General features: G+C 50.1%; 1 protein-coding gene and 1 pseudogene across 1 annotated transcript; one reads left to right on the top strand and one right to left on the bottom strand.

Moving 5' to 3' along the window:
• Positions 1-14,295: 14,295 nt before the first annotated feature.
• Positions 14,296-14,717, bottom strand: LOC116886028 (annotated as a pseudogene).
• Positions 14,718-29,556: 14,839 nt separating this feature from the next.
• On the top strand, positions 29,557-68,251 carry Egln1 (egl-9 family hypoxia inducible factor 1). The gene is given in 8 exon segments (XM_032887656.1): positions 29,557-29,938; positions 29,940-30,069; positions 30,072-30,158; positions 30,161-30,573; positions 61,086-61,205; positions 62,605-62,741; positions 64,849-64,916; positions 66,129-68,251. Coding segments are annotated over 8 exon segments (1,200 nt in total). The 5' UTR covers positions 29,557-29,749; the 3' UTR covers positions 66,185-68,251.
• The last annotated feature ends 2,964 nt before the right edge of the window (positions 68,252-71,215 follow it).

The raw sequence follows: 71,215 nt of genomic DNA, 5'->3' as shown, positions 1-71,215 counted from the left end.
CTGTTTGTGTGTACATGTGTATGAGTATGTTTGTATGTCTATGTGTGTATGTGTTTGTCTATGTGTATATATATGTATGTAAGTGTGCCTGTGTGTGACTGTCTGTATGTATATGTGTGTGCCTGTGTGTGTATGTGTGTGTCTGTATATATGTGTGTTAGTGTGTGTGTTTGTGTGTGTATGTATATGTATGTGCCTGTGTGTATGTGTGTGAGTGCGTGTGGTTGTATGTGCCAATAGAGTCAAAGGTCAATATGCTTAGCCAATAAGTTTGAACTGTAACCTTGCTGATGCAACCTGTACCCCTAAAAAGTATAAAAACTCATTATAGCCATTTGAGGTCGCCTTCTACTCACTCGCCACAAGGGGCTGATTGAAGGTGGACCCTGACACGCTGGAAAATAAACCTCTTGCATTTGCATCGACTTCCGCTCTCATGTCTCACTTGAGGCGTCTCCCGATAGTTAGGACTCACTTCGAGTCTTACAAAATCACTGAGGGGAGCCAAGGCAGGAAGCTGGAGGCAGACTGAAGCAGAGGCCATGAGGGAACACTACTCACTGACTCGCTTCCCCAGGCTTTCTCAGCTTTCTTTCGGATAGAACCCAGAACCACCAGCCCAGAACTGGCACCATCCACAGTGAGCTAGGCCCTCCTCCATCAATCGGCAACCAAGAAAATGACCTACCGGCCAATCTGATGAGGGCAATTAACTCTTCAGCGGAGCGTCCTTCTTCCCAGGTGGCTCTAATTTGTGCTAAATTGGCAAAACCTAACCAGCACAGTTTATATGAGACCAAGTATTTTAACCCTCTCCTCGGCAACATAGCATTATGTGTCTCCAAGACAGATCATAGAAACTAGAATTTATCTTTCCCAGGGAAGTTCCATGAACCATAACCTGCCCCTGCCTGTAGGTGTTAGGGGCCGGCCATAAATGAATCCTCTGGCCTCCCTTTTCCTGTGGCAGGTCATCAGATCAGCGTTCCGAGATCCTGGCTCACAGCTGGAAGAGGAGGGGATGCTTGGCTATCCACCCAGACTATCTTCCGGACATCCGTACTGATGTTTCCACAGAAACTTTGGAGGTTAGGGTTCAGAAAACTCTAGGGCCGGTCATGCGGCTGCTCCTGAAGGTGGGACCCTGAGAGGGAAGGGAAGTTTCCAGCCTGTCCTTTAGACCCTGCCTTGGGTACCTCTCCCTCTGTGCCTACCCTAATGCTTCTCAGGATAGATGGGCAAACAGGTTCCCTCCATTGAACAAAACATCCAATCCTTTATCCCTTTCTGCCTTTCCTATTTTTGTTTTGACGGTCTCGTGTCTCAAGCTAATTGGAAAACATCAGTAGTTTGTGAAACCCCAATTTATATCCAGAGCGCCATACGCCAGGGGACCCACAGGGAGCTTGGGACAAGTGTTAATCCCACTAGGTAAGAATGAGAAGACCACACTATCACAATTTTTGAGCCAAATTCAGAGCAAGCTTTATTAAAATTGCCCCTCCCCACAGTCCAAGAACTTTCATTTTTTATTACAGTTTGTCTAGGGTGTATGTGTACACATGTGGGCATTGTTCATCCCACAGCGCATCTAGAGGTCAGAGGAGAACTTTCTGGAGTAAGCTCTGTCCTTCGGTCACATGGGTTTCTAGGCTCAGGCTCAAGGTGTCAGTCATGGCTTTAAATACCTTTTTCTGCTAAGCTGCTGGTCCGAACAGTTTCTTCCAAAGTTTACCTCTCTACATTTTTTTTTTTAAAGGCGAAACCCACAAGCCTCCTAAATTCCCACCTGTGTCCAATGAGAGGCAAGCATACATCCTGGCATACTTTCTGCCTATGTTCCTCCCAACTACGTGTGATCAAGCACACCCTGTGTGCCTTTGGGGCAGGCAAGCTTGTTTACAGAAGCAGAAACAAGTGGCTTCTTATCTTATGTGAACAACAACCCCCAGCCTTCCAGGGAGTTATCTGACCTTGGGTAAGTGGGAATTAGAGGTCAGGGACATTTTTGTTTTAAGCACTTGTTAAGTAATTTAAACTTGGCCTGCAGAGATGGCTCAGTGGTTAAGAGCACTGACCACTCCTCCAGAGATCCTGAGTTCAATTCCCAGCAATTACATGAAGGCTCGCAACCATCTGTAATGGGATCCAATGCCCTCCTCTGGTGTGTCTGAAGAGCTACAGTGTACTCATATACATAAAAATAAATAAAAAGTATTTTAAACTTAAAACCCAAGGGGGTGTATGTGTGGTTGACAGAGTCAGTGCTGACTTGGCTCAGCTAGCTTGCTGAAATGCCGTGTTCCCCACACATTTTATGGCAATGATCTGTGTTAGTGGTTGAAGAACAGAGGGAAGGAAAGCAAGGAGCCGCGTTATTTATTTTTGGATTTGACGATCTATCACGAGGAAAGATGAGCTAAAGGTCAAAGCCGACCTGAGGGACACACCCTCCAGACTCTCCATCCAATGGATGAGGAACTGAATCTACAAAACATACCAGGTGCTGACAGAGGAGCCACAGGTATAGGGAAATCCTGGGCCATCCCAGGAAGAAGCCCTCATACCCACAGGTGGGTTAGTGAAGGATTACAGAGGTGAACCTCAACTTTACACAAAGTCCCCGAGAAATCACAGGGAGATTCCAGAGCCCAGCCTTTTCAACCATCAGGTCTGAGGCCTCTCAAGGTCAGAGGAGGGCAGAGTTAGGTCAGCTCTATGGCGCAAGAGACAGGGACAGGCTGGGACTTTGTAGGCCAACACCAAGACTACTCAAAGGAACCACCAGGGTTTGCAAGTTCTCAGACCAATCCAGACAAGAAGACATCGGCTAGCAGGGTTACTGTCCAGTGAGGTGGAGGGGTACGGAAGCTGGAGCAAACACCTTCCTTGTTAGTAATGATGCTTTCGTCTATGTCGTGTGTGCCTCCGGGATGAGACACCTGCCTATGTCACACGTGTCCGAGGAAGCCAAGGATTAGGCGACTGGGAAAGGTATTTAGTGACCAAGTGGCAATGCCTTCACTGGGCATTGCATGTCTGACGGCCTTGTGTACACAACCTTTATCCTTCTGTGGCCTCTCTCCCAGCACCAGGAGTACGCTGCCCATGCTTACAAGCTGTTTGCAAAGGAGCTGGCTGGGGGTTGGGAATTTAGCTTAGTGGTAGGCGCTTGCCTATGCGCAAGGCCCTAGGTTCAGTCCCAGCTCCGAAAAAAAAAAAAAAAAAAAAAAGGAAAAAAGAAAAAAAAAAAAAAAAGCAAAGGCTATTGGCTCCCCTTCGTGCCCACAGCGCTAACTGTGAAGAAGATGAAGTAGACTTACGTTTTTGGACCTTTGCAGTCCTGGTGAAAGTTAGAAAGAGAGAGATGGGCTCTCTTCTGCACCCTTTAAAGTCAATGAAATGAATGATCTATTATAGCAAGGGCCCTGGAGGGGGTGTGTGTGTGTGTGTGTGTGTGTGTGTGTGTGTGTGTGTGTGTGTGGTGTGTGTGTGTGACATTGGGGCCAGAATGGGGAGTCGGAACCCCTAGAGCTGGAGTCTGAGACAGTTGTGAGCAGCTGACCATGGGCACTGAGAACTGAACTCTGCCTTCTGAAAGGAGACGCTTAACCACTAAGCCATCTCTCCCAGGTGTCTTCGATAAGTTATTTCTCTACTGGAGAAATGAGCCAATTCAAGCCAGATTAGATGATATTAAATGCAGGTTTATTGGGAAGCTTGCTCTCATCAGGCAAGCTCAGTGGCCCCAAGAAACGAGGCCAAGGAAGTTGCCATGGGGTTGGGGAAGGAAGAGAAGAAGTGTGGGAGAGAGAGGGAAAGACCAAAATGTCTGAATCATATAAGGAAAAGCCTCTGGGGGAGGGGCAGCCCAGCCCCTAGGCTGGAGAGTTCAAGGTTGGGGCAGGGTATGGCCAGGTAGGGCCTGAGGGGTGCTGGGAGGACCTGGAGGCTAGGTCTGCTTCAGTGTGTAAAATATGTCCCTCGGTCTCTTGGCCCTGGGTCCAAACCTAAACATTTTTGTTTTGTTTTTATGGCCATAGTGATCCATCCCATGATGTTACACATGTGTCCTATATAGGTTATAGTGTCCCACCGCCGAGCTACAGCCCAGCCCAGTGAATTTGTAAATGGTTTAACTGAGGATGAAAGAGAAAGGCTGCCCTATTCAGTCCCGTCCTAGCCCATGAATGTACAAGCCCATGAAGTCCTCACCCGGGAATGTTTCAAGTCAGTCAGCTCCAGGAGGAACAGTTGTAACATCTGTGGCAAGAGCAGCTGTCTGCTCTGTTCTCAAGAACAACTGGGTTTGGGGAATGGAGCCTGTCTTCGTGGTTGTGGGAGCCGAATCAAGGTCCTTAAAGGGTGAGACTTGCTATTATGACCATGACGCACTGCCTCGTGTCATGTGTGTGCCCTGCATACTGAGTCACATTAAAAATGAGTGTGAATCACACGTTCTCAGCATTTACTGAATTGTTTAGAAGACAAACACCCTTAGAAGTTTTGTTTTGTAACACGGATCCCAGGCTCTCCTGGAACTCACAGTGGTAGCCCAGGCTGGCCTCAGACTCACAAGAACCCTTCAGCCCGGTGTGTGTGTGTGTGTGTGTGTGTGTGTGTGTGTGTGTGTGTGTGTGTGTGTGTGTGCTAGTGCTGGGACCACAGGCGTGTACCACCAAACTTGCCCTCGCCCAGGGAGGCAAGTGCTCTCCCCAACAGGCAGCAGCGGGGATCCGTGCATTTATTTCACGAAGGTTGCAATTCACAAACCACGCTTCCCCTTTTCTGTGCTTGAAGCCCGTCTTCCTCACTGGCCCCTGTTGTCTGGCCAGGGTGACATAAACTCTGCCTAATACGGTATGCTGTGGTGGTGTGTTTACTTAAAAAGAGTCCTCTTCGCAAACCTTCATCTGTATGCACAAAAACAGCGCCAGATTTGGTCCCCAACCCTCCCCTTGTTTTTCTGACACTGAGGAGAAAGTGTGGCTGGCTGTGGCTGTGCAGCCAAGAGGAGAAGCTTCCTTGGGACAACGGAATTGCCCTCCTTCCGCTGGCTCTTCTAATCGAACCTGGTTCCCTTAGTGACGTGGGCGGGGCTGCAGAAACTATGCCTGCAGCCAGGCGTCCTTCGGTTGCTCAAAGGCCACTGGAGCTCTGGCCTCAGTGCGGTGAAGACCCCTCTGGCTTCTCTCTGCTTCGCTTACTTCCCAGCCTCGTGCGCCAAAGCACAAATCCCGTCTCAGGTCCCAATGAAGCCCACCAGTGCCCACTGGGCCACACACTGCGCACTCACGCTACACAAGCCTCCTCCATTCTCCCCGAACCACTCAATATCCAGGATACCCACAAAAAATACTCGAGAGATCCTCCCTAGCGGGCCTGTGGGTTCTCTCTCATTTAAACCTGCTGTAGCCTGGATGAGGTTAGGTGAAAGGATTATCAGAACAATTGTCCCTCACTTCTGAAACCGGACATGCAAGCTTTCTGCAAGTCTTGTTTCCCCTAAACTTCAAGGTGCCCTTCCCCTGCCTCTAAATCTCCATATCCAGGTCAGGAGAATGGGCAGAAGCTGGAGGAATCTAAAGCCTCTGGTCTGGCCCACGCGTGTGTTTCTGTTTAGCCGGTGTGAAACCTCACCTCAAGTCACAAGCTGAACTTTAACCCTTTGTTTCCCCATTGCATTCTTCTCGGAGTCCCCGGCTTCTGCAGATTGCCATCTGGAACTAACTGAGGTCACAGAGGCAGACAAGTAAGGAAAATAACAGCCCCAGCTGTTCACCTCTCGCTGCCCTGTTAATGGCTGTGCAGATGTCTGGATGCTGTGTAAATCTCAGTGTCGACATCTGCCCGCAACTGAAGTAACGTCAGAATCCTGGAGGTCAGCGGGATGACGGATTGGGTAGAGTCCTGGTGACCTCAGTTCGAATCCCCAGGACCCACTTGAAAGAAGTGGAGAGCCAGTTCTCACAAGTTGTCCTCTGATCGACACCCTTGAGCCCCCTACCCTCCACCCTCCACCACAGGTGCAAATAAGTAAATAAATGCATTTACTCATTCATAAGAGAATTCTAAATCTGGGCTGCCTGAAGCTAGGAGAACCGGGCATCCTGAAAGGGTCCCAGAAGCTGCTTATGTGTAAGTTCGGGTTTCACGTGTTTTGTTTGGGGCTTTGTTCTTGACAAGTTCACCCCATGTTACCCAGGCCAACCTCAAACTCACCATTTTCCTGCCTCAGCCTCCCCAGAGCTGGGATGGCAGATGGGTGCCCCCAGAGCTGACAGAGAAGAGGCATTTTTGAAGAAAGAAAAGTTGGAGTTTGGTGGCACTCGCCTGTGATCCCAGCATTTGCGAGGTGGAGCCAGGAGAATCTGGGGTTCAACCGTGGCTACAAAACAAGTTTTAGTCCAGACTAGGAGACTCTGCTTTGAAAACTAAACAAGACGAAAAGAAAGACCAGTGGTGACAGTCATGACGAAGACCCTGCGGGAAGATCTAAACTGCAAGCAGGCATAGCAAAAGGAAAGGAAGGACAGGGGGAAACCGGCATAAAGAAAATAGTGCAGCTGGAGAGGTGGCTCAGCAGTTTACAGGACTGACTGCTCTTCCAGAGGTCCTGAGTTCAAATCCCAGCACCCACATGGTGGCTCACAACAGGCTGTCCCTCCAGTCTCAGGGCATCTCTGGCTTCTGAGGGCATCAGGTATATAGAAACATTCAAGCAAAACAATATCCATAACAATAAAAATATAAAATTTAAAAAGTAAATAGAAGTTTTTTTTTTTTCAGGTGGGGGTGCCAATAGAAACAAAACAGGAAGCAGGGATATAAGCTTAATGGGGAAGATGCTGGCCCACAAGCCTGACAGGCTGAGCTTGACTCTGGGATCCACAAGGTAGGAGTAAACAGAATCCAACAAGCTGTCCTCTGACTTCCCTGCATAGTTCCCAGCCTGAAGAAATGTGATAAGGAATTTAAAAAAAATAAAAGAATGTCTAAGATCTATGGAATAATTCCAAATGGATGGTCTCCTGTGCAGATAAAGTTCCAGAAGCAGAGAGAAAGAATGGAGAGGACCCTGAGGAGCAGAGATTTCTCCCCCCCCCCTCAGTTAAACCCTGACAGGTGACGTCAACCCCTAAATCCAAGAAGCTGTGTAGAGACCAAGGCAAAACAACGGGTGAATCACGGGCAGACAAGTGAGATGTGGGTCAGTGCAGCAGCAGCAGCCACAGTGGCAGGACAGGGAGAGGGGAGATGCTGGTCAGAGCCCCAGAAGGAGCTCTGGCAGGCTGGCGGGACGCACCAGTACATGCTGGACATCTTCTTTCCAGGAACCACAAATCTGCTCTGACTGCACAGTGTGTTCCAGGAGCTTTGTTCAAGACTACTGATGCAGTCCAGTTGGCTTGGAATGAGTTTGTTGTCTCTTCCAGGTAAAGAAAAGGCAGAGAAAAAGCTGAAACGCAACAGGTAGCCTCCAAGAAGCCATGAAAGGGAAGGAACACATGTATCAGCACCAAGGAAACACAGAGAGAGAAGGTCTTAGTTAGGGTTTTACTGATGTGCACAGACACCATGACCAAGGCAACTCTTCTAAGGACAACATTTAATTGGGGCTGGCTTAGAGGTTCAGAGGTTCAGTCCATTATCATCAAGGCGGGAACATGGCGGCATCCAGACAGGCATGGTGCAGGAGGAACTGAGAGTTCTACATCTTGTTCCGAAGGCAAACAGGAGAATGGCTTCCAGGCAGCTAGGATGAGGGTCTTAAAACCCAGGCCCACAGTGGCACATCCACTCCAACAAGGCCACACCCACTCCAACAAGGCCACACCCACCCCAGCAAGGCCACACCCACTCCAACAAGGCCACACCCAGTCCAACAGGGCCACACCAGCAAATCATGCCACTCCCTAGGCCAAACGTATTCAAGCCACCACAGAGAAGAAGACCCTTTCTCATCTCTCCTTGAGACCTGGGAGGATTAAACACCTCTGAAGAGTTTTCCTCTCCTACACTGTTCAGTTTGAAGACAGAAAAGATGATTGATTGGGTGCATGTCCTTATGCAGCCTTGAACCTGAGCCAGTCCAGCAGTGGGGGTGTCTGAAAGACAAGAGCTGCCCAGCTTCTTCTCTAGTCAGGAATTTGATGAAGGTGGCCATCTTGGAAATTCTCCCCCTTTATTACCTAGCCATAGCCTCTTCCCCATCTGTCTACCTACCAGGGGGTCTAACTGGGTCTCTCACTTTAATGCTAAAATAAAAGATTTTTTTGGAAGCCACTATCTAGCTAACTCAGCCCGCCACCATTCCATCTGCGTGCGACAACGGGTATTGTAAGTGAACGTTGTCTCTAAGCTCTGGTGGGAAGGAAATGCCAAGATGCCTCACCTCTTTTTAGGTTTAGGAACCAATGTTTTCCGGTGTACACACAATGGCCATGTACAAGAAGCGTATTGTTGCCCAGGATGGGGTTAGTGTCCAACACCTTTAATCCCAGCACTCAGGAGGCAGAGGCAGGCGGATCTCTGAGTTCCAGGACAGCCTGGTCTACAGAGTGAGTTCCAGGACAATCAAGGCTACACAGAGAAACCCTGTTTTTAAAAAAGCCAAACCATTAAAGAGTGTGTTCTTAAACAGTTTTCGCTGACCTAGCCATGTTTGTAAAGTTCAGGTATCTGCGGGTGAGTTCCTGGCTTGCTCAGGCATATTTCAATCTGTTTGACTGCCTCACAATCCACAGTTTGGCTGAGCCTCTCGAACTGTGGGAATGCCATTGAAAGGAAATGTGGGAATCCCGTTCTGGGTCTCCCCCTGTCACCTCGGGCACTCCAGAGACACAGGCAGGAACCACTCTACACATTCAAAGTCTACAAAGTCAGTTCTATTTCCAGGACAGCTGGGACTACACAAAGAAGTCCTGTCTTGAAAAAGAAAATCAGTCAATCAATCAATCAATCATCAATCAATCAATCAAAGAAGTAAAACTTCATATAACTGTAAATACAGCATTGGCTAGCTTTTCACAGAAACGTCGGAGGGAATAGGGAAAATAAAAGATAAAGTATTAAAAGAGAGAACTTTAGAACTCTATGTTCAGCAAGAGCATCTTTCCAATAATCAGGACAAGCGCAGAGTGTGAACTCATTCCCGTACTCCCAGCACCCAGGACTGAGGCAGGAGGATTGAAAGTTTAAAGCTAGACTAGGTGAAGAGTGTTCCAGACCAGCTGCAACTGTAAGTTGAAGACACTGTGGAAAAGGAAGGAAAAAAGGAGTGGGCGGGGGATCAAATGGGGGGGAAGGAATGTAGGGAGGAAAGAGGGAAAGAAGGTAAGGGAGAAGGAAAAAGAGCGAGGAGCAGAAGGAAGGAATGAGAGAAAGAAGGGGGGGAAGGGGTTGGGGATTTGGCTCAGTGGTAGAGCGCTTGCCTAGGAAGCGCAAGGCCCTGGGTTGGGTCCCCAGCTCTGAAAAAAAAAAAAAAAAAAAAAAAAAAAAAAAAAAAAGAAGGGGGGAAGTTTCTTAGCCTCAAACACCATTCACGTCTTCTAGAAAAGAAAAAAGGACTCAGGAAAAAATGTCACAAAAATAATAAGAGTCCCCGTTTTCTTTCGTATGCTTGTGTGTTTGTTTTTCTTGCCCCTTTGCACTCGGTAGCATGGAGTGGCAAAGGCTTCTTTCTTTGGCTGCCTCTGAGCCTCTTAGTCCAAGCGTGGCGTGCTCTCACCGTGGGACTCCTCTGCATGTGTCTGAAACGTCTACCATCTGTTCTGTAAGCCACTTTGATCCTGACAAGAGCTTGTAGTCACGGCTTCACCTCTAGATGGTCACTGTGGCTACCTCTTAATTTTATTCCACTCTGCTCTCCTCCCTCTCTAGGCACTCACTCTAGTCCAAGCTGGCCTCAAACTCAACAATCCTCCTGCCTCAGGCTTCTCAGTAGCTGGGGTTACAAACAAGAGTTACCTTATTTCTTAACATGTCTATTCCCTCTTGGAGACTCTGGAAACAAAATTGTCCGTGTTGGAATCTAGGATGCCTGGATGCTTTTTCTTATTGTAGCGAACCCCACAGAGCATAAAATCGTCCCTCGCCCAAGCTGCAAAGTGTAGTATTGTTCCCTAAATGCAGCTTGAGGCACAATAGAACCCAGCTCCTTCCGGTCCAGCATCCAGCAGGACCAAAATTCCACACCCTAAAAACAGAGTAGAATAGCTGCCTACCAGGCCCCAAGCCCACCAATCTTAGTGTCCTCTTGGTTTCTGTGTTTTTTTGGTGTGTGTGTGTGTGTGTGTGTGTGTGTTTTTTTTTTCTTTTTTTCGTTGCTTGTGACCGAACCCAGGGCCTTGCGCTTGCTAGGCAAGTGCTCTGCCACTGAGCTAAATCCCCAACCCCATGTCTGTGTGTGTGTGTGTGTGTGTGTGTGTGTGTGTGTGTGTGTGTGTGTGTTGTGTTTTGTTTGTTTTTACTTTCGATTCTCATGCAGGTAGGAATCATGGAGGAGGAGGGGCTGATTTCAATGTGTAACGTTTTCAAGGGTTGTTTACTTCGTAAAGTCAGAATTTTTCTTCCTCTTAAAGGCTGAATAAAGCTTTTGTTTTGCTCTGGTTTTCGTATTTGTTTTTGGAGGACAGGGTTTCTCTGTGTAACAGTCCCTGGCTTTTGAACTCAGAGATCTGCCCGCCTCTGATTAAAGGTGTGCATCACCCCACCTGTCTCAAAGGTCGGATGATACTCCGTTGTGTGTGTGTGTGTGTGTGTGTGTGTGTGTGTGTGTGTCCTTGTATTCATTATTTTTTTCCCACCGCTGTGACCAAATGCTTGACCAGGAAGGAAGAGAAGGATTTATTTTTGGCTCACAGCTGAGAGGGTACCATCTACACCAGCCAGGAAGAATGAGGTGGAGCTCAGTGTCAGAGGGTGCAAGGAGACTGCTTGCTCAAGGGTGTGAGAAGGCCTAGAAAGAAACAAAGAGGTTGATTGGGTTAGAACTGGAGCCAGCCTATAACCGTCAAAGTCCATCCCTGTGGCCCTCCCTACCTCTGCAGCCGGCCTCCATGTCCCAGAGGGTCCACAGCCTCTTAGAACATCACCACCAGCCAAGGACCTCCCGAACAGCTGTGTTCAACTCATGGGCCTGTGGGGACAGTTCACAAGCAAAGCAGAAAAAGCTCGAGTTCCATTGTCTTCACTGGGCTGCGGGGAATAAGGCTGTGGTGAGCCTTTTTTCTTCCTTTCTTTCTTTTTACCATTTTTTTTTTACCACCCTGCTTTCCACTCTTTTGGGATATAGGTCCAGAAGTGGGGTTTCTATTTTTAACTTCACTGACACTTCCTGTGTGGAGAGTCTTTCGTTTATGTTTGTCCATAGCAAAGATAAGAAGCTTAAAGAAATTAGGTAACATGTAGGATGGCTGGAAATCTCCCTATTTGGAGCATCGGTTCATTAGACTCAACTGACGGCCCTAAGGGTTGCGGTCACAACCCTGCTGATTCCCTCCCACCTCCACCCCTACACGGTTCAGTTACAGCAGCATCCTTTGCAGTCACCCCAATCCATGGCTGCTCTGTTCTGCACGTTAGCGTTATCTATAAATGCCTTAGAGCAACATCATTTGTTGTGGTTGAGTCTTGAATGAACTCCCGAGTCTTGTGAAGCTCTCTCTCTCCCCTCGGACCTACAGTAGAGACTGCTGTCTCTTGGACGCCGACCTGGAACTTCAGGTCTTGTAAGGACCTTGAAAGTCAGCTCACGGGCAAGCACAACGTAAGCTGGTAGGAACTTCAGGGGCTTCTCTACCTCCACTTAAAAGCTTTATTTCTGGGGCTGTCACAAAGAATCCTGGCATTCGGAGAAAGAGACTCTTCTGATTGGGAAAGGGAGTTCATGATTCTGGAAGAGAGGATCACTTGTCAGCATCTGGTAAGGCATTGGCCTGGTCAGTTTTTAGGGTCAAGCTTATCACCAGGTTCTCCTCTCAAATGTCAACATCATCACCGCAACACACCGTGGGAACTCTCTGGCATCCACAAGATGGCCCAAACGGGAGGTTTCCATCTTACCTCGCATGGAATAGCACCAATGCCCTGATCCAGAGCAGAGCTCTGTCAGATACGTCAGGGTTTGATCAGCTACTGCTTGAGAGCCAGAGCTAGCTCTCCACATGTTTCCGTCAGTAAGGTTTTGATGGAATACAGACACAACATTAAATTACCCAGTGTTCTGCTGCTGTCAGCATGCAATGGCAGAGTTGTGAGGTTGTGACACTGTGTGGACTGCAGGGACCTCCAGGACACGCACACCTACAGTTGTAGGACTTAGGAAGTAGAGGTAGAAGGGTCAGGAAGTGTGAGGCCAACCTGGGTTATGTTAGATTCTAACTCATAAAACCTTCGAAACAAAACCAACCAACCAAACAAGCGAAAACCCAACGCTACAGTGTTTCTATGTTTAATGTTTTTAAATCATGCGAGTCTGTCTGCATCTGTAGGTATGTGCACAGGGGCACATGTATGTAACCTGGGGGATTAGAAGAAGACGTTGATCCCCTGCAGCTAGAGTTGAAGGCTTGTGAGCTGCCTGGTGTGTGTGTTGGGATCCAAACTCGGGTCGTGTGTAAGAGCAACCAGCACTCCCAGCTGAGCCGCCTTCTGGCCTGTTGTACATTGACATTCTACTCAGCCATTGATAGTAAGAGTCTGGCTCCTGAACGTAGCCTGTCTGTGCTTGAACACAGGATCGCCTGTGTGCCCGTCCTCAGCGTGTAAGGGAGGGTCCTGAGGGAGGGCTGGCGCAGTCCTCTGCTTCTCAGGTAGGAAGCAGCAGCAGCAGGTTTTGCTGCCACGCCCACTGATGGCACTAACAGGCCGGGCAGCAGAGCCCTCCAGTTTTCTGGAGTTCTGCCCGAAGTCTCCAGATTTCTCTTTTTAAAAGATGGGGTTTTTTGTTTGTTTGTTTTTGTGGGTTTTTTTTGTTTGTTTGTTTAATTGTGTTGTCTACGTGTGTGTGGGGAGCTATGCATGGAAGTACAGGTGCCCTCAGAGACCAGAAGAGGGTATTAGATCCTTTGGAGCAGTAGAAACAGGCAGTCGTGAGATACCCGATGGGGGTGCCAGGAACTAAATTCCTGGTCCTTCGATGCCCTTGGCGACAATGCCATCCTTCTAGCCAACCAACAGAAACAAGAGAAACAACAATTATTAACATTAGTTTCTCTCTTACATCTATTTATTTTGTGTCTGTGTGGATATGCATGTGTGGAGGTCAGAGAACAACCGGCTGGAGCTGTTCTGCCCTTCTACCTTAAGGGTTGTGCAGTCAAACTCAGGCTGTCAGGATTGAGGGTGGAGCCATCTCACCAGATCCTCTGGCTTTTTTTTTTTTTAATTAAGACTTTTATTTTATGTATGTGAGTCCATCTTCACTGTCCTCAGACACACCAGAAGAGGGAGGGCATCAGATCAGAACTCATTACAGATGGTTGTGAGTCACCACGTGGTTGCTGGGAATTGGACTCAGGACCTCTGGTAGAGCAGTCAGTGCTCTTAACCGCTGAGCCATCTTTCCAGCCCTCCTCTGGTCTCCTTATGAGGCATTTAAGAGTAGGGTAAGCAGCCTGGTGGTGGTAGCACATAGCCACCACCAGCACAAGCACTAGGAGACAGAGGCAGGCAGATTTCTGGGTTTCAGGCCTGCCTGGTCTCGGAGTTTCAGAGTCACACAGTGAAATCCCATCTTGAGGAAGTCCTGTGTGATGAAGCATGCCTGTGATCCCAGCAGTTGGAAGGAAGCGAAGGATCACAAGTTCAAGTCCAGCCTGGGCTACATGAGACCCAATCTCAAAAAAAATAAACTGAAGTTTAAAAAGTAATAGCAATTAATAATAATAATAATAATAATAATAATAATAATAATAAAAGGTGATAAAATGACTCTAGTTGGCAGGGTAGGCTCCATGACCATACACCTAAAAAACAAACAAAAACACCAAAACAAATAACCAAACTTCTCCGGGTTCCATCCCCAGCAACCTCACCTGAGCCCAAATCATGAACCATCCCGGAAGAATCCTCCTCAGTGAAAAGGCCGAGTCACCGACTCCAAAACAAAGCTTTGCTCCCCCTTCTGTTTCTCTTTGACCCTCTCATGTAGCCCAGGTTGGTCCTTGATGCTGGTCCTCTTGTTGGTTTGGTTTTTTTTTTAGCATAAAAATTTTAATTTTTACCTTTAAACCACAGACTACACATGGTTTGCAAAAGGTACCAACAATGATCAGAGAAGAATCGTCTGTCCTATGCCTTGTCCCTTGTCTGATCACTCAGAAATGTAGCCTTCTCAGCTACGGTTGCTGTCGCTTACCGCACTGTTTGTATCCATGTATTCGCCACGGTCCACGTTGCCTTCCACATATATGCGAGCCCCCCTTTCCACACACCGATACTCCACATCTCTGAGGCCTGCAAAACACTGATGGTCTGCGCCCTGTCGTCTATCGACCGACGTCACCGTCCCCTGATCGTCACATCTCATTTGTTGCTAGAGAACATATTGTGACTGGGTTTCTTCCTTCTACCCGTCTCATGACAGGGTCCTGACCTGCTCGCCCAAGGAACTGAACACAATTCAGAGATCGTCCGAGGACCGAACTGCTGGCTGCTTCAGACTCCTGTCTTACAAACTGACAGAAGACCTGTAACACAGGTCTTCGAAACATGGCTTCTGTTTTTCTTACAACCTAACCTTTAGGCTTTTCCTGATGTGCAAGACCAGATGGCTAGTGGCTCTCTTCCGATGCGACCCTCGGGTTACAGGTTTGCAGTCCTGAGCCTGCCGTGGGCACAGACCCTGTCAGAAACCGACCCTTCACTCTGAATTATCTGCTGTGAATGTCTTAGGGTCTTATTGCTGTGAACAGACACCATGACCAACATGAGTTTTATAAAGAACAACATTTAGCTGGGGCTGGCTTACAGGTTCAGAGGTTCAGTTCATTACCATCATGTGGGAGCATGGCAGCATCCAGGCAGGCATGGTGCAGGAGGAGCTGAGTTCTACATCTTCACCCGAAGGAAGCCAGGAACAGTCTGAGCATCCTCAGGCAGCTAGGAGGAGGGTCTCCAAGCCCACCCCTACAGTGACACACTTCCTTCAATAAGGCCACATCTTTTAACAGTGCCCCTCCCTGGGCCAAGCATATGCAAACCATCACAGTAAATTTCTCTACTATGTGAGTATCCCTGCTCCATCTACAATGTTCTCCATGGGTCTACTTCTTTTTAAATATTTATTTATTTATAAATATGAATACACTGTAGCTGTCTTCAGACACACCAAAGTGGGCATCAGATCTCATTACAGATGGTTGTGAGTCACCATGTGGTTGCTGGGATTTGAACTCAGGACCTCTGGAAGAGCAGTCGGGGCTCTTAACCACTGAGCCATCTCTCCAGCCTGGGTCTACTTCTTTTGAAGGATGCTTTTCTGCTCAGGGGCTCTCTCAGAGCCTCCTATTTCAGCTCACGGACTTGGCATTTGCTGAAGTCCGTGTCCAGTTCCCTCCTCCCCCTTCCGTTTTCTTCCTGGCTTATGCCCAGCTCGAACTCCATCATGGCTTTGCGTGTCAGACACCTCCAACACTTCCAACTAACGCTGATAGTTTTACACACCTGGCACTCGTGGCTTTTGCATATTCAACTCAGTTCTAGGCCCTATCCGCCAGCCGGAAACTTACTGCTTTCCTCTCCTTTTTCTCCTTTGCCATCAGACTCAAGACAAAGACAAGTCCAGGTGCCAGTGTGACGGTTAACAAGTTCAGTCTCTGCCTCTCATGCCAGCACTCAGGAAGCAAAAGCAGGGGGAATCTCTGAGTCTGAGGCAGCCCGGTCTACAGAGTGAGTTCCATGATAGCCAGGGCTGCGCAGAGAACTCTCTCTCTGGGGGGCAGGGAGGAAGGTTGCAAACAAAAGAAGTGATAACAAAGTTCAGTCTGCCTCACTTACATCATAGAAAGGGGGCTCTTGTGGGATTTGTTAGTGAGGTTTGTTCTCTCTGTAAACTTCCGACTCCAAGACTCCAAGCAGCTGCTTTCTTCTGCAAGCTCCTCTCCAGTCTGGTTTATATTTTGCTCATTCATCACCATCACCATCACCATCACCACCACCATCACCACCAATGATTGGTATATATATCTCACAGGGTTTCTCTGTGTAATTTAGGGTGTCCTGGAACTTTGTAGAGTTGGTCTGGAACTAAGAGATCCTCCTGCCTCTGCTTCCCAGGTGCTGGGATTAAAGGTGTAGGCCACCACACTTGGCCATTATTTTCAAGTCAAATATGCTCTATGGTACCTTAACCAAACTAAGTTACTCAGCATCTCCCCCTCCCCCCCCCGGAGCTGGGGACCAAACCCAGGGCCTTGCGCTTGCTAGGCAAGCGCTCTACCACTGAGCTAAATCCCCAACCCCGTTACTCAGCATTTCAAGTGCCAAGATTACTAGCATGCAGCGTTACCATGTCAGCTTTTGGGAGACACGGTCTCTCTATGTAGTCCTGGCTGTCCTGGAACTTACTCTAGGTAGGGCTGTCTTTGAAACCAACTTTTTTTTTTTTGGAGTGCAGAACATCGGATCTCGGCCCACATATATGCTAGGCAGCTGGTAGGCAAACAGTCTACCACAGAGCCACACCTCAGCCTCTATTTTTCTTTTCCCAGCTCCTCTGTTCTCTAGGATGTTAGCTGAGCTTCCAAACGCTAACATTCAAATATCCTGGAATATAAAATTTCCCTCACTCTTTCCAAGATGTATGCCTTGGACAATGGAATTCTCATCCTGACCCCAACCCCCAGGGCAGGCCCTGGCTGTGTCCTGAAGATCTGTCTTTGACTCTGACAGCAGCAGGGCTTTAACCTCTAGGAATGTGAGGCCCACATACTTGTGCGGCCCTGTGGCCCATTCATCACTGAGAGGGCGCCATTATCAAGGCTTCACCAGATTTAAAAAAATAAAAATAAATCCTTTTTAAATCCCTAAAGGGATAGCAGTAAGGCTGTACTTAAGTTCCTTTGCTTTCGCTGGTCTGTCTGGAGACCTTACAGTTCTCGAGGTTCCTTTAGAGATCGGCGTGGACTCCTCGGGAAAGCACAGGATTGTTTTCAATGGAAGCTTTTAAATTATTTTGAGACTCAACCGACCTGTTTTCTTCTCTCTTCCTCTCTGTCACTGAGTCTGTTTCTCTCTCTCTCTTCATTTCTTCAGTGGAAGAAAGACGAATTCAAAGAATATAATGTAACCCCAACAGGTATGAAAGAGATACACAAACATGTGGAAAGCCCAGTGTGTGTGTGTGTGTGTGTGTGTGTGTGTGTGTGTGTGTGTGTGTGGTGTGTGGGTGTGTGAGATGGTGGGAGGGGGAGCACTGGGAGGAGTGCAGAGCCAGAGAGGGGAGGAGGCAGCCAGGAACTAAGACCTCCATCTTCCTCCTGGATGAGGCTGAGGCCCACTGCTTTCGAAGGTTTGTTATGATCACTATGCAGGGGAGGAGTGAGAGTTCCAAGCTGACAGTTTATTGTGACGCAGGAGATGAGATGGGGTAGCAGCAGGGAGGCTACCACCCCAGCAACTCAGACACCCACACAGCAGCATCCCTTAGAGGGGCGGTCAGGGAGGGGAGAGCTGAGGGAGCAGACTGGGCAGGAACTGAGTTCTGGGAAGTGTGACTAGCCTGTCCTTCGAAACTCTGTTCTGGGCTGTGTGGTTCTGTTTTATCAGAGCTGGATTCTCACCGAAGGCCAAGTAGGCACCCCACAGACACCTGCACACCCTGGTGATTACGGGACCATCCCACCAGCCAAGGCACAAAAGCAGTCTAGACGCCCACCCACAAACGTGACAGAAGACGTGGGCTCTGTGTGTGTGTGTGTGTGTGTGTGTGTGTGTGTGTGTGTGTGTGTGTGTGTGTGCATGAGTTGTAGAACTTGGGTAGCAAAGCACATTTTACTCAGACGTAAGGAAGGCTGAAGTGATGCCTTCTGCATTGAGCTGGGTGGAACTAGACATCGCTGGGGTTACACGGGCCAGACTCAGAATGGAACAGGTTGCATTTTCTTCCTCATAGACAGAATCTAGATTCCTTGTTTGTGAGACATGCTGAAAGTAAGAAGTGACCAATGGGAGTGGGGACAAGGGAAAGTGATGAAGGTTGGAAAAGGAAGTGTGTGCTTTCTCATATGCAGTCTATATGCAGACACTTGTGCAGGGTGGGAACCATTGGTGGAGAGGAAGGGAACCAGCGAGAGGGGGCAGGGCAGTGAGAGGATTGGGAGAAAAACGCATCATTCATTCCCACGGTGGGAGAATGTCAGAGCAGAACTCCTCATTCTGTTATCGGCTCATTTATCTATTTATTTGGGTTTTTCCAAACAGGGTTTTCCAGGCTGTCCTGGAACTCACATTCACCTACCTCTGCCTCTGAGTGCTGGCATTAAGGGTGTCACCACTGCCCTGCTGATTAACAATTTTAAGATAGAGATGGCTATTCAATCAAGTGAGGCCCTTTTTTTTTTTTTTAAAGATTTATTTATCTATTATATATAAGTACACTGTCACTGTCTTCAGACACACCAGAAGAGGGCATCAGATCTCTTTACAGATGGTTGTGAGCCACCATGTGGTTGCTGGGAATTGAACTCATGACCTCTGGAAGAGCAGTCGGGTGCTCTTAACCGCTGAGCCATCTCTCCAGCCCCAAGTGAGGCCCTTTTGATGCCCTCATCCATGGGGAGCCCGGCTGGCTGGTCTTCAGTCATCAGCTCATGGCCACCACTCTAAAATCCCAACTACGCTCATGCTTCCTTGTGAGTCAACTGGAACTGACTGCTAATGCTTTCCAGTCTGTGTGACACTAACTAGTGTGACACTAACTATAGGAAGTGACCTCAGAGACACAGCACTAGGGGGCTTTTAATACCATCACCAGGTAGGGCTGCTGTATGGTAAAAAACGGAGTAAGCCAGCAGCTGACCGTAACTGGGGTGGGGTGGTAGAGTGGCTGGTTCTGTGTGTCAACATGACACAAGCTGGAGTTATCACAGAGAAAGGAGCCTCCCTTGAGGAAATGCCTCCATGAGACCTAGCTGTAAGGCATTTTCTCAATTAGTGGTCAAGGGTCGGAGGTCCCAGCCCATTATGGGTTGGCCCATCCGTGGGCTGGTGGTTCTGGGTTCTATAAGAGAGCAAGCTGAGCAAGCCAGGGGAAGCAAGCTAGTTATAACATTCCTCCATGGCCTCTGCCTCAGCTCCTGCTTCCTGACCTGCTTGAGTTCCAGTCCTGACTTCCTTTGGTGATGAGCAGCAATGTGGAAGTGTAAGCTGAATAAACCCTTTCATCCCCTGCTTGCTTCTTGGTCGTGATGTTTGTGCAGGAATAGGAACTCTGACTGAGGCAGGTGGGGTCATCAGCAGAGAGCTGGGAAGACAGTGAGGGAATGAGCAGCTAGGACTTTGAGGGTGTCTCTGTGAGACATCAATGGCAGTGAGCCATGAGCAGTGGCAAGGCCTCTACTTCTGGGAGTCGGCACCAACGTCATTAGACTGTAGATGAAATACGGGTGGGAAATTCCCATCTGCCATCTCTCTAAAGATGGCCCTGGATGCTTGCTGGGGTGGTGTCCAGGAAACAACCAGCCCTTGTAGGTCACCCCACAGCCCTTGCCACAACGATGAAGCACCCTCTTTTGGCCACCGACACCCTCTTCTCTCACTTAGGGGCTATCTCCGGTGCCTGTGAAACTGATCATCCAATTGTATCCACACCCCTGACAAACTGTGTGTCCCAAAATGGAACTCGTTTACTCTTGGTTTGGGGCCAGAATCTCAAGTATCCCACACTGGCCTTGAACTTGCTACCTCGTCAAGGGTAACCCAGAGTCTGATTCATCTGGGTTCTTTGGAAAATCGGTTAGATGTCGTTTTGCGGGACAAACACTTTCGAAGGAACGTTTTTTTTTTTTTTTTTTTTTTCCGAGCTGGGGACCGAACCCAGAACCTTGCGCTTGCTAGGCAAGCGCTCTACCACTAAGCTAAATCCCCAACCCCCGGAACATTTTGTTAAAACGTGGACACAGTTGAAAGACCAAGGTAGACTCGTGGAGGAACATTTTCCTGAAGCAGACACAGGAGAGGGGAGGTTCTGCTGAAGCAACCACATGAAAGGACACGTGGTGAAGGATTCTTTGCCAGTGACGCCCATGTATTGGTCCGCCTTATATCGTGTAGTTGAGCTGTATTTGTCAGGACTCTCGGAGTCAGAGAAACGCACCAAGAAAACCTTTTGCTGCTGCGCTGCAGTTTCTTGTTGCTTTTGTGAACTCGGGCTGATTGGCAGAGTGATGTCAGCTGAGACAGACTCGTGCTGAGGCGAGACCCGTGGAGGACACGTGATGTTTGGATGGTATAATTAGGACTCATGGACTTGCTTATAGAGCTAGCTGTGCAAGGCTTGTGCCTCTCAAGTCTTCACTGATCTTTGCTTTGCAGAGAGCGGCACAGCCAAGAACCTCTCCTGGCGTTCCTCTTGGTCTCTCTGGCTGACTTGAGCCTTTGCTGAGGCTTGGCCTTGTCTGTTAGGTCCAGCCTCTGCTGCTGACTCGTGTTATCTCTATCCTATGGAACTAGGCTGCTGGTGTATCCCTGGAGTGTTTGCAAGTGGATCAAGCTGTGTTAACCTGTGAACTGAACTGTCGACCTTTAGACAACACAGACCAGGAGGTGTTCTAAAGAACCATTTCCAAACAGGTCTACTTACCCCAATATCTTTTTTTTTTTTTCCCTACTACTTTTGGTGAGTGGTGGGCTAAAAGGGAGGGGTTAAAGCGTTTGAGAAACATCACTAAAAGTAGGTTTTAAAAGAAATTAAAATCATACCTCACCCCCTGAGGGCTGCTGCTGCAGTAATGACATCACAGCTGGTCTTAGGGGCTGGGAATCAGATCCCGGGGCTTCAAGCACACTAGGCAAGCACTCTGTCTTCTCAGCTATAGCCCCAGCCCCTCACCGACTCTTTATAGATAATACATTCTACACTTATTTATCGTGTATAAGTGCATGGCTTGGCACACCACGAGCTCGGAGAACAACTTGCTGGAGAGTTCTCCACTCTACAATGTGGATTCTGGGGATCAATGTCGGGTCATAGGCCTGGTGACAAGCGTCCTCACATGATGAGCCATCCCGCCGGTCCTCTTGTACCTTCTCATACGAACCACTGGGGAATTTTCTGGTTTGTCTTCGGTAACAATGTTTTCAGCATATTATGGGGCTTGTGAGCAACAGTGCAGCAATGTAGTGGCCTCGCTACACATTTTATTGATTTGGATCCTGAATTAACAATCAAACGTGGTCTATGACAACAGCGGGGTTGGCATTGAGGATAATAGCAATCCCTGGAAGAGCTTGGTAGAAAGCAAACAGGAGCTTAAATGGCCCTGAGGAAAGCCACATCACCAACTCGGCCTCTGTCCAGTCCACCGTTTGGGGAGCAGGGCCTATGCATATGTTAGCACTATGTCTTCCTCAACTGCACCCCACCTTTTTTTGAGACTGAGTCTTTCTTTTTTAAAAAAATATTTATATGAGTACACTGTCGCTGTCTTCAGACACACCAGAAGAGGGCAGCAGCTCCCATTACAGATGGTTGTGAGCCACCATGTGGTTGCTGGGACTTGAACTCAGGACCTCTAGAAGAGCAGTCGGTGCTCTTAACCGCTGAGCCATCTCTCCAGCCCAAGACTGAGTCTTTCACTGAACATTTAAGTCCTTTCACTGTCCGAGCTGGACTGGCTGGCTTGAAAGCTCCCAGGGTCCACCTTGGCTGCCCATGCCCCAGAGTTGGGCTTCTAAGGCCGATGCCATTGCACTCCCTTTTACATGGGTGTGTGGTCTAAAGTCGGGTCCTTCCACTTACTTGCTCTCTGAGCCAGATCCACAGCTTTTCTCTGCCATGTTGAGACAGGATCTCTTGTAGCCCTGGCTAGCCTTGCAGCAAAGGACAACACTGAACTCATCCTCCTGCCTCAGCTTCTCACATACTGGAACCATGGGCCCGTGTCATTCCTCTAGGTTCTGACGTCATTTCCCACATTTTACAGTTTGGTGCTTTTTGAACATTTTGAAAGATTTTATTTATTTATTTATTTATTTATTTATTTGTTATTATTTTGAGAAGAGAATCTCACTACGTAGACTTGGCTGGCCTGGAAGTTGTTATATAGACCAAGGTAGGTATATGTTTATAATCCTAGTACTTGGGAGGTAAAGCAGGAAGGTCAGGAGTTCAAGGTTACCTTCAGCTCCACAGTGAGTTTCATTCCAGTCAGTTTACAGGAGTTCCTGTTTTAAAAACCTAACAAAATGAAGTAAGATCAGTAGATGGCCCAGCAGGTAACAGTATTTCCTGCCAAGCCTGATGACCGGAATTAGATCCTGGGAAGTCAGACGGTAAGAGAGAATTAGGTAGCCGTCTTCTGAGGCTACACAAGCACGTGTGCTCCTCACTGCACATGTGTAGCAATAAGTCATACACATGCACCAAAATCAACCCACAACAAGAGAAAAGGCTGGGTGCAATTGCCAGCACCTTTAATCCCAGCCCTTGGGGGCAGAGGCCAGTGCATCTCTGTGAGTTCCAGACCAGGCTGCTCTGTATAGCAAGTTCCAGGACAGTTAGAGCCACATATTGAGACCTTGTCTCAAAAAAGCAAAACAAAGCCAGCCTTAAAAATGTACATTATAGGGCTGGAGAGATGGCTCAGTGGTTAAGAGCACTGACTGTTCTTCCGGAGGTCCTGAGTTCAAGTCCCAGCAACCACATGGTGGCTCACAACCATCTGTAATGAGACCTGATGCCCTCTTCTGGTGTGTCTGATGACAGCTACAGTGTACTCATATACATAAAATAAATAAATCTTTAAAAAAAAAAAAAAGTACATTACAGGGACTGGAGAGATGGTTCAGTGGTTAAGAGCACTGACTGCTCTTCCAGGGGTCCTGAGTTCAAGTCCCAGCAACCACATGGTGGCTTTATAACCACCTGTAATGAGATCTGATGTCCGCTTCTGGTGTGTCTGAAGACAGCTACAGTATACTTATATATAATAAATGAATAAATCTTAAATGGATATCACATGTAATCAATCCATAAAACACGTTTATTTGGTGATAATGGAACAGACTCTGGGGCAGCGGTTGTCAACCTTCCTAAGGCTGTGGCCCTTTAAGACAGCTCCTCGTGTTGCGGTGACCCCCCCCAGAACAGAAAATTATTCTTCCCTTGCTACTTTATAAGTGTACTTTTGCTGGTTATGTACCAAGAGCTGATATGCGAGCTGTCTGATGTGTGGCTGGGAAAAGGGGCTGTGACTCACAGACTGAGACTGCTCTGTGGAGACAAAATGTTTTGGGGCCACAGATGCCGGCACCGAGCAGTCTTGCCGGGTGCCCACGTGCCTTAATAAAGGGCCCGTGATTAACTGGGAGGGAAATCTTACTCAACCACAGCTCTCCTGCAAGCCAATCTGTGGCTGTCCGCAAGACACACTGCCACCTGCTTCGGCCTCCACCGTCACCCCAGTATTTTGAGGAAACCTGAAGGTCAGTCCGGCATTCTTCCTGTGAGGATTCACAAGCAGCAGACAGAGTTATCAGCAGAGAAGTATGCTTGTTGTCTCTCTGCTCAAAATGCCTCTTTTGGGCGTGGAGGCACAACCCTGTCATCCCAGTACCCCGGAGGTCAGGGAAGGAGCGTCACTGCAAGCATGAAGGCTAACCTAGGCTACACAGTGAGACCCTGACTCAAAACGACTCAGTGAATGTCACGGGGCTGGGAACGTACCTCGGCCAGGAGAGTGCTCACTTAGCTTGAAGCCCCGAGTTCTGCTCTCAGTGCTGAGTAACCCAGGCCTGGTGCCCCACACTGATAATCTACCACTTAGGAGGTGGAGGTAGGAGGATTAAGAAATTTTAAAGTCATTCTTTTTTTTTTTTTTTTTTTTTTTAACTTGAGTATTTCTTATATACATTTTGAAAAGTGTTATTCCTTTCCCGGTTTTGGGCAAACATCCCCCTTCCCCCAAAGTCATTCTTGAGTATATAGTAAATCTGAGGCCAGCCTGGGCTACACAATATTATCTCAAAGAATTACACACACACACACACACATATATGGCCCAGCAAAAATGGCTCGGTAGGCACAAAGACACTTGTCGCCAAGCCTGAAAACGTGAGTTGGATCCTTGGAACTCACATAATGGAACAAGAGAAACAACTTCCACAAGACCTTTTTTTGACCTACACACACACACACATACACACCACACACATACACACCACACACACACACACACACACATACATACGCACACACACATACACACACACACACACACCCACACCACACACACACGCACGCACACACACCACACACACACACACACACACACACACACACACACACACACACACACACACACCACACACACACACACACACACACACACACACACACACACCAAACACACATACACACACACACACACACACATACACACACACACACGCACACACACACACACACACACACACACACACACACACACACACACACACACACACGCACACACACACACACACATACACACACACACACACACACGCACACGCACACACATACACACACACACTCACACCACACATATACATACGCACACACACATACACATACCACACACCCACACCACACACATACGCACACATTCGCACACACACACACACACACACACACATCTTTCTACATATCCCTGACTATCCTGGAACTCACTATGTAGAGCAGGCTGGCCTCAAACTCACAATGGTCTGCCTACCCCTGCCACCTGAGTGTTGGGATTTTCATCGTGCGCCATCGTGCCCAGCAGAACATTTTCTTAAAGAAAAATTTTAACAAACGGTAAGTGTAAACTTTTTTTATTATTATTATTTCTTGGCAACTTAAAAACCCCAAACTGTTAAGGTTTGGTCACTGGTGCACTTTCCTGGACGTAAAGTCTCACGGAAGGGTTTATTTTCACTAGAGACAGGCTCGCAGGAAGGAAGCTCACCGTGTGCCCGGCAGATCCCCTTTCATGGACAGCAGGTGCTGCTTCCAGCCACACCCATGTGTGTGTCCCAAAACCAGAGTTAGAAAATGGCTGATTTCCAGCCCTTTCCCCAGAACTCGGAGACTGTCTTCCTGTTTATCTTGGTGACATGCCTATGCTATACTGGCCCTCTGCATCACGCTCACACAGAATGGTCACACGGAGAAGCCAGAGGTCCTTAGTCACGATCAGGCATTCCGTTCCTCGAGTAGAACGACACTATGCTACGAGTGTTTAATGATTTTCAGGATTCAGGACACATTTAATCATTTAATATTTTAAGAAACGGGACTCGGGCCTGGAGAGATGGCTCAGTGGTGAAGAGCACTGGCTGCTCTTCCAGAGGTCCTGGGGTCAATTCCTAGCACCCACAGGGCAGCTAACAGCTATCTGTAACTCCCATTCCAGGGGATCTGACACCCCCACACAGACATACATGTAGTCAAGTCACCAATATACATAAACTAAAAATAAAACAAATTTAAAAAGAAAAGAAAAAAGAAAACTGAACCCAGCCAGGTGGTGGCGGCAGCAACTGATTCCTGGACTTGGAAGGTAGGCGGGGGTCTCTGTGAGTTCAAGGCCAGCCTGGTCTAGAGTGAGTTCCAGGACAGCCAGGACTACACAGGGAAATGCTGTCTCGTAAAACAAACAAAACAAAACAAAACCCAAAACAAAAGTCCTTTTACTTCATGGGCTTCCTGAAGAGCCTAGCCTATTTCCGTGTGTTCTGTGTGTGTGTGTGTGTGTGCATGTGCATGTGTGTGTATGTATATGTGTATGTATGTGTATGTGTGTGTGTATGTGTGTGTGTGTGTGTGTGTGTGTGTGTATGTGGGAGGCTGAGTAATTCAGAGTGTGGCAGGAGGATCCTGAATGAGGCCAGCCTGGGCTACAAAAGACACTGCACATGTCACGCCTTCTCTGTCATCAAGCTGCACTGCTCAATGTTTTTCCCTCATTACTTCGAGACTTTGGGCCTCACTCACTTGTCTAGGCTGACCCCGAACTTGCTCTGTAGCCCAGGCACATTCGATAGGCAAGAATTCAACTTTCAATTCTCCTGCCTCAGTGCTCCAATCAGCTGAGCTGACAGGAACACGCCACCATCACTGCCCCTTGATGATGCCCACTCTCAGCCTTGTGTCTGCCTCGGACTCTTCTGTCTGCGCTCATTGCTTCCTAACTTAGGGGAGCCCCTGCCAAGAACGAAGAGTGGCCACAGCCAATCAGCTGTGGACCAGGCTGTCATGTAGGAGCCGAGAAAGTGGCACTTCCTTTAACTCTTCAGTCTGTTTCCGCCATGTTGCTCTTGACTGGGCCCAGGCAGGCATTGCCTGACAGGCAGCTCCCATGTCATTCCTCTCACCTTCTGTTCAATGGCCCCTCTACCACTTCCTACTTCCTAGCCTGACCTTTGAGACAGTTTTATGCTGACAGCTACAGCTACCGTGGTGATGGCAGCCCAGACTCTTAACCAAGCAACTTAGCCCGTGGTGTGTTTACCAAGACCTCCTGGAATGAGAATTAGTGCCTAAGTCATCAACCTACAGTAACCACAAAGTCCAAATTTTGGAAACACTTGAAGCAAATATTTTGTATTTGACCATATATTATATATAATAAATATATTTATTTTTTTCTTTTTTTAATAATATATATGTAATACACACACACACACACACACACACACACACACACATGCACACGCACGCACGCACGGATTTTATGTGCCCTGGAACTGGAGTTACAGTTGTGAGCAGCCACATGGGTGCTGGGACTTGAACACAGGTCCTTTGGAAGAATAATCAGTGCTCTTAACGACTGAGCCATCTTTCCTGCCCCCAATACTTGACTTTCTAGTAACTGTATATGTCTGTGATTCTATATGCTTAATTGCAACAAGTTAACAGGAGTTTCTGGACTATTTGCCTTTTGAGATCCAGGCTGGCCTGGAACTTGAAACTCAGAACTGACTCAGCTTCCTAAGTGTGAGACTTATGTCATGTATGTAAACCATGACTGATTCTGTTAGCTAAAATCTCAAGGTTGATTATCAATTAAAAAAAAAAAACCATGTAGAGAGGTAAACCGAATGTTAACCTTGGGAGAAACTGTTGAGATCAGCGGCTTAGTGGAAAAAGGTACTTGTAGCCGTGACTGACACCTTGAGCCTGGGCCTAGAAGCCCATGTGACCAAAGGGCAGAGCTTACTCCAGAAAGTTGTCCTCTGACCTCCAGATGCACTGTGGGGTGTACATGCTCACATGTGTACACATACACCCTAGACTAATAACCTGTAATAAAAAATAAAGTTCCTGGACTACGGGGGCAATTTTAATACCTACGAGTAAGTAAATATAGAATTGTAACAAGTACCCTGTTTGCTGTTTCCTACCAAGAGCAGTTCCTATGCTTATGAACTTTTTTTTTTTTGAACTTTTTTTTTTTAAAGTGTACCTTACCTATGCTAGCAAAAAGAGGCTAAGAACTATTTGATTCTACTTGTATGTACTTGTACTTTTGTTGGGGAGGAGGTTCTCGGGGATCAGAGTTAGGACCCCAGGCATCTAGCAAAGACCTACATGAGCCACAGGCCCAGCCCGCTTCCTATGTTTAATTTATGCGTTTCAGAAAATATTTTCTCTGGTCCTGGGAATTGAACCCAGGCCTTTACATACATCAAGCAAGCACTATACCCCTGAAATACACCCCCAGATCAAAACGGCTTTTTATTTTTGCCTTGGGAAGGATCTCCTGTAGCCAGGGTAGCCTCTGTGTAAGTAGGGATAACGCCATCTCTCCCAAGAGCTGGCATTACGGATTTGTAACACCACGTTCCAGCTTCGAAGTTATCCCTAAAGTTTATGTTTGTAGGTCACGGGTCATCATGCTTACATTTCTTAGTTGCTTTGCTTGCAATTTCATCCAAGCAGCAGAGGTTGCAATTCCTGTGTTCCCCTGCACCCAAACAGGGCCATTTTCAACTCTAGGCTGTTTGTCCCAATGGCTACACTCAAGTATTCCTCCCCACCCCCACCCCCAACCACGTGTACATTATGACAATGTTTGCGTCTGGGGAGGTCTTTCCTTTTTGGTTGTGCTTTGGAGGCAGTGTGACCTAGTCGAGCTCTGAAGCCCTGGCTGCCGCGGAACCAACCGCGTAGAGCAGGTTGGTCCTGAACCTGTACAGCTCTTGCTTCCCCCTCTGCAGCTCCAATTAGAGCAGGCATTTATTTCCCTTGCCCCAGCCCCATTCTTTACTCTCACAAGTCACAGTTGGAAACGAAAAGTCTCTGGTTTGTTTCCGCGGCTTGTGTATGTGTGTCTGAGAAAGGGTCTCTGTCCTAGAACTCACTTTGTAGACTAGGCTGGGCCCAATCTCACAATGACCCTCCTGCCTCTGAGTGCCAGCATTAAAGCTGGTCGCCAGCGTGCCAGGCTCTGTGAGATTTTAAGGTTTCATAAAAACAAAACAAAACGAAACGAAACAAAAAAATCCACCAACTAGTGTGTTCATCTCAATCCCCAACACTGAAAACAAACAAAATGAAGGTAAGTGATCTGGCAAAGAGGGCTAACGCTAATCACCTTACCATTTTGGCAGAAGAGGTAGGAGAGGCTACGTCCGAGGACTACCGGGCTGCGTCTCAAGACAACAAAGAAAGCCCGTAATAATCCTCGTAATTCTGCAGATACTATTGTAGATTCTAATGCGAGATTTTAACTCCGTGTGCAGAGTCGTTCACGGACTACGCTCTTGAGAGCTTCAGGCTTGAGTGCCGATCTGGAACCGAGCCCTGATTACCTTACTTAACCCAGGAGGTCTCGAACCGGAACCGGGAGAAATCTCAGAGTTTAAGGACCGCAGAAAAGCAAAAACAAACAAAGCAAAGCCAGAACCGGGCCGGCGACTGCAAGAGCCGGCCCCGGAGCAGGCTGCCCGGGGGGGGGCCTTTGTTGTGCCCTCCACGGCCTCCGGGGAGCAGCAGACCCGGAGCGCGCGACGGCGGTCCCGGAGCTCGGAGCGGCCCAGAGCTCCTGAGCTTCCGTTTCCTCCTCCGCGAGACCGAGGTGGCCGAGGCAGCCCCGGAGCGCGGCCCGTGGGCCCCGACAGGCAGGTGGAGTCGCGCGCGCGCGCGCGCAGGCAGGCGACGCGCGCCCCAGGGCGGAGCCGCGAGGCGGAGGGAGGGCGGAGGAAGCGGCGCGCCCGCCCGCTGGGCCCGGCCCGCCGCGTGCGCGCGGCCCCGCCCTCTCCGCCCGCGCGCCGGGTCGCCGGGGCCGTGGTGTACGTGCAGCGCGCGCGGAGCGAGTGGCGCCCGCAGGCCCGCGCCCTGCCCGCCCGCCCCTGACGCAGCCGGCTGGGCCCGCCCGCCCAGGGCGCTGTGCGCCGCGCAGGCCGCGCTCTCTCCGGCGCGATGCGGCGCTAGGCGGCCCGGGGCGAGGCAGGCGAGGCCAGGGCGCGCGCGGCCTCCCGCAGCGGGCGGCGGCCCCGGGCGGGCGCCCCGACGGCCCCGCCGCCGCCCCGCTCCCGGCCCGCGGCCCGCCCTGCCGCGGCCATGGCCAGTGACAGCGGCGGGCCCGGCGTGCTGAGCGCCAGCGAGCGCGACCGGCAGTACTGCGAGCTGTGCGGGAAGATGGAGAACCTGCTGCGCTGCGGCCGCTGCCGCAGCTCCTTCTACTGCTGCAAGGAGCACCAGCGCCAGGACTGGAAGAAGCACAAGCTGGTGTGCCAGGGCGGCGAGGCCCCCCCGCGCGCAGCCCCGCGCCAGCGCAGCCCGCGTCGCGCCCCCGCCCGGTGGGGCCCCCGGAGCCGCGCGCGCCGGCGGGGCGGCCCGGCGAGGGGACAGCAGCACGGCGGCCTCGCGCGTACCGGGCCCGAGGACGCGGCGCAGGCCGGGAGCGGCCCCGGCCCGGCAGAGCCCAGCTCCGAGGATCCTCCGCCTAGCAGGTCTCCGGGCCCCGAGCGCCCAGCCTGTGCCCAGCGGGCGGCGGCCCCGGGGAGGCGCTGAGTCCCAGCGGAGGGCTGCGGCCCAACGGGCAGACCAAGCCGCTGCCCGCGCTGAAGCTGGCGCTGGAGTACATCGTGCCGTGCATGAACAAGCACGGCATCTGCGTGGTGGACGACTTCCTGGGCAGGGAGACCGGGCAGCAGATCGGCGACGAGGTGCGCGCCCTGCACGACACCGGCAAGTTCACGGACGGGCAGCTGGTCAGCCAGAAGAGTGACTCTTCCAAGGACATCCGGGGGGACAAGATCACCTGGATCGAGGGCAAAGAGCCCGGCTGCGAGACCATCGGCCTGCTCATGAGCAGCATGGACGACCTGATCCGCCACTGCAGCGGGAAGCTGGGCAACTACAGGATAAACGGCCGAACGAAAGTAAGTGGCTGGGGCTCGCGCCCGAAGGAGGGTCTGTGAGGACCACCCACCCACTCCCCCGCCCGCGAGGCCGGCGCTCTGCTTTAGCGTGGCTCCTTTTGTCCCTGTAGTACTCTTAGCCACAGTGCAGAGCCTGCCGGAGCCTTGGTCACTCGTGGGGGGCGTTGGGGTGCCAGGTACATCTGGTCTGGGCGATGCATCTTGTCTGTGTGCCTAAGCTAGTTAAAAGCCCCGCGGTTTTCAGCGCGCACCCGGCTCTGATTGAGAGCCAGACACTGTGTTTAGCCGGGACTCTTGTCAGCTGCCCCCAGAAAGGTCCATTTAAAAGCCTGTGGTCGGAAGAGTCCCTGTATTCAGGAAAAGCTTGTCGGCCTGCTCCCCTCCCCCTTGTAGCTTTATCTTGCTGGCTGTCCCCACTGTTTTGAAACCCACCACCAAACCGGGAAAGAGGTGTTTCCGTTCCCAGGGCTCCTAGTAGGTAGGTTACGCTCAGAACACAGGTTTCCTCTATTCGCTTTGTTAATGTGATTCTCCCGTTGAAAACGAGTTGCTCCTGTGGCTTCCTGGCTTGTTTATTATTCATTTATTTTTAAAAACAAAACCGACACGGAATTGGAGGTCAGAGGGCTCCTTTTAACCTTAGGTTTGGTGGGATTTTTTTTCCTCCTTCTTTCTCTCACTGTGGCAGTTCCTTCCAGTCTGCTGCTCCCTCCCTCCTGTGGCAGACGGCGGTTCTCCACTTTCCTTCCCAGATCTAAATCTGTTCTTTGTATTCAGTCACCCAAGGCACCCTGATCCACCCCTCCTTCCACAGTCAGTCCGAGTTTTGGGAGGTTTTGGAAAACCCTGACACACAAGTTTGTACACACAAACTCTTCCCAGTAATTGCTGGTCGTCTGGGTTTTTGAACTACGTTGAAAGCCACACGGGGACTGTCAGACTGGGCATGTTGAGGGGGGAGAGAAATATAAGGAACGCAATGAGAAACCCAATTTATTACTACAAACTCGGTCCTGGATGGGAGCACCTGTCTCGGTATCAAGTGGCCTCGGGAAAAGTCGCTTAAAATTAAGCCTCACGGTAGAGACGTAGCGCAGGTGACAGTGTGCTTGCCTGAGTTTGATCCCAGCAGTGTGGAAGCCATGCCCCGGACTTCTGCGATCCTCTTTCTCTGGAGGAGGATCAGAAGTTTAAGGTCATGTGTTCTGCAACAACGTCCCCAGTTGGAGGGCAGCTTGGTCTATGTGCGATCTTGTCTCCCTGAGTGCACTAAAGCTGGGAGGGCAGTAGAAGTCGGATTGGACCCGGTGTGGGCTTTCTATGCGTTTCCACTTTATTTAAAAAGACACCTGGATGTCACCATTCACCCCAAGATGGAGTTACTACTGTTGGGGGGGACAGTGTGGCATGGGAGGTGAAGCCAGGAAGGTGGTTTCCCTCAGCCTCAGTGGATCTGCGTTCCTTAGGCCGGGTAGTGGCAGGCTTCTTCCCCTCCTTCCTCCTGTGTTCTTAGGGAAGAGGCAACAGACAGCCTGGCTCTGAGGGCAGTAGGTCTCCTGGGATGAGGTTGGGAAATGGACACCCTCTTTCCTCACGGGTTGAGGTAGCTGGAGGAACTGTCCTGATTTAAGTCTCTTGCCCGGAGGAGGCCTAGGGGACCAGCCTAGCACCAGGGAGGATGGGCTCCTCCTCAGGATTTGAGCTCACACTTTTCATTCATTTGGGGTCTGTGGGGACAATTTTAGGGACTTCCTTCCATGTCTTAAAAAATTACAGGTATTACTTATTTTCTGTGCGTGCACGCATGCGTACGTACGTGCAGAGGTCAGGGGACAGCTTTCTGGAATTAATACTCCAGAACTCGAGTGGGTCCTGGGGATGGAACTTAAGTCATCAGACATGGCACAAGTACCTTTCCCTCCAGAGTCACTGCACCAGTTCCTCGTTGAACTTTTCGACTAAAAAAAGTTGGGCAATCATGTTTGAACATGTAATTTAATTACTTGTTAAAAGGGAAAAAAAGTATTGCTTTTGGGCACTTAGATACCAGTCACAACTCTTGAGCAAGCAGACTGCATCGGGCTGCAAACTAGGCTGAGTATAGCCAATGTCATCGCGATCTCACTGTTGGACAGTGAGTAGCTTCCCTGACTTAACTATTGGGGTAAGAGTCAGGTCATGCTAGGCCAGGGCCCACCATTTAGGCACCTGAGTCAGATTCAAGCTAGACTCTAAGCCCCTGTTTGCCTTCATCTCTAAGGGATTTTTTGTTTTGTTTTTCCAGACAGGGTCTCACTGTGTAGACCAGGCTAGCCTTGAATTCACAGCTCTGCCTCCGCCTCCTAAATGCCGGGGGCGTGTGGCACTCTCTAGTTTTGATAGACGTTTCTGTTGATGTCGAGAGAGTATGTCATCGGTACTGCAGGTCTGGCTGTGTAAACTTTTTTACCGATACAGAGTTTGCTTCACGTACGTAAAAGCAGTTGTGTGCTTAGTCTCTACGCTATACTCTTTTAAGTCTGTCCCTAAGGGGTTATCTGAATGACGCTGTCCAGTTTGATTGCCTCTGCGAGCGTTATCTCTTGTCTTTGTCCTATGAGAGCTGTTAACGTTTCCTACCAGTGTGTGTTTCTCACTTGAGCTATTGGAGCAGGTAGTGGCTGTCAGTGCGTGGTCCCCACCTCAGAGTTAGAAGAGGTGAGGGGAACGTTTCCCTCACCGGGAGTTCTGTAAGGTACCGGGGTGCTTTTTATTATTTAAAAAAAAAAAAATTTATGTGCACAAGTGTTTTGTCAGCATGTCTGTCTGTCTGTCTGTGCGTCTGTGCCCCACACGTGCACAGTGCCCAGTGCCCAGTGTAGGCCAGAAGAGGGCGTGGGATCCCGCTGTGTTGGTGCTGGGAATTGAACCCAGGTCCTCTAGAAGAGCAGCCAGTGAATGATCTTAACCACTGAGCCATTGCTTCAACCCTCAAATACCGGGATTTAAGTCAGGTCTTCCAGCCGAGCTATGAGTTCTCTGTCACATCATCTACACATCCGTGAGTGCACGGTCATCAAATTGTGAGACCTTCCAGGTTCCCCTTCCCCAGTGTCTGCCTCAGACATGCGCATCTGGCCACCGGCTTCTCCTCTGTCTTAAAAAGAGGAAACCCCGAGGGAAGATGAAGTAATACAGGAGAAAACCAGAAACGTGATTGTTGCGACTGATGTCACCCACCTCCACTCTCCACCCTCTCTGGGATCCTCACCCTTTTCTTGCCCTTAAGCTGCCCTTTGACCTCTTAGCCTTTCTCACATCCTTCCTTCGGGAAGGCTAGAGGTAACGTCATCAGCAGGGAGCCACAGTCTTCCCTTGTACACAGCAAGGTCTGAGGATTATCAGAAGCCACAGGCTCTGTCTCTGGGTAGAGAGACTCGGGAGCGGGGGAGCACTGTGCTTGTCTGCTGCAAGATGTCATTAAGGTTACTGCAACCCCAGGTGTGTGGTGCAGCAGGTTGCTCAAGGCCCTGCAAAAAAAAAAAAAAAAAAAAAAAAAAAAAAAAAGGAGGCTGAGGCAGGAGAATAGTGTCTGAGGCCAGCCTGGGTTGCACAGATACCCTTGTCCAAAAATACCCAAAGCAAACCAGTAAAGAGTGAAACTTCCAGAATTACAACATGTATAATGTTTTTAAGACTTAATATCTCATATGTTCACTTGAGAATGTATGTAAAGGAAAGATGTTGGGGATACAGGTGACTGGGGGAGCACCTGCCTGGGAGCATCTGCCTGGCACATGCCAGGTGCCCAGGTTCAATCCCCAGGACTTCCAGAGGAGAGGGAGGGAGGGAAATAGGATGAGAGCAGCAAGCACCTTATAGTACTCAGAGTTTTCTGTGCTGGGGTTATAATTAGTCAGCTCTGGGAGGCTTTTAGAGCAGAGAACAGGATGAGAACAGGATGAGGACAATCCTGCTGCTTTATTGCGCCTGCCACAGAGAGGGGTGGCAATCCTCTTAGGTGACAAAGCCCTGCACGGAGTCAGATGCATCCTGGACTTGTGCTGCCCTTGGGCTCCGAGAGAAGCCTCCAGACCTGAAGAGAGGTAAATCTATTTGTCATCCCAGAAAGAACAGAACCAGACCAGGGCTTCCTTCCCTCATACTTCTGCCCTCTTCTCATCCTCCCGGAATTCCTAACCACTTTGCCCCTTTAATACCTCACATAGTGGTGACCTCCAGCTTTTTGCTACTCTGTAGCTTGTTTCGCTACTGTTGTGAATCATAGCGTAAATATGGGGTGTGCGGCCCCCCAGAGAGTTAGTGGCAGCCCACAGATTGAGGACCTCTGTCCCAGCACCTTCGCCATGGAAATAAGAGTGGCTGGCCACTGCTGCATCCGATGGAAGAGTAAAGCAGTCGTCCTGTGTGCAGAAAGGCTGAGAGGTTTGGGGCCTGGCTGATCCCAGCCAGCTCAGTAGAAGATGGTCCGTAAAGAAGTTGAGAGGTTAAAGAAGTGGGACAGCCATGATGGTTCACATCTTTAAACCCGGCACTTAGGAGGCAGTGGCAGGTGGATCTCTGAGTTTCAGGCCAACCCGGTCTATATAGGGAGTTAGAGTCTCACTGTGGAGACCCAGCTGGCTTGGAACTTGCTTGTAGACCAGGCTATGCTCAAACTTAGAGGTCTAGCCACTATCCTTTCGTTTAGAGATCTCAGTTTTCCCTGTCTTGTGAGCTGGGGAAAAAAACTTAGATGGGTTTTGACCTAACCACCTGGTACGCAAGCGTGTGCGTGAGTGTGAGAGGAAGGACTTTGGAGCCATTAGTGACAGCCAACCCCCTCCTCTGTCTGCAATGGGCCCTTTTCCTACAGAACTGACTTGGCCTCATTTTTTTTTTTTTTCCTTTTCTGGAGGAACTGATCGTACATGACACACTTTATGCTTCTCTCTGCAAACGCCAGTCTGACACTTTAGCTTGACCTTCTTTTCCACTGCATCTGTCCCGTTGCTGTTGGAGGGAGCTGTGTCACCTGAAGCAGGGCCTCCTGTTCTTGCTCCTCCAGAAGAGGGACCTGTCCTCTTCCCCCCTTCCTCCTGGGTTTTGAAGCCTGTGCTTTCTGGCCTCCTTGGGTTGATGTTAACAGCTTGGCTGTTTTATTTAATTTCTCACCATTCGCTCTCACAGATTCTTTTCTGGTGCAGGGGAATGAACTTCCTTGTGAATGCCCAGAGAGCTCTCAACACTGAGACGGGAATTTCATGTAGCCGAGACGGGCCTCAGACTTGCTAAGGAGCCCATGCTGGCTTTGAACTCTCAGTCCTTTCCCTTCCACCTCCAGAGTGCTGGGACTATAGGCGTGCACCACCATGCTCTTAGTGTTCATAGCTTCTTTGTACGGCTGTGTTTGTCCCCATCTTTTTTTCCTGCAAGGTCCGTGTTCCACACCTGGGATCATCTACAGCTGCTTGGGATGCTCTGTCATTTACTGTGTGGTCCTCACGGCTTGCCCTTGGCTCTCCCTCTGCTCTACCCCCAGCCACTCCAATCTTGTTGTAAGGTAAACCCACCAAAGACCACCCCACGGACTCCTTAAAGCCTAAAGGAAAGTCTTTATTGCCAGCCTGCTGCATGAGGAATTTTCCCAAGTCACGAAGCCCTGAGCCTTGCAGTTCTTTGTCTTTAATACAAAAAAAAAAAAAAATTTCCTGGTTGACACACATCAGTTATTAAGAAGTGGAACTGCAGAAGCCAGAGTGCCAGGTTAGTACATTCGGAGAGAGTCTCTTTGTTCTAGGTGTGGCAGGGGTTGGAGCCTGTGCACTGGGTGTTAAGGTCAGAGTGGTGTCTCTAACATGGAGGCAGTCGTGTTGCAGTCTGGGGGCATGCTGCGTTCTAAAACAAAATCCTCACAGACAACGTCACCAGAGTCTTTCCCTACCAGTTGATTTCATTTCACATTCCCTAGTTCAAATTCGACCTTTTCTTGGGGTTATACACAGCTGAAGGATGTCCTGGGCCAGGGTCTTTGCTCTATGCTGTGCCTGCAGAAGGACCTACACTTGTCCCCAACCCTGTTTCTGGCAGGTTCTGCTATTGCCAGGAAGGGCTTAGGTTCCCGGCCACAGAGGGGGCAAGTCAGAAAGCCACGGAGAAGCTTCCAAGGGCCTAAGGCCCCCGTCTTTCTAACTTATCATGGGGGTATCCCCTCCCTTGCACCCTGTCGTTATAATTGATTTACGCTGTGCCGGTTAATGATAGCTTATCCTTAAGCGTGTGCCCACGATGATTCATGGTCTGCGGTTCAACCCTGTCTTCATTGTCTCTTTCTGTTCAGAGGTAGGGCTTCAAGCAGTAGTAGGTCTCTTGCCTCAGCCTTTGGAGTGTTAGGGATATGGGTGTGCACCACTGTTATTGTTCCTGGGGGATCACAGGTGTGCACCACTGTTATTGTTCCTGGGGAATCACGGGTGTGCATCACTTTTCCTGTTCCTGGGGATCATGGGTGTGCACTGCTGTTACTGTTCCTGGGAAATCACGGGTGTACATCACTTTTCCTGTTCCTGGGGATTATGGGTGTGCACCACTGTTATTGTTCCTGAAGATTACAGGTGTGCACCACTGTTATTGTTCCTGAGGAAGTGTTACCTTCCTTCTGGGTGCATTAAGGATTCTACAGGAGTGTACCTGTAGTGGGTGTGACCAGGAGAGTCGAGTGCCAGCACCTGGCTTCTTCATACACACCCATAGCAGCCATAACTTCATCTGCAAGGATCTTACAGACTCCTAGATCAGTCTCCCACCCTAACAACTGACCGACTATACGGGGGTGAGACACAGCCCCACCTCATTTTTGGAGTGCCTGATAACCCATCGTGGTTCATATTGAGTTCCCCTGTGTTAGAAGTAGTGCAGGACAGGAGTCCGGGAAGATGGAGGAACAGGTTTAAGCTGGATTCTCTGTGTGACCTCTGTTTCTATAGTATCTACCTACACATACTATGATATGTATCTGCCTTCTGTGCTCCCAGGGGCCAGGCCAACACAAGTCTGTCTTCTTGGGCCCAGCGGTTGGAGGGAAAGCTGTGAGCTGGGTTGAGTGGGTTGCTGTTTTGGGAGCTCTCAGAAGCTGAACCCTGGTAGTCCTTAGGCTAGGAAAGCTTCCCAAAGAAGCTGTCATTTTGGAAAAAAGCACGTGTGTCTCCCCTCCCCTCTGTCAGTGCTACAGTTTCGCTTGTTTAGAAAATAACTCCTAGTCATGACTCACTTGAGAACTCTTGTCAGGCAGGTGCAAAGCTCTTGGTCCATCCTCTCATAAACTGAGGTAGCAGCGTGTCAGTAATTCCAGCATTTCCGGGGGTGGCGGGGAGGAGGCAGGAGGATCAGGAGTTCAAGGCAAGCCTGGGCTGTTTCATTCCCCTTCTCCTGTTCAAACCCAGCATCATCTCTGCCCTGGAGGATTCCAGAGACCTCTCTTTCCTGTATCTCTCCTTTGTTCCTTCCCTCCGTGGCTTCCCCAGCTCTTGCCACAGGGGGTGGTTCGGAGTCCTGCTGTGGCCTTGACAGCTCCTAGCCCCGGTGACACACGCCTCACAGTGGGAAGCCTTGTCCTAGCACCTTGCCTTATCAAATGAGTGTCTCCAGCTGCTTGTATCGGAAAGGAGGGTAGTTGCTAACACTTACAAAACCTTGGAGGGTAGTTGCTAACACTTACAAAACCTTACTTAAAGCCTCGGGCACATTTGTGCATCTGTCCTTCCTTTCTGTCGGGAAACAATGGCGTTCACATCTGAGATCTATACAGTGGGGTGCACCCCTGTGGGGCCATGGCCTCTCATCCTGTTGGAAGTAAGTTTATCATTTAATGTCAGGCTGCGCTCACAGCTCTCCTGGGGCAGGTGTGAACGTGGGCCACAGATTGGACATGATAGAAGGACGTGGTTTGATTCTCTGAACTGCGTATTAGGGGTCGTGAAAACTGAGCCTTCTCTGTCTTTTTGTCCCCAGCACCCCAGTGAATTAAGTCTCTGATGGGCCTCCATCCTGTTCCTGTGCCAGCCATCGAGACCTTCCACCTCCCTTTAGTGTTTGGGCTAAGTCTCCTTCACACAAGTGTAGCTCCTCCCACCTCAAACTAATTCAGATCTCCAGTGATCTTTCTGAAAGAATACAAACAGAAAAAAACAAAACCCAAACCAGAACAAGCTGTACTCCAGAGCTGGGGAGATGCCTCAGAGGGAGAGCACAAATGTGAGGAGTTCGAATCCCCAGCATGCATGTTAGGAAGCAGTGAGGCCACACATGCCTATACTATAACCCTGACGTGGAGATAAGGCTTACTTGGGCTTTGCTGGCCGCCAGTCTAGCTCCTGGTTCACTGAGACACTCCGTCTCAAGGCAGGAGGATACAGGGTCCCGCAGCAGAGTGTCTGACATCGCCCTCTGGCCTCTGCATGTGCAGATTCAGTCATGTGCACACTCCTCATGGACACACTCGAGGTCCACTGTGCCGGTGCACACCTGTAGTCCTAGCACTTGGGAAGTGGAGACAGAAGGATCAGGAGTTCAAGATCATCCTTAGCTGCATAAGGGAGTTCAGGGCTAGCCTGGGCTATAAGAGGCCTCAGAAGTCTATAAGCACAGAACAAACTGTAATTACTGTGTGGCCTGTGCTTTCCGTGTTAGACACATGTTAGCACCCAGTGACTTGACCTTGACTATCCTCAGGCCTAGGCCTCACCTTCCTTTACCACCTGCCCAAACTCGTGTCTTAATCTCCGAAGCCTTTTTCACACCCCCCCCCAAGTCTGTGGGTGTTCTTTCCAATTGTGGTCAGCTCCCCCCTCTGCGTACTATGTTGTTCCTGACCCCTAATTTTCCAGATTAAAAATAGCCCAGGCCAGCCTGGTCTTAAACTATTTTTAACTCCCAGTACTGGGAGAAAGGTCTGCTTTGAAGGTGAAATGAAGTTCTGTGCCAGTCCCTAGGATAGGAGCCAGGCAGGGTTCTGATGGCCTGGCCCCTGCAGAGAGGTGGCCTGTGTGACTGCCTCCTCCACCCGCTAACCCCCTAGGGCCTGAGGCTCTGCAGGAAATGCCTGTGTCCCCAAAGCTCACAGCTCTTGATGTTGAAAGTGACCTCAGACATAGGTCACAAGGTGACCTCCAAGAGAGGGGCACACCATCAGTTAACTTCAGCCTGTGGCACTACTCTGTGTTGCTGATATGAATTTAAAACTGTCACACCCATTCTCAAACCCAGTAAAGTCAAGCTGACAAGCTTATTTAACAGGGGACTGGAGCGTTGGGTGTCCCGAGGACCTGCAATCGATTCTCAGCACTGCATCCACCTTGACCTCAGCTCTGGGGGACTCCGACCTCCCTCTGGCCACTCCACGAAAGGGTTTTTAACAAGAGAGGGCGTGGCCCTACCCAGGCATGACCGTCTCTCTAGGGTTAGGGAGCCTGGTTCCGAGCATGGGTCCTGGGTTCCAGTGTTTACCTGACTTCAGAAGCAGCTGTCACACGGAGCTGCGTGTGGCAGGAACCCAACTGGGCATTTACTTCATCTTGACTTCAATAAACATTTTACCCTGAAACATCTCACCCGTTAATGCTGAGGAGACGCCTCGGATGTCGTGGTACATCTCCAACCCCAACAATCCCATGCAAGGAAAACGCAACTCATATTTATAAGCTGCACGCCTATAGTGGGCAGATCTCCTCTACACCACTTTCTTCCCCAGCTACGGAATCCCTGCCACTTGCAGTTTCTCCAGGACACACACTTCTGCTCCATCTTCCTCCCTCTGTCCTCTGTTTGCTGTCTCCTCCTCCTCCCCTCTTCCTGTCTTGCCAGAAAACCCGCCTCCTCGTTTTTGCCCAGCAATTGGCTGTTTGTCATCTTTATTAGCCAATCAGATAATCAAGGGAAATTCCTCTAGAGGACCTGGGTTCAGTCCCCAGCACCCGCAAGCCTATGTTACTCCAGCTTCAGAGGATCCGACATGCTCTTCTGGCATTGTGGGACAAGGCACATGCATAGAGTACGTACATATATGCCAGCAAAACACTCATACAGGATCATCATAGACAGACAGACAGACAGTTTTGAGAGTTCCACTGTAATTGTTAATTTTGACCTTGTAACTTGGTTCCTCCTCTGAGCACTGTGCTGGTGAGGAAGTGTCTGCAGAACAGGTCCTTTCTGTAGCAGCCACTGTGGGACCTGGACAGGGTCCTGATGCTTGCACTAGCCTTGAACTCAGCCCATCATCCTGCCTTCGTCTCTTGAGTACTGACATTACAGGTGTGCAGTGCGTGGCTGGCATAACCGTCTTAGTAAAGATGTATCCAGAGAACACGTTGGTGACCAAATTCTATCCTCAAAGCCTGTGTGAAGGTCGGCCCAAGGCAGTTCTGCAAGCTGGCTCCTAACTGTGTGTGCGTAGATAGCTGATGGGAGCTGTCAGCTTCTTCCCACAGTTTGCAGCTCATGTTAAGCCCCTGTTTTAGCAGCTGGAGAGATGGCTCAACGGGTCAAGGCTCCTGCCGCCAAGTCTGAGGACCTGCATTTGATCTTCAGGGCCCACTTGGTGAAGGACAGGTCGTCTTCTGACCATGCATACCACGGAGTGTGGGTCAGCATCCCACAGAGACAATAGAAATGTAAAATCCTCCTCCTCCTACTACTAATAAAATTTTAAGTTGCTGTTATAAGGGTGTCCCCAAAGACACAAGCCAAGAGGCAGGATCCCTAAGTTGACCAAGCTGGCCTGGAACTTGCAGTCTTCTTGACTTGACTCCCAAGTACCTGGGATTACAGACATGCCCACCCCATCCATGCATACTGAGTTGCTTTTCCTGGTGTCTTTATTTATGTGAGTACACTGTAGCTGTCTTCAGACACACCAGAAGAGGACGTCGGATCCCATTACAGATGGTTGTGAGCCACCATGTGGTTGCTGGGATTTGAACTCAGGACCTCTGGAAGAGCAGTCAGCGCTCTTAACCGCTGAGCCATCTCTCCAGCCCTCTTCTGGTGTCTTTAGCATTTGTGTTTTGGTTTTTCCACAGTGGCAGGCATGCATGTGAATTAAGAGACCTAGATATGCATGTATATGGGCTTCAGAAGTTGGCTTTGTACAGTCACCTCCCAGAGACAAAACCGCTTGTGTATGTCAGTATGGAAGCCGTGACTGGAGGTGTCTGCCCAGGGCATACCTTTGCTTAAGTATCACCAGGCCAGCCCTTGCTTTGGGATATATGTGTGCTGGATGGTGAGTTAACCTTTTCCTTTCTGCCTCTTTTCTTCTCTCCTCCCATGGCTCACGTGCAAATGTTTTACTTCTGGGTCTGATCCTACATGTCATGGGCATTGCAGGACAGTTCTTCTGAAATCTTAACGATTAAAAAGCCTTAGTAGTTAATCACAGCGTGCCTGCAGTAAGACACTGTTACTAAACCAAACTAACTAAACCAAACCGGGCCTCATGTCTTTGTGCACTGCATATGTTAAAGGCAGTTCCTGTGATTGTTAGCTCTGAAGCATCCCTTGCAAGTTTTGGTGGAAAAGGTCTTCAAAATGTATAGGAACCGGGTTGGGGATTTAGCTCAGTGGTAGAGCGCTTGCCTAGCAAGTGCAAGGCTCTGGGTTCGGTCCCCAGCTCCGAAAAAAAGAAAAAAAAATGGTAGGAACCACTTTGTTCTCTGGACCTGTTTCCAGGGACCATGTTTCAGTGTTACACAGTGTGGAAAGTGTTCAGTCCTGTAGATGTTTTCTTCATCTTATCACTGTCTGGGAAAGGGAGGGTGATGGCTGACTGAAGCCAGCAATGGGCAAGAGCCCCTGCAGATCAGGTTGGTAACCAGCTTCATCTTGCCACACTGTTTTTAAAGACAGGGTCTCCCACTGGGACCTGAACTTGCCAATTAGTCCAGTGAGTCAGAGAATCCACCTGTTTCAACCTCCACCATCTTCTTATGTAGGTGTTGGGGATTGAACTCACGCCCCCATGGCCGGCACTTGACTAAGCTGTTTCCTGAGGTAGGAGTCAGAATTCTTGGTTGACTTTCACTAGAACATAAAGGTTTTTGTTTTTGTTTTTGTTTTTTTTTTTTTTTTTTTTTTGACTACTCCTGTTTTGGCTTGGGCAGTTGGCACGTGACCTGGTGAGGGGAAAGCCGTTCCTGGGTTCAGGGCATTGAGTATTCATTCCCCCAGCTTGGTACATCGTGGGTGCCAAATGACCCCAGCAAAGAGCACTGGATCCGGACCCTCTCCCTGGTCCTCCCCCTTCACAGCTCAAAGTCAGGTGGCGATATATATATGTCCTGTAGGTATGGTGAATTTATTAGGTGTGCATTCAAAAACTGAATGTCGTAGACATTGATACTGACAGTTAAGCTATGGGGGGGTGGGGCGGCGGCGAGGGTCAAAGGTCATCCTGATGGGATGTCCTAGGTCTTTGATAAACGTGGAGGCCTGACTGCTCTGTAATTGTCAGTGACAGTATTTTAAAAGAAGGTTTATTTTCATTTTACGAATGCCTGCCTGCATGTATGTATGTTGTGCACCATGACCGTGCTTGGTGCTCTTGAAGTCCAGAAGAGGCTGTCAGAGCCCGGGGAGCTTGAGTGACAGACGCTTGTGAGCTGCTGTGCAGGTGCAGGGAACGAAACTCAGCAGGTGTTTTTAACCCCTGAGGGATCTCAGCTCATAAGGTTTAAGTTGTGTAAACGCCGACTTTCTAAGTTCCTTTTTCATCCCTTGCTAAGGAACAATCCCAGGGTCTACACCTGCACGGGTCATGCCTTGTCTGAGGAAGCTTTAGAAACCAAATCATAAAATAATGGCTGGTGCTTCGGGGTATCTTTGTCATGCTCCCCCACCCTCATCCAGCCATGCCCGCCCGTCCTTGTGGTTTCTTTAGCCTTAGTCACACCTGTCATTGACTTATTGTCAAACTTGTAGGCTGACTTGATGTTGTCAAGTCGAATTCACATAGTAATTGTTCTCTCCTAGTTAAAGAAAAAAAAAGTGCATTTTGAGAAACCTGTGTTACTTTTGGCTTAAGACAGGTCTTGTGGGTCCAGGTTTGGATTGGTTTGGTTTTCTTTCCAGATCTATTCTTTTAGACTATGTTTATGTATGCGTGTGTGAGTGCTGGTGTCCAGGGGTCAGATCCCCTTGGAGATAGAGTTAGAAGTGGCTGTGAACTAATCTGGAGGAGCAGCGCTCACCCTTGACTGATGAGCCGTCTCTCCAGCCCTTCGCTGGGTTTGTGCATGTCTGTTTGCTTACTTGGTTGTTCGATGTGCTTTGTACAGGAGATAACAATCTCCTGTAGTTTAGGCAGGTCTGGAACTCAACTCTGTAGCTCAGGCTGACCTTGAACTTGGGGTGGTTCTCTTGCTGTATCTTGAGTGTGAGCCACTGTGCCGACCTGGTGTCCACAGTGGAAATGACAGACCTGTAAGGTGTAGCCTCCTCTGCCTATGTGTTTTAAAGATAGCTTCTGTTGACAACGGGTAAAGTGGTGTCCTCCATTTACAAAACAGCTCTTTAGGCCGTGTGTGTGTGTGTGTGTGTGTGTGTGTGTGTGTGTGTGTGTGTACCCACACTCGCATGTGTCCAGACTTAGATGTAACTCAGGACGACCCCAAACTTGTAGCAATCCTCCTGCCTCAGCTTCCAATGTGCCAGTATAACAGATGCAAGCCACCAAGCTTGGCTCATTTGCGTGCCTGGTGCCCTTAGAGGTCAGGCTGGGCCATTGGGTCCGTGGCAACTGGAATTAGAAGCAGTTTCGAGTTGCCGTATAGGTGCTGGGAACTGAACTCAGGTCCTCTGCAAGAACCATAAATAAATGTCCACTGAGCCACCTCTCCAGCCCAGATTGTTCTTTTTAAACTAAATGAACAAGAAACCGAGACAATTCAGTATAGCGTAGTTTTTGTTATGTCTCATTCTGGTAGATAATTCTAGAGCGCTGTCTACATGGACAAATAATTTTTTGGTACTGCCCACACCAGCATCAGCTCAGAATGGGTGCCATGCCTCAAGTGAACCCCAAACCTGTAACACAAGAAACCTCAAGAGCAAATCTCTGTTAACTTGAGATAAAGGTATCTTAGGTCACACACACACACACACACACACACACACACACACACACACACACACACAAAGATGAACTCTAGAGGAAAACGTTGGAAAATTAGGCTTTGTCAATATTAAAATATTTGCTTCCCAAAGGATTAAGGGGGCCAGTGGCTTTCGGGGTGGGGAGAGAAGCCAGTGAACGGCGCAGGTGATAGACATGGAGGTGGGAAAGAAGTGTCTCCTGAGAGTGTCTCGGGCTTCACACACGGCATGGCCCCAGTGCACAGAACACTCCAAACAACAGAAATACATATTTTAAACAGGATACCCGTCTGCTCAGGGACAGAAGAGACGGCTCTTAACCAATAAGAACTCTTGTTGCCCTTGCTGAGTACCCGAGTTCGGTTCCCAGCACCTACGTGTCTGCGGCTCAGTTCTAGGCCATCTGATGACCTCTTCTGACCCCCTCAGCAGATTCACATATGTATGTGCCTGCAGGCAAGCTACTCATACACACATAAAACAGCAGGATTAAGAAGAGATCATTAAGAACACAGAAAGACAAATCAGGACAAAACTATTTACAAAACGTGAGAGATCTGCATACAGGGATTTGCATAGAAATTTCTTATAACCAGGAAGTTAGATAAACGGCCTGGAGAGACAGATGAGTGGGTAAGTGGTCTCCCAGGAGAAGTTCGGGTGTGGGCTCTAATGCCCTCTTCTGGCCTCTGTGGGCAACTTCACTCAAGTGCACAGACACGTTAAATAGACAGTAAGACAAACAAAAGGTGTCAGAAACAATCCAACAGAAAGATTTGAAAAGCTGTTTCACAGTAGGGATTAAACAGCCATGGCTGAGGGTGTTAAAAGATCCTGGGAGGGCGGGGGCTGTGGCTTGGCGGGCCGGGTGCTTCCTCAGCATGAACAAAGCTGGCGGTCCAATCCCCAGCGTCTTATAAACCAGGTATGGTGTTACACACCTGAAATTCTGGCACATTGGAGCTGGAGGTAGGAGGACCAGGAATCTGGCGCTGTGTAGGCTTCCTAAAGTCCTGACTCTCATCTGACTGACCGATAGGGAAACCAACCACAGCGAGAGGCTAGCATACAGGCACCACGCACCAGGATGAGGGCTCAGCTTAACAGGAATGTGGAGCTACTGACCCTATAGCAGGTTGCCACACGTCTTCATTGCTTAGAGGAATGCAAAATGGCACCGCCACTTAAGAAAAACAGGCTGGCGGTGTCTCAGAGAGTTAAATATAAATCCATGGTGTGGCCCGGGAGTTCCATAGGTGAGCCGCTACCCACGCAGCCGCGGGCGCTTCTTTCGTCCTTGCCCACGTGACCATGGGTGTTTCTTTCGTCCTTGCCCACGTGACCACGGGCGCTTCTTTCGTCGTTGCCCACGTGACCACGGGCATTTCTTTCATCACTGCCTAAAACAGAAGACAGCCCCAGTGTCCACGGTCTGCAAGTAGATAAGCTGAGGCAGAAGGATGACATCTCAGTAAAAGATGCCCTTGATAGAGCAGTGTGGTACTTCGCAGCTAAGAGAGGCCCTTAGCTCTGCGGGGGCCCTGCTGAGATCCAGTGCTGTCAGGGTAGATCAGTACCTGTGCATGCCTGGCAGGCCCATGCATGTGGACCTCGGGGCTCAACACGAGGTGCCTTGGTCACCCTCCATCACTTCCTGAGATGGGGTCTCCCGTTGACTTTTACTGATTCTGCTGGAGTAGCTAGTCAGTAGACGCCAGGGTTCCCACCCGTCTTTGCCTCTTCAGTGCTGGAATGGTGGGCTGACAGCCAGGCTTTCTCGTGGGTGCTGGGGACCCAAACTCAGATCCGGCTTTTACCCTTGTGCAGCAAGCACTTTAACAGCTGAGCGGTCTCCCCAGGCCCTTACTGAAATCAACTTTAGCAAGGTCCCTTTGAAATGTCGTTTGAGCAGAGACGGGCACATTCTCAAGGAAAAACACCCACCAGTTGCTGAGGGAGTTCCTCGTGTGTGTGGATGTGGTGGTTTGAACAGATCAGTCCCTCTGTCACAGCAGCATCAGGTAGTGTAGGCCACATAGGCAGGGTGGTAACTGCTTCTGAGGCCATGAATGTTGAGACCCCTCCAGTGAGTCCAGGGCTGAGACAGTCAGCCTCTTGACACTTCACTTGGGTCTGAGACGGCTGAGGCTGGCAAGGTAACTTAGCAGGTAAACCTGCTTGTCACTCAAGCCTGGCGACTTGAGTTTCATCTCCAGGACCCATGCAAGGCGGAAAGAGAACCAGCCCCTAAAAGGTGTTCATTCACCTGCACACACAGCTGTTCTTCCGCTCACTTGCGCCCGCCCTCCCCCTCCACCCTGCCTTCTCTCAATAAATTAAAACAAAAACCCTGGGATTATTACTACAGTCTACGGTGTTGGGTTTCTGCCTCAGGCACTGCTTCTGAGCACCTCTCCTAACCAGTTAAATTCACAAAGAAGAAAGACCTTTTAATCCCACAAACCACCGGGCACCACGTTCCTCACCGCACTGACCCCATTTTAATACGTTGGCTTCCCCCAGGGTATCTGCAGTATGAACACTGTCTGCCTTCATTCACTCTGTTCCTTAACTTCCTGATGTGAGCCTTCAAGTGCTGTTAGGAGACAGGTCTGCCTTCCTCTCTGTCCTGCCCTCCTCAGCCCCTCGGCAGCTCTTGACCCTGGAGGAGGGTCAGTCAACAAGGTGCCTAAGACTGAAGGATTCAGAGGCCTGACAGTATAGAACTTGACGTTAGGCAGCTAGGACTCAGAAGCCTGCCCTGCTGTTGGATCATTGTAGGATGCCAGTGGGTCACCTGCCTCAGTTTCTCATTAAGGCTTTGAGGATCCCCATGTTGTGATCATCAGGAGAGTAGATGTGCATGCTGGCTGGTTTTGTGTGTCAACCTGACACAAGCTGGAGTTATCACAGAGAAAGGAGCCTCCCTTGAGGAAAGGCCTCCATGAGATCCAGCTGTAAGGCATTTTCTCAATTAGTGATCAAGGGGGGAGGGCCCATTGTGGGTGATGCCATCCCTGGGCTGGTGGTCCTGGGTTCTGTAAGAGAGCAAACTGAGCAAGCCAGGGGAAGCAAGCCAGTAAGTAACATCCCTCCATGGCCTCTGCATCAGCTCCTGCCTCCTGACCTGCTTGAGTTCCAGTCCTGACTTCCTTTGGTGATGAACAGCGATGTGGAAGTGTGAGCTGAATAAACCCTTTCCTCCCCAACTTGCTTCTTGGTCATGAAGTTTGTGCAGGAATAGAAACCCTGACTAGGACAGTGGGGCAAGTGTGGGACTTTCCTTCCCCCCTGCCTTCTCTCCTGTTGGTCCACGGGATTCGGAACAGCCTTGGCTTTCTGTAACCTCTTGATTAGTCTTTCTCTGCTCCCTCTCTCCTCAATGGTTGAGAGGACACACTGGTGCAGCATCAGTACTGCTGTCCTATGTATCATGTAGTGATTTATCAAGAAGATGGGGGACTCAAGCACTGGCTGCTCTTTCAAAGGACGCCGACTAGTGTCCCAGCAACCTCTTGGTGGCTCACAGCTGCCTTAACTTTAGTTCCAGGGGGTCTGATGCCCTCCTCTGTCCTCCACGGGTACCAGGCACACGTGACGCACAGACAGGCGTGCAGGCAAAACATCCAAACACACGTGTTATAAAAATATAAAAAATAAAAATGCTGTCTTTTATCCCTCTCTAGATCCGGCACCCCAGTGCCCCAAGCTATTTGCTGGATATCTTGCCAGAAGGACACATTTCAATTCCGTGGCGGCCCAGACCAGCCACCCCTCACTCATTTACACTTAAATCTACACATGAAAGAACATAGAACACAATAACCTTTGACCCATTTGATAAGATATAATTGCCCACCTAAACATACAAAGCCCAGTACACGTCCATCCCTTAAGAACATTAATAAGGGGTTGGGGATTTGGCTCAGTAGTAGAGCACTTGCCTAGCAAGGCCCTGGGTTCGATCCCCAGCTCCGAAAAAAAGAATAGGGAAAAAATAAAAGAACATTAATAACAACCTATAAATACACAGAGTGGAATCTTAACGTCACCTTCCATGTTGTCCTACCACAGCTTCTCTCCCTGTCCCTCCTGTCTCTTCCGCCTTTCCGTTCCAGTCTCCGCCCCTTCAAACTTTCCTCCCGCCCTCCTTCCTTCTCGTCCAATGACAGACCTCCTATCTTGTACCTGCCTCACCTGTGACATCATCCCACACACATGAAATAAACAAACGTCTCTTCAAAGAAATAAACCAGCTATAGAAGAACCAGAAGACCTGGGACTTTTGGGGAGGACTTGGGTCTGAGCTCTAGATAACACCCATTTGATCTCTGACCTGGACTTTGCTCCAGATCCAGTTTCCATTCTGAGAACTTTCTTTCACTGCAAGAATATGAAGGTGATCGGAGATGACAGGGTCTGACGCTTGGTGGCGTGTGTGTCACCAGATACAGTCAACTCACTAGCCAGCGGTGATCATTAACATTGATTATTAACTCGACTGGCCCTAGAATCACCCAGGAGACAAACCTCTGGACATGTCCGTGAGGGAATTTCTAGTTTGGGTTAGTTGAGGCAGGAAGGTGAATCCTGGATGTGCATAGCACCAACCCATGGGCTGGGGTCTTGGGCTGAGAATATAAAGGAGAAAGAGAACTGAACACCAGCAGCCCTCTCTCTGTTGCTCACCGTAGACACAGTGTGACCAGCTGCCCTGGGCTCCTGTCACCATCCCTTCCCTGCACAACAGACTCTACAGTCAGGCTGCAAACCAAAATAAGCCTTTCCTTTTTTTTTTTCCGGAGCTGAGGACCGAACCCAGGGCCTTGCGCTTGCTAGGCAAGCGCTCTACCACTGAGCTAAATCCCCAACCCCAAGCCTTTCCTTGTTTAAGTTGGCTTCCTCAGGCATTTTGTCACAGCAACAAGAAAAATAAGAATCCCAGGGCCAGCATCACACAACAAGCAGGGTTTGGACCAGCGCATGACGTCCGTTCTTGCTGTCTCTGAGTACACTGATCTTTCTTTTCCTCATCCAGTGGCGGGTATTGAACCCAGGACCTTGCATCAGTTGCCTGGCGCTCTGCCACTGAGCCTCATCTCCAGTTCCTTGTTAGTTCTTTTGTTCTCTAGACAGGGTTTCTCTGTGTAGCCCTGGCTGTCCTGGAACTCACTCTGTAGACCAGGCTGGCCTTGAACTCAGAGATCACCTGCCTCTGTCTCCCAAGTGCTGGGCTTAAAGCATGCGCCACCTCCGCCCAGCTCACTGTTGGTTCCTGGTTCCACTTATCTAGTCTTTTCCTTCGTGCTCCCCCAGGACAGAGCGAAGCTACCATTGAACGTAGTCAGTGCCTGACTGGCATCTGAGGTTTTCCCACCATAGGAGAACCTACTGTCTGTTGTGTTCCGTGTTGTAGCTTGTGGATGAGGGAGACATCCTCCTAGTCACGGTACCTCAGTCCTGACTCATTTGGCCTCTCGTCACTGATCCTGCTTCCTCTCTGCGCTCCCCGCTACGCCGTGCCTCCTCCAGCCATCTTTGGACATTTTACACTTCCAGCAGCCTCCTAGGCACGCGTGTGCTCAGGCTCAGGACTCCTTCAACCCACTGTTTCCCAAACACTGCACCCAGACACCCCAGAGCCCTGGCAAACTCCTAGGCAAGTGTGGGTATGTTTGCATTCCGAGCAGACACCGGACAGACACCGTTGTTCTGTCGGGCAGGTGGCCGTGACCCTCTGGGTCCGTGTTATGTCTTTGTGAAGCCGGGATTTCGGGGCTTACGCAGATGCATAGCAAGTACGGCCCAAGAAGAGTCCGCGTATGCTAGGCTACCAATGTCCAGTCTGATGCCAAGCTTTGAAGCACCCAATAGGCATACGTCGTTAAAGCTTACGACTCATTCAGCGCTTATTAGGGAAGATCGATGTTGGATATTTATTTTGGCCTGGACGTTCTAGGTTTCAGCCAAGTAAGTTTGGAGGCGACAAGATAGACTTGCCTTCACAGAAGCCTGCCCGCCGAGCCTGTGTAGAGCTGCAAGGCTTGTAGCTGGAAGATTTATTTTAAAATAGATAACACCTGTTGCGCGTTGGGGAAGGAAGTCGCCGATGGAGAGGCAGTTACTGAATGAAGGTCCCATGAAGGAGGCCGTGGCGTGGGCCCGAGGAGAGACAGGGCGAGATGAAGCCCTGCCTCTCAGTGCCATCCCTACACCGGCTGCTAGGGCTTTCTTGGAGGAAATACAAAACCACAGGCCACGGTCAGCCCTGACTCAGAGCACACGTTAAACAAGGGTCTCAGGTGAGATCCCTGCAGCCCTGGAGGAGGCACAGCCTTCCGAGGAAAGAATAACTTCATGCCACGTGTCGCTGTCATGGGCTGAGACGGAGGCAGGCGAGAGAGAGCAATAAGACGTTTGAAGGAACCGTTCTGAGGAATCAAGAGTGGCCAAGAAGGTCTGAAGGGTCAGGGTCGAGCACACTGAGTCGAGTCCATGCATGCAGCCCCGGCTGGTGCCAAGCAGCCTGGGGCCGTTGCTGCAAAGACAGAGCTCCTCAAAAAGAGTTTGCTTGCTGGGCGAGGATGAGGAAAGGCCAGCTAGCGTTCATCTGTCCCGGGTGTGTCCCTTGTGGGAGGCACAAGGAGGTGCGATACAGGGAAGGGGTGAGGACGGGATTCCCCTGAAGCCTGTGGAAAGAAAGGCTGCACCTGTGGGTGAGAGCAGACGGTGCCTGGTGTCCATGCACGGGGAGAGGAGCGTTCTCTCCTACTAGGCTGCAGTATTCCCCGGGTATTCCAGGGTCCTAGTGTCAAGGGCAGGGGTCTGGCCCCACACAACAAGTACTTTCTGGGGGAGAGACCCTAGGAGGAGGCCTGGGAGGAGATTGGGAGATGCTGGGTTTGACGTGGGAAAACAGTCTGTCGCTGTATGTGGCACCGACACCACTGGAGGTGAGGATTTGGCACCTTGGAGGCCGAGCTTGACGATTGCCCAGCAGCTGCTCGTCCGTGTGCCTCAGTCAGGCGGAGGCTGAGCAGGCAGTGCACATTGGCACGTGCTCCATGCTGCCTCTGGGGCCACGTCAAGTCAGGTTACAGATGAGGAAATGTGCCTCACAAATGCCCACAGTCACGTAGCCGCTAATTGGCAGAACCAGTATTAGGAACGAGAGCCAGGCCCTTTAAGCCGGGCCGCTCTGTTCTGAGTCACCTGCTCCCCGGGTGCTGACTGAGACCAGGGTGTGAGGTGTTCTTAAATGAAGGAGACCAGGGCCCAGCATTCAGGCTTTCAGACCGGCTCCTGCAATCCTGAAGGACGTTGACCAATAACCTGGCTACAGCTGGCAGGAGGCTTTGAGCAACCAAGAACTTGGCCTCTCTGGTTCTGTCCTGGGACATCAGCGTAGTCTCCGTGGTCTTAGGGTGATGAGAGCTTGTTCTCTTCCAATGACCTCAGCAGAAATCCCTGGTCTGAGGTCAGCAAGGTGGCTCAGCAGGTGACGGTGCTTGCCATGTAAGCCCAGTGGCCTGTGTTCAATCCAAACACTGCACAGATTTGCCCTCTGACCTGTACTGGTACACACAGTGGCACAGCACATATGATCATCCCACACCCACACACAGTAACACATTGAACTTTTAAAAAAGATTTTATTTACTTATTTTTATGTATGTGAGCACACTGTTGCTGTCTTCAGACAGACACACCAGGAGAGGGCATCAGATCTCATCACAGATGGTTGTGAGCCACCATGTGGTTGCTGGGATTTGAACTCAGGACCTCTGGGAGAGCAGTCAGTGCTCTTAACCACTGAGGCATCTGTCCAGCTCCCAAATTGAATTTTTAAAAATCTTTTTAAAAAAAGATTTATTTATTTATTATATATAAATACACTGGAGCTGTCTTCAGACACACCAGAAGGCAGCACTGGACCCTATGGGTTACAGACAGTCGCCAAGCGGGTGCTGGGAATCTGGAAGAGCAGCCAGTAGCGCTCTTAAGTGCTGAGCCTTCTCTTCAGTCCCAGCAAATTGAGGCTTTTTTTTTTTGGTTCTTTTTTTTCGGAGCTGGGGACCGAACCCAGGGCCTTGGCGCTTCCTAGGCAAGCACTCTACCACTGAGCTAAATCCCCCAACCCCTGCAAATTGAGGCTTTAAAAGTTAAAAATCTCAGGGTGTGGCTGAGGCTCTGGCTGTCTTCAGTTCTGAGCGTCACTTAGCCCGGCAGTTTTTAATTCTGCTACTGTTACGAATCATAATGCAAATTATCTGTGTTCCCTGATGGCCTTAGGGGACCCCTTTCAAAGGATTGGTTGACCCCCAAAGGGGCCATGCATGACCCACAGCTTGAGGACCACTTGATTAGCCTCCAGCAAATTTGGGCAACATGCCGTCCTAAAGACAGGGAGAGGATTTTACCCAAGTGGAGCTCTGAGGACTAGGGTCCGGAATTCCCCAGTCATTGAGGCTCACGACAGTGGATAGGTGCACCTGCTGTCCACAGGTGGCAGGACCAGGACCCTACAGGGACTGAGATACGGTGACAGTGAGACCCACGCTGAAGAAGAGTCACAGGCAGGTAGATGCTGATGCGAGAGGTTCTTGCTTTATGTGCACGGGTGCCCTGTAAATGTGTGTGCTACTGGTTCCCAGCACAGTGCAAGGTGGGACTGAAGTTTGCCCAGCCTGGCCAGCTTCCAGCTGTACTCTCTCTACTGCCATGACCTTAGGTGGCATTGGTCTGTCACAGTATAGGAAGCAGAAGGGTTGACAGCAAGGGAGATAAGAATGGGCCAGTGTTCTACCTTTTAAGTTTTTGTTTGTTTTATATATATGAATTTTTTTTTTGCTTTTGGTTTTTGGTTTTTTGTTTTGTTCATTTGCTTATTGAGACAAGATCTCTCTGCGCACCGTCTGTCCTAGAACTCTTTGCTGACCAGGCCGGCCTTGAACTCACAGAGATCTGCCTTCCATCCCAGGTGCCGAGATTAAAGTTGTGTGCTACCACGCCTAGCTGAATGGTTTGCCTGCACTGATACCCATGGAAGCTGGAAGTGGGCATCCGATCCCCTAGGACTGCAGTTAGCAATGGTTATGAGCCATGTGGGTGCTGGGAATATGACCTGAATTCTCGAGAAGGGCAGCCAGTGCTCTTAACCGCGGACGCTGAGCCGTCAGTGGACTCTCCAGCCCTGTGGTTCTCAGCCTGTGTGTGGTGGCTCCTTTGGGGGCCCCCATCAGAGCTCCTGCACACCATATATTTACATTACGATTCCTGACAGTAGGAAAATTACAGTTATGAAATAGCCATGGAATAATGTTATGGTCGGGGTCACCACAATTACCATGTATTAAAGGCTCAGAGCATCAGGAAGGTGAGGACCACTGTTCCAGCCCAGCTTCCTAATAACTTAATTCATAATTTTGAAGGCAGCTTAAATATCATTTTTGGGGTTTTTTTTTTGAGACAAGGTTTCACTCTGTAGCCCAGGCTGACCTGGATCTTACTGTTGTAGCCCAGACTGGTCCCCGACTTCTGAGCGCCATATCTCTAGGCATATTAAGCCAGCTTCATGTTTCAACCCTGCAAATGACCTTTAGCTTTATAAGCGGCCTTGCAAGTCTCTATTTCTGACAGTCCTTGGGTCTGTGGAATTCTGGTTGGATAGCTTCATTTTTTAGTTTTATCTCTAGGGACTGTGAAGTCTCTGATTCTGTTTAATTTTCGTGATAATAGTTGCAAAACCATACCCAGTGTTTCCATAACACTTTTGAGTTAAAAAAAGCTCGGTCCTATTTCAGGCATTTTTTCTTATCAGAACGAGCTTTTCCGAGGGCTGTCCTGTTGTTAGAATTGAGTATTCTCAGAAGAAAGAGATAACATCCCAGGCTGAGCCGGGCTGTGGGGTAGCTGGTGCTGCCAGGCTGGGCAGGCAGGTGGCCCGGGCCCCCTCCACATGGGGGCGGACAGAGCAGACATTGAGCATTCTGCCTGTGCCACACTGCACCCTCCAGTGGTGCCCAGCCAGAGGCGGCCATCTTCCACCTCTCACTCGAGAAATCAGTGTCCGTGTTACGCTTCAGCGTTGCCTGACCATGAGAGCACCCAGAACCAGGCCAGCTTGGCCTGCACGCCTGGGCTCATCATCTAGGCCAGCTGTCCCAGCCGTGTGGCCTCAGGTCGGCTCACTGTCCTGGCCAGTCCTCCACAGAGCAGGCTCTTATCCAGCCCCTGTGAGGATTGGGTGGATCTGGCCCTAGCAAGACCTCTTGGAGGTTATAGTGAAGGTGGGTGCCTACCTGGCTCCCACACCCACTCTTCCCGACGCAGGTCAATGAAGAAAGCGCCGGGGGTGGAGACTAACTCCTCGGAGGCCCCGCAGCTGTTAGGTGCAGCTGTTCTTCCTGTTGTCTTTGCACCAGGCACAGTGACTGGCACTGACTCGTCCTGGGCTGGTTTGTTAGCTTGGCGGGCACTTTACAGGCAGGGGCAGTTAGGTCCATAGGGGACAAATAATTGGTCCAAAATGACCCAGCCAGTGAGGAGTGGGGCAGACATTGCTCAGGGGCAGCTCTGCCAGACCCTCTGGTCCCGATCGTCTTTCCTTCCATGCTCCCTTCCTGGAAGGTTCACACACTTTAATTGTACACACTTACCCGCGGTCCTGGGCCTGTCTGACCTGGTCTCAGGGCCGGAGAGCACAGCTATGAACTGTCTTCCCAGCCCTTCTCCACTTTAAAAACTCTTTAGCCTTCCTTTTTAGGTTATGCATATAAATGTTTTGCCTGAATGTATGTCCATGCACCACATATGTGCAGGGTCCAAGGGGACCAGAGAGGGTATTAGGTCCCCTGGAACGGGGTTTAAGGATGGCTGTGAGCTGCCGCGTGGGTGTAGAGAACTGAACCCAGGCCCTCTGCAACAGCAGCAATGCTCTTAAGCACGCAGCCACCCATCTCTCAGCCCACTTTTCTGATTCCTTTATGCCTTAGATACTCAACGCCACCTTATCAGCGTTCTCCCGGAATGGTCCAGCGTGTGTCCCTGGGAATGGATGCAGCCGCCAGGCCTGGCCTCCACCCAGGCTGAGTCTGTAGAACCCATCGTCGTATTTCATGTTGCTTAGCTGGGTAGCTGCTGTGTGAAGCCAATGGCTTCCAAAGGCCTAGGCTTTGCTTGCTAGCTTTCATTTTTGTTGTCTGAAGGGCGGAGCTGGGATGTCAAGGATTCAGGGATCTCTGAGTTCAGTCCCCAGCATCACAGGAAACCATGGTGATGCGCGCTTATAAACTCAACAGTGGGGAGGTGCAGGCAGGAGCAGGCATTCCAGTCGCCCAACCCCTGGCTTTGAGACAACTCTGGGGTAACCAAGACCCTGTGTCAAAAGCACAGAAAACACAGAGAGGTGCTTATTACTCTGCCAGACTGTCCCTCTCCCCTTTTACAGCTGGCATTTCAAAATGAGAGCAGATCCCTCCAGGAGCCCTGGGATTGCAGGGAGAATGCTGTGACAGTCCCACGTGAGTGACAGTCCCACGTGATGACAGCTGCAAACCGGATCTTGACAAATCCTGATTGCTGTCTGGTACCTTTGGGTTTCTGTCTGTTTTGTTTGTTTGTTTATGTGTTGTTTGAAAGCAGGTTTCCTCCACGTAGCCTTGGCTGTCCTGGAATTCACACTGTAGATCTGGCTGGCCTTATCAGAGATCCCTCTGCCTCCTGGGTGCTGGGATTAAAGGTGTTTTTTTTTTTGTTTCTTTGCTTTTGTTTTTGTTTTGCCCTTTTATCGCAGAATCTAAGGCAGGCATAGTGACTTAACACATGTAATCCTAGCACTTGAAAGACTGAGGCAGGAGGATTGGTAGGAAGTTAAATCGGTGAGTTCCTTTACTGGTGTGACTTCCTGACAGAAACGTAGGATAGGGCGTGCCCAGTCGGTTCCTCCAGGTGGACAGACCATGGGTGTGAGGCCTTAAGAGAAGAAAGCCTGGATTTAATCTGTGCAGATTTTCACTGTCTGGTAGCCACGTGAGCCAGCGAGTGGTTTTTCAGGGTTCTCCAGATCATGTGGTTGGCTCTTCCTCTGTCATTGGTTTGTTTACAGCGTAGTCATTAGTCATTCTTGTCCTTACAGCTTTGGCCCCCAGTTCTTATCTTACTCCATCGGTCACTCCGGTGAGCACCGGGTCTTGTTACTCCGAATAACTAAAATGATTTGCCGAATACCAACACATGAAGCTGTGCCCGCAGACAGGACATACCATGCTATTGATCGGGCGACCAAGGTAGAGGAGCCATTGGTCTTAACAGTCTTTGGGTTATGAAGAATAAACCCGGGCTAACAGAAAAGCGTGGCTCCCCAAACCACAGAATGGCTCTGAGGAAAAAGGATGAGGTCCCCAGAGCATTGCTTTGGAGGTTGTGGGAATGAATGTTCAAGAGACTTGGAAGGCTGCTGGCAGTGTGCTGAGTCACCGGCGAGGTGTGGGGCATTAGGAAGCTTGACTTACTCCTCCCTGCAGCCACCTGCAGCGTGTACTCGAACATTCTTACAGATCTGCAGCAGTTAGTGCCAAACGAAATCACAGCATACTGGGTGAAACTATTCTGCTGTCCTAGTTAGTGTGTGCACGTGTGTGTGTATGTGCATGGACACAAGTACATGACAGTCCGTACCTAGAACCCCAGCACTCAGGTGACCCACACAGAAGGATCTTGAGTTTGAGGACATCCTGGGCTACACAGGGACACTGTTTCATAAAGAACAAAAGTTCACTCACAAGCAAGGCAGCACAGCTGAGGGTTTGGTTGTGAGGACCAGACGGGGGTTGTGCTTGGCCTGGGTGGAGTGAGTGATGGCCACGGCCTCTCTTGAGTGCCTCTGCCATGTGCTTGAGACAGGCCCTTGGACAGAGTGAACTGTCAGCTGCCCCCCTCTTCCTCTCATTCACAGTGAGAATAATTTCACAGCCTGTCGAGTTTTAGTTTTCTTAGCGTCAAACAATCTGTTTCCAAATCATTTACTCCTGGAGTAAGGGGGTGGGAAGGGGCAAAGAAGCGATACTTGGCTTTGCTCTCTTTGTACGGAAGCCGCCCAGGGCCTGAAGTGAACACACCTTGGGCTCCTGGGCCGGCCTCTTCCTTCCTTTCAGCCTCCTGGTGAGAGGAAACAACTTTATGGCCTTCCCCCTCATGAGAAGGCCCTCCATCTTGTGTGTTTTCATAGGAAAGGAGGAAAGGTAATAGCCCCATAGCTGCTCCCCCCCTCCCCCTCCTCCTCCGTGTTTTCCTCCTGGGGAGTAGAGACATCAGAGTTGCTGTCTGTGGTGTTAGGTCAGGGACAGGACACCACTGGAATCACAGGGGATTCGAATTGCTTACTCTTCTGGCTTTTTGTTTGCCAGGTTTGTTTAGGACTTAGCGTAGCTTTTCACAGACATTGATGTGCTGCCTGTCTGTCCTAGAGCTGGCCCAGGCAAGGTGGTTGAGGTGGCAGGGTGGCAGGCTGTTGGGCAGGGCGTGTGTGTGTGTGTGTGTGTGTGTGTGTCCAAGCTCCTCCAGTCCTATTATCTCAGGGACTGGAAAGCTAATTAGCATAATTAAATGGACTTACTTCCTTGAATTGAAACTTCCTTTAAAGCTTCAGGCTGCTGCCTCGTCCTTGCTCTGTCCCCTGAGCAATCCACCCTCCACCCAGAAAGCCCTGCCTTGGGCTCCTGTCACTTCCCCCTCTCCCTCAGAGACCGGCCAGTTGTTGGCCCTTCAGTGTTGTACTCCTCCGGCCTGGCTTCAGGGACCAGATTCTCCACGTCCACCTGGCCTGAGTCTCCGAGGACACGAGCCTTTCTGGCCTTGGTTTCGTTGACAGGTGGATGAGGATGAGCGTGCTGAGGAGGCCCCGCACCTGGCGTGCTGCAGGCCCTGCTCATGGTGCACTTGGCAGGTGGTGCTGTCTCTGCAGTCAGCACTGTCGCACAGGTGGATCTCACAGAGGTAGTCAGGTGTCCTCGCCGTCAGCTCCTGTCACCTCTGACCCTTGTTTTTGTTTAGTTTGAGGCAGTGGCTGTCTAACCCAGGCTGGACTGTAATTCTGTGATCCTCCCACCTCTGTCTTCTGAGTGCTGGAGTTACAGATGTGCACCACACACCCGACGTGATGTTCAGAATGGTATCCACGGTCCTGGTTTCTTGATTCTCGTCCTGGCTCTTTGGGATCCTCTTGCTCTGCCACAGTGTCCCAGCCTGCTGTCCTCCTGTGCGATGCCCAGGCACAGCTGTGCTTCATCGGATAGCCCTTCCTTCCCGACCCCAGTCACAGACATGCCTACCCTAGAATTACAGAAAACAGACAGACAGACAGACAGAAGTTGAATTCAGGCCATCCGGCTCACACAGCAAAAGGTCTTACCCACTGAGCCATTGTACCCCGCCACTCCCAATTTACTTTTTGTTTTGTTTTTCAAGAAAGGATTTCTCTGTAGACCAGGCTGGCCTTGAACTCAGATCCACCGGCCTCCCAAATGTTGGGATTAAGGGCGTGTGTCCCCACCTCCTGGCTTTATCTTTTGAAACAAGATCACAGAAGGAGACAGCTCAGGCTTTAGGTCATTCCTCACCCCACTCTGATTCACCATGACTTTCTCAGTTAACCGCAGGTGGCAGGATCTTGCTGTTAAGTCTGTGCCCTGTGACAGTAGCCATGGGTGCTGCGCTGTGCATCTTTGGCTGCTGGTGACAGATCAGCCTGAACCTCTCCCCCACTGCCACTTTGTCATCTCCAAGCACTAACAGTAAAACAAAGGTTTAGGAAGTCCATCCTGAGTCCGGACAAATGGAGGTATAACGAAATGTTCACCTGCAGTCCTGCCTGTGATGGGGAACAGGAGGGCAGGGCGCCCAGGGAGGTAGCGTTGGTGTTTAAGGAAGGATTCAGGCTCAGGATGTTTCCCAGTCTCTCTGAGGTGAACTACTGGCCAGCGACTGAATTCTAAGAATTAACCTTTGTCATATACATAAATCCCAGGGTAGAAGACTCTTGAAAACACTCGGTAATGGGGCTGGAGAGGTGGCTCAGAGGTTAAGAGCACTGACTGCTCTTCCAGAGGTCCTGAGTTCAATTCCCAGCAACCACATGGTGGCTCACAACCACCTGTAATGGGATGCTCTCTTCTGAAGTGTATGAAGACCAACTACAGTGTACTCACATAGAAATAAAATAAATAAATCTTTAAAAAAAAAAAACAAAAAAACTCGGTAACTACAGAGTTATCCCAACAAGCTCTCTCTTACCATGGGACAAGATCTCTCCCCCACTCTGAGCCACCTTCACTCTGGTGGGAAGACAGAGTCAACAAGTCACAAGTCACAAGTGACAGCGGCACCACAGATTACAGACCCGCTCACCACGCTCCCTCTCAGGACTTCTTCACGTTTGACTGGCAGATTGCTGCCTGCCTCTTTTCTGACAGTGGCGTGAATTTCAGTCAAAAACCAAACAAACAAAACCCATACTTAAGTCATACTTTAAAGTCACACATTTGTGCCTTTGAAGGGTTGACAGAAGAAGAATGCAGATACCAGGGAGAAAGAAATTAGCATTTGTCACATAGCTGAGTGGCAGAGGACTTGGTCGGTGTCTGTCTGGTCGCTTCCTTCGATCCCTCCACTTGAGCACAGGAGTGGCGTGAGCTGAGGTCTCCTCCTCACCGCACGGTTTCTGTTGAATCTCCGTCCAGTGACACACATGTACCCAGAGCACACGGGTACGGTGCCTCAGTGGACGTTATCCTCTCCGTGTATCATGCTGACCGGTCTCCTGAGCCAGGCCTCGAGGAGCTGAGCAGAACATGCTTCCCTTTCCCAGAGGGCTCAGTCTGCATCGAGTTTGCATTTCTTTTCCTCACTGACAGGACATGGGGCGGTATTTGGAGTTGGCCATCTATTACGGGGCAGCACCAGGTAGTTCATTCCGTGGGTTTGGTTCCAAGGCTAGCTCAGAAGCCAAATCCCCCAAGCAGGTCAGAAGCCATCCTTCTTAGGTCCCAGAGTGCAGAAGAATCAGGACAGTGAAGCGTAGAAACTCTCCTGACTTCTGTTATTGAAAGCAGGGGCCTTCGGCTTGTGGCAACTCAGGGTCTCCACCATTCGGACCCCTGACCCTCCATGTTGGCTCATTCCATTGCTGCAAAGCTGCCTTTGAGCTAGTCTCTACCCCTGGGGCTGCTCACCGACCTATGCCGTGTTCTTTATAATGGCATAGAACGGCCTCACCTCTCCTTCCTACAGAATGGGATCTCGCTACTGTCACGCTTGGGTGGGAATCAGAGTTCTGCCTCGAAAGCTCGCTCCCCCACTCACTCACGGACCGCTGTCTTGTTTTCCAGGCCATGGTCGCCTGTTACCCAGGCAACGGGACAGGCTACGTCCGTCACGTCGATAACCCAAATGGAGACGGAAGATGTGTGACATGTATATATTATCTAAATAAAGACTGGGACGCCAAGGTACGCAACTGAATTCAGTAGTGACGGTTTTTCTTCAAGCTGCGTTGCTCTCTCAGGTCCGCTTTGGCCTTGACACCCAGAGTGGATTTTTGTGACTTGGAACCTGTAGTACTGTGTCTGAAAACAGACGCTTACGTGTGAACACATGGCGGCATGCCTTGTGCAGTATGACCTTTGCGTGGTGGTGTAGGTGAGCCTGGGGAAACACACCAGGAATCCCTGTACCTACGAGGTGGAGGCGGGAGATTCAGGAGTTCAAGGCCACCCAGTTCGGGGTTCAGTGGGAGATGAATGTCAACCCACCAGTTCTCCTTAGGCAGCAGGGCGAGGAGGAAGAGGATGTGTTCGCCATCCCAGTCTGACAGGTCTCCGGAGCTGGGGACCGAACCCAGGGCCTTGTGCTTGCTAGGCAAGTGCTCTACCACTGAGCTAAATCCCCAACCCAGGTGCCCTTAAACTTAAGGCATCTGCTCAAAAGCATTAGTTTGTTGGGCTTGCCGGTGCACACCTTTGACCTCAGCATTTGGGAGGGTCAGAGGTTAAGGTCATCCATCCTTGGCTACATGGGAAGTCCGTGGTCTCAAAAGCCAAGTAACTAAATGTCTCCAGATTGGTGATATTAGTCTAGTGTTTTTTCCTCATAGTCTGAAACACAAGGACCAGGTCTGTATGCCTGCCCCCGCCCCCACTCCTCATTTAGGGTCCCCGTGATTTTCAGTGCACTTGATAGACTGTCTGTGAGGAGTATCTGGTTCCCACAGAGAACAGCGGTGCAGGTAAATGAGTCGTATGGGTGGAGCTGAGCTCTTAGCAGCTACGGTTAGAATTTAGACCCAGGCTGCACGGGGATAACTGGGTACGGAATGGGTTAGGATGGGAGATGACTCAGCAGGCTAGGGTGACGGCCACCAAGTGTGAATCTAAGTCCGTGGGACACACCAAAACCCAAAAGTTGTCCTCCAGCTTCCGTACATCCATAAACGTAGATTACAGAACAAACTAGAGACAGTCCGCTCACCTGCTCGCTAAGTGTGTGCTGAAAGTTAAAGCACTGTGGTCGTTTATGTGGTCGAATTACCAGGTTAGCCGTTTGGCAAAGGCTGCTTCACACTGTCCTAAGCATGACTAGAAATACTCGCCGGCTTTCAAACCTTGCCAATAGGGTTGGGAATTTTGTATACTTATTTGTGGCAAGTGCTTGCCAAAAATAAAAGGACTTTTCCCACGCATCCATCCTGCACGTGGAGCCTCAGCTCACAATCACACCTTGCTAGTCAGCATAACTGCATTTGCAAATAACCCCAGCTAAGCCTTTTGAGTCCTTTAACTCTGCCCACTGCCAGTTTAACCTGGTACGGTTCTTGGCGGCCCGTGCTGACACACTCTGCTCTTTTCCCAGGTGAGCGGAGGTATTCTTCGAATTTTCCCAGAAGGCAAAGCCCAGTTTGCTGACATTGAACCCAAGTTTGATAGATTGCTGTTTTTCTGGTCTGACCGGCGTAACCCTCATGAAGTACAGCCTGCATACGCCACAAGGTAGTATCCTGCTCACGGGAACTTGGTTGACAGCACGACAGGGCAGGGCGCGTCGAAGGGTGAGCCCGAGGTTTCCGTGCCGTCCAGGCCCTCCCTCGGGTGTTACGGTCTTCTTAATCTGAACGATCATGAGTGCTCACACATGTTCCCGAGGATGCCAGTCTGCTCACGGCCGCCCTTCGCCTGAGGTGTAGACTAGGGCTGGACCTCCCCCACTCTGTTGCCTCCCACCCCCCACCCCGGCACACCTGCTAACACTGCCCACTCTGGGATTACGTGTGCGTTTCCGGAGCGCTCTTACGGAACTACCAAAGGGAAAGGGGCAACTTTTCAAAAATAATTCGGAGAGCAGAAGTGGGGAGAAAAGGAATTGGGAAACAGACGGGGAAGTGGCCATGCATGGTGCGTGCTGGGAAGACAGAGCATAATCACCCTCCACATCTGCTGCCATGTGTGGCGCGTGCCTGCCATCCCGGCGCCAGAACTGCCGCAAGATCAAGGCCAGCCCCGGTCTACATATTAAACTCCCGGCCAGGAGACAGCAACACAGTGGGACCCTGTGTCAAAAAGCAGAGTAAAGCACAAAGCAGTCCCTCTGGTCTGCCCTGGTGTCTCTTTCACTGGACTTTGAGGTTGGATTCTAAACTGCTATGTCCATTCACACGTCCTCATGCATGTGGTTGTCTTCTGTTGTGCTGTTTGTTGTTGGTTTTTCCCCATGTAGCATGAGTTAGTGAAAAGATGCAGAAGCGTCTGAAAGCACAGGCGTGAGGCACATGCTTGCATTGAGCGTGCCTGGTTTTTCATCAGGGAAAGTGGCAGGAAAATCTCCTGTTTCCTCTGGCTTAGAAATTGAGCCTCCCCAGTGTTAGGGAGCAGTGGCCAAGGTTGGTGGCCATGGATGAGGCCCCCAGAGCCTACATGGTATCCGTCCTCTTTCTGCCTCTGACCAGCGCAGCCTGTCCATCACTGATTCCAGTGGGCGGTAGCTGCCTGGTCGAGCCTGAAGTCATAGGTGCCCTGACAGGAATGGAACCAGGCACGGCACACAGAGTGAAGCCAGGGTTGCAGTCAGGAGAGGGGCCACTGGGCCAGAGAACAGAGGCCAGAGGCCAGGTGGTCTGGACAGCCCAGGCAGAGAGCAGACCGGGGATGTGAGGAAAGAACGTAGCAGAGTTTTCTCGTGAGGCCTCGGTTCTGGGAGGCGCCGATCGGATACCAGGTTCTGATTGGCAGTTAACGGACAGCCTGGCACAGAGGCAAGAGCTGTTCCACCTTTATAACCCTGCTCCCTGAAAGAGACCATGGTAGGAGCAGGGATGCAGCCTGGGCAGAGCGAGTCGGCCGCTGGCTAGTGGAAGGACACATGCACTGTGGTGCCGGCCGCCGGCTCTGCCCTGTACTTGAGTCTTCAAGCAAGGTGACATGATTGCATATCTGGGTTGTTGCTTCCCCATGAACTCTGGCCGGGATCCACAGAGTCTTACTTACCTAAAGATGGCTCCTCAGGGACCAGCGGCCCAAGGCACATGCTCACATCCACGGTGTCTTCCTGTAGCTCCACTGTTCACAGCCTGTGCCGGCCGCCACATGCTATTTATTAGCTCTGGAGTCAGACACAGTGAGACAAGCTTCTGCTGTGCCACGAAGGCACCTGCTTTCAGCTCTGAACAGACCTGCCACACCACATTCACTCGTGGGATAAAATAGTTCAGTTAGACGAGGTCTTGCGGGAAGAGGTTAGTGAAGCCCGGCGTCAAAACCCAGTGACTTTCTGGGAAGGGATCCTAGAAGTTTGTGTTTATTAATTCTTCCTCAGTGACTCGGGGTCGGTATGACTACTGGTCTGTGTTTCTTTGTTCCGTCCACTGTCCTGCCTTCCCGGGCACTCACCCCGTCCTTAATCCGTTTCTGAGCCCGCAGGTTGGGTGGGCAGGCATGGAGAGAGGCTGTGAGCCTCCCGTGGGTGCTGTAGCTCATCAGCGGGGTGGACAGGACGCGCCTGCCTGTAACACCTGCGGGTCTCAGGCCGCTTTGCGCACTGCAGGGTGTCAGGAGCACTTGCTTCCCGGGGACCATCCTGACCGTGTCTTAAATTTCCTTCCAGGTACGCAATAACCGTTTGGTATTTCGATGCAGACGAGCGAGCAAGAGCTAAAGTAAAATATCTCACAGGTGAGCACAGCCGGGTGCGGCCGGGACAGCAGCAGATGGCATCTTCCAAAAGCCCCAGTCCGGGGTTGCTTTTGCCAGGTTCCCTAACTCCCTGTTTTGGTCAGGGCTTCTCTCATTGGTCTTCATTCTTACCTGTCGCAGTTGTCCAAAGCTTAGCAAAGGTCTGATGCGTGCATGAGTTTGTTAGCTCGGGCACAAAGTGAGCTTTGCAGGAACCCCACCAACCCCTAGCCTTGATTCCCCTCCCTGCCTCCAGCCTGAAGCTCCTTGATCCCCACCCCAACCCTTAGCCTGAAGCTCCTTGATCCCCACCCCAACCCCTAGCCTGAAGCTCCTTGATCCCCACCCCCACTCCAGCCTGAAACTCCTCGGTGCGCTAAAGGTCCCCTGGTCTCCTCCCTCTGTCTTTCATGTGAATGAATATATCTCTTCCTTTCATAACATTCGCTCTATAGAATGTGTGGTAGGCTGGAGGGATGGCTCAGTGGTTAAGAGCACTGGCTGCTCTTTCAGAGGTCCTGAGTTCAAATCCCAGCACCCACATGGTAGCTCATAACCATCTGTAATGGGATCTGATGCCCTCTTCTGTCATGTAAGTGTACATGCAGATAGAACACACACACATACATACATACATACATACATCATCATACATAAGTTTTCAAATCCTTAGAAAAAAAAAATCACGGGTGTCCACAAGGAAAGTCTGTACGGAAGTGGCTAACCAGCTTAGCAGACAGATGTGTCGATTCCCAGCCCTGCACAGGTCATGGACTTGTGCACCTTTGTGTCCTGGGACCCGATGCATAGCCAGTAGTCACAGGACCCGCTCACTCACCGAGTTCTAAGGAACCGAGCTCAACTTTTGTAAGAATGTTTTAAAAGCAAACAGCCTGAGATGTTCCCGCACTCTGTTTTCTCAGAGCTATGGTTTGTGTACTTTCAGTGGCACTCCAGGGCTCTCTAGTCAGGTGGCTTAGATTAAAGGTGGCGCTGTTTCCAGGGCGATGCCTCTGCTTGTCCTCTAAGATCTGTGCAGAGCAGTGTGCTTGTCACAGTAGCAGTGGGAACAGCTGGGGGATGAACCTGATGGCGCTCTGGAGAAACGAGGTGTTGTTTCCGGTGTTTGGGGTGCAGTCTCAGAAGGTCCAGTGCCCACGAGTGGGGTGCAGTCACAGCAGGTCCATGAGTGAATGCCTCTTTTTCTTGCAGGTGAGAAAGGTGTGAGGGTTGAACTCAAGCCCAATTCAGTCAGCAAAGATGTCTAGCAGGGCCTTGGGTCCAGCAGTACCCGCGTCACCTACAGCCTCTCAGTTGCCTTCTGTGGACCCGTGGACATGTGGCCAGGATGAACAGAGACACCTGCCTGCCATTTCATCTGGGAGCCAGGCGACTTCGCCAGGTGTCATCCAACAGAGGGCTCCATCTGCCGGGACTGTACTGTGGGGTCAGCTCCAGATCTGTGACTGCTCTTGGCCGCTGACTGAAGAGGAGACGCTGTCGGAGGAGAGTAGCTTTTCCATCTGGACACAAAACAAGGGCCCTTTGTAGGATTTTCTTCAGTCTTCTATTTTGCCAGACCTGTCACCTAACTGAGTTCATTTCATCTCTTTTTTATATCAAGTTTGAATTCGGGGAATTTTTGTATTAGGTACAATTTATCAAAACTGAATTAAGAAAAAAAATTTACAGTATTATTCTCAAAATAACATCAATCTATTTTTGTAAACCTCTTCATGCTATTAAATTTTGCCCTAAAGGCCTCCTACGATGATTGTCGCCAGTGAATGATGATTCCGTTTCTTCTGCCTGAAAGTAAAGGAAGGGCCCCGAGTCCTGGCTCACGTGCGCGAGGTTTTTCTTGGCCCGTCTCTCGGTGATTCGAACTCGGAAAGGTCGCTGCCCTCACGCTCCGACCTAACAGTGGATGGTCGCCACCGGTGCCCAACTAACTCATAGTTCCGAGAGGAAACAAGCCACAGGAAAAGGCTCTGTGTCTTCGGTTAATTTTTTTTTAAAGCTAAGTGACGGGCGATAAATGAGCTCCTCCTCCTCGGCTTCGGGTTCCCAAGACAAAGGGCTCTCTTCTGCGTCAGGTCTAGCCTGTCGCCGGCCTTGTCTCACGGCTGCAGGTTTCCCTGTGGCTTCTCCTTAGTTTGACTGTGCTTTCCAGACCCTTCCAGGTCAGGACCTTGTTCTTGCAGCAAGGCACCTGGTGGCCCCAGGCACATGGCTGTGTGTGTGTGGTCCTCGGCTCCCTGGACGGCCATGAGGCACTCTCATAACCAGTAATGAAAGCCGTGTGTGCCAGCTTAGAGAGCAAGAGGTGTACAGGCACACTCTCTGTTTCATGGGTTTTTCTCTTTTTAGGGGACAGAGGGACAACCACACAAGGCCGCCAGACTGCTGTCACCTCTACGGTCCCCTTAGCCAGAGTTTGCACAGATCATGGGTGTAACCCCTGTCCCCTTAGGTGTTACGTCTCCAACCCCGGTCTTTGCCAAGACGTGCGTATACAGAACTATTTCTGTGTGTCTCCCTTCATACCAGACTTAGCACCCGCGCAGTTCATATCCAGTTAGAAACCTTTTCTATGGGAAGGAAGCTCAGCCCTTCTTAAGAAATTGCCATTGTTCATGTAAAACATGAACACAGCCAAGTAAAGCCGAGAGTGGACAGGGCTTACTCAGCACTGTGCTCGAATGAGGGGCTCACAGCAGGAAGTCCACTCCTGACCCACATCCGCTGACCGCCTCTCCAGCAAGTGCCTCTGCGGCCGGGCCAGCCCAAGGTTTGGCCGCCCGGCTCCGAAGCACCGTGTTTCACATTTGGGAGGAACTGTTTGGCCTTGATGCACGAGGTCTGATTGACTGGAGCAGCAGACCCTGGAGTCCTTTGTATCTCAGACTTTTACTGATGTACCAGGTCCCAGGTTCTGCTGCAGGGGATGGGGCCGGGTGCACGCGCCAGGCAAAATTTAAATTCTATATCTTTTGGAAAGCGCATGCTTTCCTGGAGGTCACTGTGAAAAACAACAAGAAGAAATCAGGCTAGCTACCCCCTATAATGCCCACTTAAACTCAATTTCATGAGCAGGATTCTATTTAAAACCATTTGTGGCCCATATGTGTTCGTCCTGGTGAAAGAGAAAGCTTTATGATTCTGTTTCTGTTCAACACCTCAACCAGTCGTGGAACAGCCCTCTATCCACGACAGGCAGGGCACTTCAGGGTTCGCAGAGAGACTTGTGTGGTTTGGAAGTGGTGTTTCCTATGAAAGCCTCTCACGTTGCTTGTAAAGCTAATCTAATTAAAAAGATGTATAAATGTTCTTGAAAAAAAAAAAAAAGCTAACTGTTGTCACCTACAGCTGTCGTCTGTTTTCCAGCCTATTACCATGGGTATTCCTCAAGAGCCTGTTGGTCACTTACTGCCATCCATCTTGGGTCTAGTCCACACCACGCCCCAGTTCCCTTCTGTAAATAACAGAGTGAGCAGCCTGTAGTGCCCGGTGGTCGGGGGCTCCACCCGAGTTCTCAGCACTGGAGGTTCCAGCCCTCTCGGTAAGCTTTCAGGGTGCTTTAAGCCCCACAGCCATTGAATGCACTGCTTGGGGAGGGGGCTTGGTACACACCCGCGGGGCTCTTGGCCTGCAGCTCCACACGTGAGCATTTGATCTGTGGTCACGTGCAAAGACACAAGCGCTCTTTGGTCAGAGTAATAGGATGTACTGTAGCTCTAAGAATCTAGTGTGGCGGGTGTGGTGACACATGCCTTTAATCCTAGCACCTGAGAGGCAGAGGCAGGAAGATTTCCGTGAGGTTGGTGAGACCCTGTCTCCAAAAAACCCAAACAACCATCTGAGCGTGGTGTTCAGCGTCGTATCTTCTCGGGGCATTTGGGAAACGGTACTGAAATAAACGGCGGAGTGTGTCAGAAGACGAGTCTAAGTGTGGCGGTGTAATGAAACAGAATTAACACTCTTCAGTTTGGGTGTAACCTTCTGAGCCTTTTGTTTAGTTTTGGGACAGGGTCTTCCTTTTGCCCAGGCTAGCCTCAGACAGTGGTCCAGGCTCCATGGTACACTAATACATAGTTTTTAATCTTCTGAGTGTCTCGATTCGTCCTGAGTCCTCTGGCTAGACACCCTGGCTGGTAGTCCTTTCTGCCCACCTGGCTCCCAGGACCCATCTACTCAGTGTTGGTTTTCCTGTTCCCCAACTCCGTGTTTACCACTCCTGGCACCCAAGTTGTGAGGGGGACAGAGATGCTCTCGAGGCTGGCAACTCAGCCCCAAACAGGAACGCACACTGGAAAACATTGCCTTAGATGGGGAGGTATGGTTCTGGTGCGGCTCTTTGGAAGTCCCAGCACTGGTTCTTCACTGATGCAACAGAATCTGTCAGACACTCCCTGTTCTCATCCCTGGGCTCTATAGTCTTATAGCTTGCTTGTCTTAGCTTCTGGCTTTTCTCTGCTCTGGTGAAATCACACCCCACTGCCTGGGGCATTCTCTGCTCTTTTCAGGTCTTTCCTGTTGCAGAGTGAGGACAGGCAGCACACGAGTTTAATCCCAGATATATTCTTTTCTGGGAAAGAACTTCGCCTATGAAGGTGAGCGCTAGAGGGGACCAATCAGCTAGAGGCCCCACTGTAGTTTACAAGGAGGAAAAAGGAAACTTGAGACTTGGTCTTTACAGCATGAGAAAATCTAAATGTAATCAAACAAGCCTTTTCTTGGATAAAACGTAACACTTTAAAGATCCACATCCTGTACTGTGGCACACTCCTGTGGTTACAGCTACAAGGAGGAAAGAAGCCCAACTTGGGAGTTCAAGGCAGCTGGATTAGCGTGGTCAGATCCCAATCTCAGAACTCAGTGACCAAATTGGAAAGGCAGGCAGGTGGGACAGAAATAAGTTTTAAGTTTTCTTAAAGCTGAGCACCCAGGGCCACTGAGATGACAGATGAGGCACTTACTGCCAAGTTTGACCCTGAACCCATGTGGTAGGAGAGAACTGACTCCTACAAGTTGTCCTCTGCCTAAACAGCAAGTTCCCAACCCTCAGAAACTTGGGGGGGGGTTTTGTTTGTTTTTTAAAAGAGGCTCCCAGATGCAGATGCCCAAGGAGGCTTGGAAAGACAGTGAAGGAGACATCTGTGCCCCGGGCATACATTGCTTTATCCAAGCAGTAGTGACATGGATGGCTTCTCCAGACCCTCCACCTTCCAGTTCTGGTCCCATGGAGCAGCTATGGAAACAAGTCACCGTGCACCCAGGTGGTTTTATAAAGGAAGCCCTCTGAGGCCAACCTGTAACCCCTCACTGAGTGCTGGGATTCCGTTCGTGGCCTTGTGTTCGCACATATCTGTAAGAAAACAATGAGTTAGTTTTTGAGACAGCAGCACACTCTGGGAGGTCTGGAATTTAGAGGCCTCTCTGCCTCTGAGTACTGGGATTAAACATCTGTACTGCTGTACCCAGCTATTCACAAATTTTTTCTTTTAAAGGATTTATGTATATAAGTACACTGTAGTTGTTTTTCAGACAGAAGAGGGCATCATTACAGATGGTTGTGAGCCACCATGTGGTTGCTGGGAATTGAACTCAGGACCTCTGGAAGGGCAGTCAGTGCTCTTAACCACTGAGCCATCTCTCCAGCCCTTACAAATTTTAATACAGTACACTGACAGAAACCTATCTTAAATCCTTAACAAGGAGATAGCTGACTCTCTAAGCAAACACATACACACAGTAATTGTAAGAGAGGGGTGGGTAGGATCAGTAGAGATTAAGGGTTAAAACTAAGTTTCCAAGGCTTCAAGTAGGCAGCTTTGGAAAGAATTTCACCGAAACATCCTTGGCTGATTGGAGTTGGTGTTGCTACTGGAGGACTGAGAAACAGGATAGCAATTGAGTGACCTGATTTCTGTGCCCCACATCCTGGCTTGAGTCTAAGATGACATGGGAGCCTCTGGTGTCTACTTGTACAGTGCACCACACAGAGCTTCCCAGCCTCATCTGACCCTTTACCAACCACAGCCCTCTCCTTTAGTTTGAGCCAAACTAAAGGTGGTCTAATATTCTGTACAGTGTAAGGGAGGAAAGGCCCTCAGCGCTAGTAAACACGATGAGAACAGCACGCTGGAGACTTGAGGCCTGGCTGGGTAGTGCAGTGGCAGAGCACTGGGATTCCGTTCGTGGCCTTACGTTTGCACATGTCTAAGTGCACAAATGTCCATCTGTGAACTCAGTTATGAGGAGCCGGGGCCCATCCTCAGCACAGAAAAACACATCAA

The sequence above is a fragment of the Rattus rattus genome, chromosome 17 (genome assembly GCF_011064425.1).
Source record: "Rattus rattus isolate New Zealand chromosome 17, Rrattus_CSIRO_v1, whole genome shotgun sequence".
In the NCBI taxonomy this organism is placed as follows: Eukaryota; Metazoa; Chordata; class Mammalia; order Rodentia; family Muridae; genus Rattus; species Rattus rattus.
This window is presented reverse-complemented; position numbering and strand designations above follow the sequence as displayed.